The sequence below is a fragment of the Falco peregrinus genome, chromosome 11 (assembly GCF_023634155.1).
Source record: "Falco peregrinus isolate bFalPer1 chromosome 11, bFalPer1.pri, whole genome shotgun sequence".
NCBI lineage: Eukaryota > Metazoa > Chordata > Aves > Falconiformes > Falconidae > Falco > Falco peregrinus.
Genome location: NC_073731.1, coordinates 25,220,089 through 25,292,177, shown reverse-complemented (window position 1 = coordinate 25,292,177; position 72,089 = coordinate 25,220,089). Strand labels below are relative to the sequence as shown.

At 40.1% G+C, this 72,089-nt stretch overlaps 1 protein-coding gene and 1 long non-coding RNA gene across 5 annotated transcripts; both read right to left on the bottom strand.

Annotated features, from left to right (window-relative positions):
* Positions 1-20,637: 20,637 nt before the first annotated feature.
* On the bottom strand, positions 20,638-36,684 carry LOC114013401 (uncharacterized). 4 transcript variants are annotated; one of them, XR_003556333.2, is made up of 3 exons: positions 31,303-36,684; positions 31,106-31,170; positions 20,638-29,957 (listed from the first exon to the last, which is right to left on the bottom strand). It is a non-coding gene; the product is annotated as an uncharacterized LOC114013401 (long non-coding RNA). The 4 variants fall into 4 exon arrangements; XR_008749154.1 differs by having other exon boundaries at positions 31,493-36,684; XR_003556330.2 differs by having other exon boundaries at positions 20,638-30,825; positions 31,106-36,684.
* Positions 36,685-37,080: 396 nt separating this feature from the next.
* LYPLAL1 (lysophospholipase like 1) lies at positions 37,081-66,145 on the bottom strand. Its single transcript, XM_055816024.1, has 5 exons — positions 65,989-66,145; positions 61,227-61,326; positions 50,095-50,264; positions 37,956-38,071; positions 37,081-37,341 (listed from the first exon to the last, which is right to left on the bottom strand). Exons 1-5 carry the CDS (start codon positions 66,071-66,073, stop codon positions 37,102-37,104), a joined length of 711 nt encoding a protein of 236 aa, XP_055671999.1. The 5' UTR covers positions 66,074-66,145; the 3' UTR covers positions 37,081-37,101.
* Between the last annotated feature and the right edge of the window lie 5,944 nt (positions 66,146-72,089).

The following is a 72,089-nucleotide window of genomic DNA, read 5'->3' as shown; positions in this document are numbered from 1 at the left end:
AGCTTCTTTTAAAAGACAAACTGGCTTGGCATGATGATAAATGGTCATGACTTAAATCACAGAAAGGAAAGTACCTTTTAGAATACTTTTTTTTAAGACTCAAAGAAAACCAGATGACCTTTGCAAAATTTCCAGTGGGATAAGGTTCATATTCCTCAGTCAGAAACAGCTTGGCCTTTTGTTTCAAAAATAGGTAGGCAGCTGAAGAAACTGATAGGAGACCTTGTCCATGATATACAGATTGATTCACTGTGATATGAAGAACAAAGACTGAGCAATATTTTACATGGTTACATTATAGCAGAAATTTATTGTGAGATGTGGTTCTTCCCCAAATTTGCTTTCTGGGTTCCCCCTGCCCCACTTTTTTTTTTTTTTTTTTTTTTTTTTTCAAATAGACCAAATGTTTCAATAGAACCTTTGTGGGTTTTTTTTTAAAAGCTGTGACTAATCCATTGCTAACGAACCAACCTGCTGCATGGAGGAAAGGTTATGTTTGATTGTTAAAAATCCCATTTCTTATTGTAGAAAAGAGAGAGAGAATTCTCTGAAGGCTGCAGCCACAAGTAGAGGCTCTTATTATAAGCACATATATATATATATACACACATATATAAAGCTGTCCAGGTGGAGCTGCCTTGGATCAAAGCTTCCTAAAGGTTTCATGCAGTGAGAGCAATATGCCCTGCTTTATGAATTTGCTAGGAATTTGCCTGCCATCTTACCAGTCTTCAACTCTGAGCCTCCTGAAATCAGTTGAATATGAATCTTCAGCAAGATACGGCTATAAATTTTGGGGAATCCCTTTTGGGACACTATATTTGTTGATTCAGGGTTAAGTAACTCAATTTGCTATTTATTTAAACATTCCATTCACCAGTACATAGCCACATAAAATGTGGGATCACATTCTTGTGAAAGTCCTAGAGGCCAGGAGGCCACTGCCCCATGCCAAATTTCCCTTGAGTCCAAGCCAGGTTTGTTCAGTTCACATGTAGAACGAATGAGAAAATGCAGTCCGCACATTACAGTAGATGATCAGCAACTTAAAGATATTTAATTTATACCTCAAATTAAGGACAGAATATTGTGCAATCACCTGGCAGTGAGTGGAGGCTATGGAAGCACAATTTAGTCGAAGCATTTAACTAAGACCAAGGCAAGGTGTGATACCAGCCAAACCTCTCCTGTAATTAGCCACTCAAATTCAGAACTACAGCAATATTCTGCTTCAGGAGAAGGGCAGCCCAAGGCACCCACCTTTCCTGGGGAGACATCTCCAGAGCAGACGCTGGGTCTTCCCTGATACTACATGATTATCTTAGCTGTAGCCCTGCCAAGAGGTAGACACTGCTTTACTGTAATGAATGCATAAATATTGTTTATGAAGTGTCATCCTTACTCCGTAGGTTACGTTGGTGCAAGACTCGTCATGGAATCATGAAATGGTGTGCTTGCTGGTTTCATTAAAACAGTTGTTGGAATAGAAAATGTTCAGAAAGCATGAAAATGAGTGAAATATTTAAACTCTCCTCACAGGACTTCCCTTTTCATTATTTAGTCTGTTCAGGGTAGGGAAAGAACATACATATGCTTCTGTAACACTTCCTAAAAAAATAAATAAATTAGTTAATCTCCCCCTTTGTAGAAGCTATTAATGTCTGCTTTGCTTTGTTACATGAATCATTTTAAGGAAAAGATTAAAACATGCAGTCACAAAGAAAGCTATTGCAATTGAAGACAGGGAATGCTTTGGGGGAAAGATGTAACCTACAAGAAAGAACTGACTGCGTTTTCTAGCTGGAGGGTGAGAGGCCGCCTGAGCTCTAGGAAGGTAGAAAAACATGACAATCTAAGACAGGCTCCTAGTAGTAAGTTTCCTCCATCTATAAGAATTCCGCTGGAAACATGCACTTTGAAACCAGGACAGTAGTTCCCTTAGCCAGTGTCTGCAAGGTGGGAAGGCAGGTCGGGGACGGGGCTCGGGACAGCACTGTGTCAGTCCTCTGCTGCGGCAGGGCGCGTTCCGTAGCCTGTACCCTTGGGATGATTTGCAGGCAATTCACAACAATTTAAAGTCTGGCCCTCAGCATCTTACAATTCGCATTTGACACTCATCTCAAGGATCTGAACACAAAAACTATATTACTACCTTATATTCGACACAAATCATATTTTATAACTCGAGGTACAAAATGAAAAGAAGGTGCCTTTATTTTTCCAAACCAAACTCTCCGTTTACATTTCAGGATTATTAAAAGTTAGTTGAGAAGAAACAGGGACAGAGATTCAAGCAGAATATGAGCTGCCACTGCTGGCAAACAAAGACGCCCTCATTAACAACAGTTAGCAAATGCATAGCATAGGAGCAGGTGCTGGAAGCATAAACACATGGGAAAAAATGGCAACATATCAAAATCCAGAACTTTTTTTGAAAAGTACCAACAGGTTTGGTAAGAGGTATAGAGACTTGCGTTAGGGAAACACCACAAACATGCAAGCAGAAGTGAATTGCTGATACAGTGAGGACAGCTACAGAGAGATGAGCGATCGGTCGCAGAGGAGGTGGGATAAGCAATTTAGAGAAAGAAAACAAGTTTCATTAGAAATGCCTGGCCAGGTAAGGACTTCACCCAGCAAGATCTAGAAGCTATAGATGATGAATTGTCTACTGGAGTGGAGAAAACAGAAAGGAGTCCAAGCTACCTTGGAAACAGGAAAATTAAGATGTGAACAGAATTACTACAACTGCTAGCCCCATCAGGGTTATTCCAACAGCAGACAGATACCTGTATCTGTACTGATACCTGAATCGTCCCTTACCTAGCTTTGATTTCCCTGCTCCTGTCCAAGTGTCATCTGCTTCTCATAAAGAATGTTATTTAGTCACTTTAGCAATACAGGTTGGTCTAGAGTGTATAACCTACCCTTTCCCTCCCTAGCACACAGGTTTGGAAACAAGCTTTTAGAGCTAGCAAGCTGTTACAGATAGGAACTGCTGGTTCTTCTGACCCTACCTTCTAAAAAAACCCAGTCTCTTCACTTACAACAAAACAGCTTTCTCACATCATTCTCTACCTTTTTATAACCTGAAAAAAACACCCAGGACATCCTTCCTGACATTGCCCAACCCACCCAACAGCTGAACGAGGTTGTCCTGATTAGTGGCAATCACTGCTGGTTATAAAGGTCAGATGACACCCCCCCTGCCCAGCATTGTTTGTTAATAAATCCTCTGGCTTAGAAAGTGGGTGGTGTGTGTTGCAGAGAGTACAGAGCTTTTGCTTTGTTTGAGGTGTATCAATAGGTGAGTGGCTTTTTTTTTTTTTTTTTCCCCTCAGATGTTCCTTGCTTTGGTGGCTGTTGAATCTTTTCTTTTGGTGTTTCTGCTCAGCAAGTCAAGCCAAAGAAGCTTGGTGTGTGCTTCCTCTCGTGTGTTCTGGTGAGTTAGCTCATTGCAGAGGTGTGCTGTGTGGGTGCTCATGTGCTATGGCTGGGGAGGATAAGACTAGTAGCCAGAGGAGCTGAAGAAATGGAGATGCTCTTAAGGGTGTTTAGCAGGTGGTACGCTTCTACCAGCAGCTTTGCCAAAATCTCAAGCACAGGGGGCTGAATAGTTCCTATAAGTGGCACCTTCTAGCACTGTATGAATTTATTGAAGGAATGTGCTTCTTCCCTAACAGCCTCCAACTACTGTATTTCCCTTTGAAAGACAGTAGGAGCCTGTTCGTACTCCAAATACCATCAGCTTGCATTGCTTGGTACCTACATTTTCCCTATATCAAACTCAAGTTGCAGCAATGCAGGTGAAGGATACTTCAAACTTCCAGATTACCCATGCAAACTGGTTCTGCTTACTACATCTGTCTCCTGAATTTCACTGTGAGCTAGAAAGCCACCAGCTTGATCTTATACTGCCCTTCTTAAAGATGGGTGGTCAGGTCAGTGTTTTCTTCACAAAAACAACAGAAAAATTCCTGCTGTTCTGTCGTCAAACACTTCTTATGTTCCCAGACTGTTAATTCAGAGTAGCTGGTACACTTCATTCTCCTCACCTCATCCTCAGGCTATACATAGGAAGGGTTCATGGATATCAAGCGTTATTATGCAACTAAAAACAAGGAGAGACTGAGCCTTTCATGAAATATCTGCCACTGGCAAGGGCTGGTTGTTGTAGCATATAGGAAAAGGTACAGCTTGTTACAGAAATCATTGCTCATATTTACAAAAGTACTCCTTCGTATTTGGTTTGATACAGAGATATTTAAACAGATGTATTTGAAATGCTTTCTCTTCTGTGCTTTGCTGTCAATATTGAGGACATTGCAGTGTTCCTTATGAGTCAAAAGTGCCTTTTTTCCTTTATATGGAAACTTTATTTAAAAAAAAAAAACTCTCACTACTGTAAAGATCAAGTGTCTATCTCTGGGAGATCATTACATTCCTTTTTCAGGAGCCAAGGCTTAACAATGCTGTAGGAAAAAAAAAGAATCTATATGGCAAATCTTGTAGTACAAGTTTTTGTGGTTAACCGAGAACCATGCCATGAGTCAAGCCTTTGGAAACAGTTTAGTAATTAAAGACAAATGCTATGACATAATCGTTTACACACAGCACAAAGATTTTTAGATTAAATCTGGCCTGACCCATTGCTCAGCAAGTGTTATCTGGGATTCTTGAAAGTCATTCATTTATTTACGTACTAATTTGGCCCACATGTTTTATTAAAAACAAAAGCCTACATTTCTCACAGGGGTGAGCTCTATTCAACTCTGGTTAATGAGTTTGGTCAAGAAAGGAATGGACCTGCTCCAGTGGGTACTATATAGAGATGCTCACAAAGCAACAGAGAAAGTTTTTGCTTTCAAGTACCTTACCCCCTAAGTTTATGCTCTTCACGTGCATTTATTTCATGTAAATGAATGAGCCCTGTTTAGCTGCACTAGCACTTGTGTGTTTGTACTCTACACATTGTAAATAAGCTGGCCCATAAAGCTAAATTAGTGGAGAAACCAGCTAATTTGGCAAAGGCAGCTGGGTGATCCTTGATGGCATGGGGAAGTGTATATATAAACATCTGACCACACACCTATGTGTATGTTGAGTTATTGCTGGATGTGGATACCGCTCCATGTAACAGTTGAGCTTAAATTTACTTTTTCTGTTGTCTTCAGCCAGAATTAAGTTGCTACCAGTTCAGCTAGCTGAAATGCTGGGGATGAGCTGAAAAGGAGAAAGGAGCTTCGTATGGGTTGGGTTTTGGAAAGAAATGGTGCAGCCCTTGCTGGTAAGGAAGCACTGCCAACAGGAGGAGATCAAGGTGTAATTTGCATGAGCCGGCATAGCCAGAAACAGAGAAGTATAGCTGAAACATCCATGATTACAAAAAAAAACCAACCAACAACCCACAAAAAAAACCCAGAGAAAGGATCTTTCAGTTATGAACTTGAGTTGCCTTCCTCCTTCCCTCCCTCCTCTCTTCTTCCATTTTACCAGTGAGATGAGCAGTGTGGGCTAATGGAAAAAAAAGGGATTAGAAAATGACAAAACAAATGGGATGAGGGAGGACTAAATCTGATGTTCCTGCAGGAAAATAGGGATTTTTTCCAAATGGAAACATGTTCCCCAAAAGGCTATTTTTCTAGCCAAAAAATGATCATGTGCCTTTTGTGCAGGGCAGTGAATTTTTGAAGCAGTGTTGTAAGCAGCTGTCAGGAAGGAAAGATTAAGCTTTATTTTAAGTTGGTCCTCACACATAAAAGAAGCTCCTAATGACCTGTGGAGCTTCCTATCCTCGGCTGGTGCCTGCTCCCCCAGAGATATAAGACAGACCAGTACAATGATACTGGGCAGGCACCTATGTGCAGGCAGCCAGTGTCATCTCTTGGCAGGCCTTGGGGAGTACTAGCTGTTAATGCTTGTGTGTGGGAAGAGAAGCACTTTAGGAGGCAGAAGTTGAGCTGTAAAAAATAATGCATTGCCTCGGGTACAGGTGAGTCCAACTGGACTTCTCCATAGAACTGGAGCCAGCTGCTAATTCCTGCTCAGACTGAGTGGGAACCGGTGCCTGATCCCTCCGTTCTGCTTTGGGACGTCTCAGCCAGTTTTAATGCAGCTGACAGGGTTGAAGTCACATGTGAGGACACAGAAATAATTTCCCCTAAGTACCCCACCAATGTAGATCTTGTTGCTGTTGTAGCGCTGCAGTTCTCATCCCTTAGCCTGGAGGCAGGTGTGCTGGCCTGGCAGCAGCTGTGACTGGGAATGCTTTGGGAGATGTTGATGCTCCACATGGTACATGTCAAGTTACAATGGGCACCTACTTAAGCACCTGGTGCTGAGTGGGCAGGTGCTTTTGCAGGACCACACTGACACTAGCACAGCTCCTTGTGTGCATTCAGAGCCAGGGCACCTTGCTGCAGTGTGTGCATGCTTTGCAAGTCAAGAACCAGGGACTCTGTCCCTAAACATTCAAAAAAGTATGAAAATGATTGCAATATAATCTAATATCTTCTAACATGTTGGTTTTTTACATTTCATGCATCTGCAGATCAAGGACTTGCAGGAGAGTGGCTTTCTTGACCTTCTGGTGCAAAAAATTTTAATTTATTTGCTTAGGAGAGGTGAAATCTGATTTGAAGATGCATTTGCCATTAGTAAGTGCTTGGCACTGGTATTTAAAACAGCTCTTTTCTATCTGTGGCAGCTTTTACCTTTGCTTAAGCCTCACAAACCCAAGATTTACAAGCTAATGAACTCTAACTGACAATATGTAGATGATACCCTGTGCACTGGCTGTTTGGTGTAGATAACTGAGGCTTGTGAGTTTACTCTCAAACTGACTGCCTAAGCCTGGATATCTGCTGAGATACTTTATCCTTTTATGAGGGTGAATCCAGAGTGCACTGAGTAATGCATAATAAAATTAGTTTGGGGGGAAAGCAAAAGATAAGCACGGTAAAATAAGCTCAAATGACTTCACTGTTCAGTAATGACTCCTACCAAATAACTGCATTGTAGTTTTATCTTTCCAACCAAGATTGTGTTAATGCTCTAAAATTAAATCTCTTGTGAAAGTTATCTGGAATTTCTCAAACAAGTTTTAAAGGGGTTTATTTTTTCATCAGAGGTCATGCCTCAAGAATTTGTAGGAATTCCGCCTGGAAAGTAATAATCAGTGGAAACTGGCAGTCAAAGCTAATTTATATTGCTCTTCCAGATAAAAATTCCTTCCGTCTTAGACCTGCATTTCAAAAAAGATGATTATCACTCTTGAGAGAATACATCAGTGAAAAAAGAGAAGGAATGACTTAAGAGATGTCTCCTGGATCTGTAGATCTGGGGTTTATGGTGGTGCGTTTTTTTTCTTATAATCCTTCCTTCTGAAATGTGTGAAGGACAGAGACAAAAGGAAAGGAAAGGGAGAAGGAGAGGTATGTATGAGGAGACACCAAAACAAATTAAAGAAATCGGCTGCCAGTGTGATTTCCCAGGAGTTTCAGAATAAATGACTTCAAAACAGGGTGATGTCTCACCAAACAGAGATGCTAGAGCCTATTCTTTCTTTTTGTTCAGCTTGTGGTGTTACACCATGTCTGTCACTACTGTACCTGGCTTTCTGTCAGTATTTCAGTTTAATAGGTTAACTGCTGCAAGAGGAAAAATAAAGCCATCTCTCTAACTCAGCTTTAAAAAGTTTCCGTCTCTGAGTGCTGGTGGGCCAGTTGTCACTCACTGGCTCGCAAACGCCCCGCGCCACCAGGCAGAGGCTGGAATGGAAAAGCTCCTAATGCATTTACAGAGCACAGCCTGGATCTGCCTGTCCCCACATGGGAAAGGGATTCAGAGGAGTGTGCACTGTGAGGTCAGAGGAGCAGGAGGGGGTATGCAATCAAGATGAGGGCATCCTTGGCAATGACACCTTAGGTAGCTGACATGTGCCTTCACCTTTCTCATATGCTGGCCCTGCTGGCAGACAGTGCCTGCCTTGAAAGCCCCATGGAGTAAATTTTGTCAGAAGTAGTGTTAGCGAGACCTGGTGCCTGATGTTAATTATCTTCTGCAGGGCAGCGTGGAGCGATGGGCAGAGCTGCCTCTGCTGGGTTTGTCATCAGCCTTGTAGCTGAAGCACTAAACTGCCAGCAGCACCAGTTCACGTCATCTGCTTGTAGAAAACGATGTCAAACAACCCCTCACACAGGCACAGCAAGGTTGTTTGTTAACTGGATCTCAGTCCAAGATGCTGCTGAATGCTATGCAGCCCATATGAACGTTACAAACCAATATGTTTTTGCTGTTCTCCTGCATAGTCATGCTAGATTAGCTATTTCCTGTTCAAGCACAAAGCAGAACATTTGTGAATAAAGGAAGCCTTCTATTTATTACAAATTCAATCTCTCTATTGTAATGTTTCATCAAGTTTTTTAACTTAAATCTGTCAGTGTCATACACATGTGTGTGTATTTATTTTTTCCACAGAATTCCAAATCATAATTTTGGTGTAAGGCCATCAATAACCCCATGCGCTTCAGAGAGTAGGTAATCCTTTAGGAGTGGAAACAGAAGACAGATTTGATTCCAATGGTGAGCTCATTCCTAGATCACCACTGAAAGCAGAGAGAGAAACATGCTCCAAAATAAACAACAGTTTGAACTCGAAAGCATTTTTTCTTTTAGGGTGCCCAGCTTTGCATGAAGGCATTCCTGCAAATCCTCCTTAACTGTTCTGAGGACTCTCTTGGTTTCCTAGGTCATTAGTCTGTGTTTCCAGAGCGCGCTGTGACAATGCACTGACTCTGAGGATCATTTTGAAGAGAAGGATTTAAAAGAAATACATAACCAGATCCCTCACAGTTGAAACTACTTGGAGAGGGGAACTGGGGGGTGGACACAAACCCCGTTATGAACTATGCAAATAAATACCTTGATGTAGTGAGCAAGACAAATTTGAGTGAGCTTCAGGCAGCTTAATTTTTCCTAACCTAGTTTTTCAGCAACTATTGGCTTGCAGGTCACTCTGTAGATTTGCATCTGTAGGTTCCTGGAATCCTCCTTCTATTAAGCAAACAAAACACAGTTTCAAGTAGGCTACACAGAGGTGATTAATGAAAACTCCAAATTGGTTACCCTTAAATAAAGCAAGAAAAAGCACTTGCTTGTAGAGGTCACGCATGTGAGGAGTACCATGTTGTGTAGTACCAGGTGAGGACTTACCAGACTGAGGGATTTCTGTGGCAGAGGAAATCCCAGACGTTAAAAACAGGCTCTTTTCCAATGACCTGACTCTTGTTCAAAGGGATATCTGCCTTTTGGACACCCAGGCCAGTGACTGGTAAGATGCGGGTTGCCTCTGATGTTAAGGCAGACAGCTGACAATTTGAAACAGCAGGAGCAAGCCCCTCTGTCGCAGAGTATTTGGTTCGGGGAGAAGCAGAGCAAATGGTTGGGTGATGTCAGATATCCCCGGTGGAGGACTCCAATGCAGAAAGTAGATGGACTTATCTGCAAAGACCAGCCAGCTCTGAAGAGGAGTTAGGTAGGACTCGGGATTCATGCTGGATGAGCACATGGACGGTGACCGCAGTGGAGTGCTGTTCCTGCAGAGAGAGGACCACAGGACGGGAAGGACCTGGCAGGCCTGTTAACTGAGTGTTGTATATTTAGGTGGTTCAAAGTTAGGACATGCTGCTGCTGCCGGGAAATAGGCAGTCTTTAGTTTTTGTCTGGTGTTGGATGCCAAATTTGGGGAAAGCTCTTTTCAGAAAAGCAGCAGAGTTTCAACACAAGTGTTCTACTAATTTGCCATGGCTTTATGTAATTAGTCTTGCTGATCCTCAAGCCTTCCCCAAGCTGATATATTTCTTTTCTGCATTTTTGAATGAAAACATTTTAGTATTTGATAAGCAAAGTTACTTTTCGTTTAAAATATCACCTACTTTTATTAAAATGAAAAAAAGTGAATTTGAGACAATGGAAAAAAGGACAAGCCAATGAATAAGAGAAGCTATTGATATGTTTGTTTGAGACCTTAATCTCATGCTACCCCCCTGACTCATGCTTGCATTTGTTCTGCTTAGCCAAAAGTATGCTTTTGGGGTTGAAAGCTCTGTCCGCTGGGGGCCATCTCCCTCCCTCCCCAATGGAGGCACAGGAAACTGGTCTTAAATGTATTTCCTCCCATCCATCCATCCATCCATCCGCCTTAGAGACAAGGGGTGGCCTCCATCCAATTCTTTCAGCGATCTGCTCTCAATGCTGTCAAATAAACAGGTTATTTAACTCCTGCTAATCACATCAAATAACCCATAACTATCTTTGAAAAAAACCAACACCCAGCTTCCTCACAAAGCGATTTCTTCATTCCCAGCCCTCTAACTACAGCTACCATCAGTCTTTGTAACAATCATTACTTATTCTCTTTATAAGGATAATTGCAGTGATGAAGATTATTTAAGAAAATAATATAGCTATGGGGAAGAAGTAAACCCTGAAGATCCACAGCCATTAAATTTAATAGGTAAGCCAAAGCTGCTGGGAACAGAATTAGTTTGAGCAGAAGGTATCTACCTGCTTACCCCTGTCAGAGCTCAGACACAGCCGTAACCTCAGAGGCAGCCTTAGGGGGATCTGCTGAGACCATCCAGACACTCTTTCTGCAAAGGATGGATTAGTGAGTAGTTTCCTGCTTTGGGACTCTCCCGGTAAAGACACCCTAACTGCTGGAAAGAGAATGGCTTGTTTTTGCATTCACTGCTGGGAAGGAGAGATGTGCTACTGGTGTCGTGGCAGCCTGCTTTCTCTTGAATGACTGTGCCACCTTGTCCTTTGCCTTTTATTCCTCGGGGGGTACTTTCTCACCGTGCTTCTCCTCATTACTCTTGGTCTCTGTTTTGCTTTGATGGCTGTTTTTGGTTTTGTGTTGGGGTTTTTTTTTATATATCCCTCAGTTTAAACTGCAGTCAGCGTCATTGAATCACTCTGATCATAGGAGCAAAAACCTGTCATAACAGGACTGAGGAAAGACACTTTGAATTTGCCAGTATATGGTAACTAGCCGGGTTTGGTACCAGTTGCCATTCTAAGTGGTTAAATGAAGAGTCCAACCATAACTAGTGATCTTTGGAGGTTCCTTGCAGACCCTGCGACTGTGGGCTTGGGACCTGGGCTTCAGCCTGAGTCCTCACGGCTCCTGGTGCCTGTGCAGGTCTGACCGTGCCCTGGTGGGAGCAGGCAGAGGCGAAGCGGTTCCTTGGGTAGGCAAATGAAATGCAGTTTTGGGACTTGTTTGAAACAGATTGTCACTGCCGTAGAATGATGATATAGTGAACTTAAGAAGTTTGGTATGGCTAACAAACAGTATAGGCAGGATCTCGGTGAAAAATCAAAAGGCCATTTTAAGTCTGTTTCCATGGTTTCAGAGAAGACAGGACACTTTTCTTTTTACATTCTCCTTTTTTTCATTCCCTGCCCCCACTAGTGCAAAACCAGTGAATTCTGAACTCCCCCTTCCCATGCTGCCTCCTGCTCTCTGCAGCAACAGGGACGTTTGTAGCTGTCTTCCAGCAGAAAGCTGGAGAGTCTGCTGAACAACCTCTATTCCCTATTTATTTTCTACCAAAGTGTTCTCAGCAGGGTCTCCACTCGGGATGAGGGGAGAGATGTTCACCCTGGAGTCTCTGGCCAAGTGTTTTTTATGGGGGATATAATCCAGTGGCAGGTCCCGATTTATGGAAGAGAACTGGGCTGTGATGAGCAAGTTACAGCTCCCACCACGTATTTCAACATCTGCTTTCAGGCAGGAGCTTTTAGGCCTTGATTTGTATGTTCCTAAAAATGGAAACACTTCCTTGTTGCGGAATGGGAAAGGAAGAGAGAATTCTTTTTTCTCTTTTATTATATTTTTTTTTTTGCCAGAAGGCAGTAAGGCAAAGGGAAGTCACTACAGTTTGTTCTCCCTGTCCTTAATCAGTTTGCACCAGCTTATTCTTTTCATTCCTCATTTCTGCCTGCTCCTGCCCTATTCCTGAACTGTTACTGGCTGCAGCAGCAGGTGAATCGGGCTTTTCCTTTGTAATTACATCTTAATAAAGTAGTGGTGGTTATACTGTCCCATGTTGTCCAACATCACTCTGAATTGACTCGTGAAAATTTTTGTGGAAACCCCCTGAACACATCTGGGAATTGTTCATTGGCATTGAAATGGTGTGGTGATGATTGTGTTGCAGTTTCATTCTGAATACTGGTGATGCTAAAGGGGAGGCAGATGCTGGTTTAACAAATTCTGAAACCTCAGATGGCTTTCACCATCGGTTTCTGACTAGGTTCAGGACCAAAAATGCCATTACAGCATTTAAAAATTAATTTAAAGGTATTTTAGGCAAGTGAAACTACAAAAAAAAAAAAAAAAAAGATATACTGTTTCTAGCTCAATTATACATATGGGCTCAGCTCCTACAAGTTGTCAAGTTCTCAGACTCCTTTGAGAAGGCACTTCTGGAAGACCTGTTATAAAAGGAGCCTTTAATGGTATGACAGACAGTGACTGACTGGCTTGTGCGATGGACACTTCAGTTTAGGGGTAAGAGATTAAAAATGAGAGCACTTTTTAAGATTACAAAAATCTTGTATGTTTACCTAGGAAAAAGTCCTGAGGATTATTCATCACTAATCCTGAGATCTACAGTATCTTAACGAATTAATATTTTCTATATACATGTAAAAATGTACTTAATTCAACAGTCTTTTCTGAAAGGCAGAATTTGTAATGTGCTGTTAAAAACAAATGAACAAAAAAACCCCACCCCAACCCGAAACCAGAACAGCAGAACGCCAGCACTTGCTCTTTCCCAGCTCGTATCACGCTGCATTTCAAAGCTTCATCTTAGCTGTTGTGCTACAGGCAGGTCAATATCCGGACTGAGAAAAAAGTAGACAGTAAACATGAGTTCTTGAATGAAATGTTGTTTCAGATAAGAACTGGTAGTGTCCTTTGTAAAAAAAAATTCTGTGTAGGAAAAAGTAAAATGATTGCTGCAGCACTTAAGCCATAGGCTATTTATTTTGGAAAAGAATCATCATTGTATTTGAACAATTCATCAGGTAAGTATGGTGGCAGGCACTGCCGAGGGTTAGCATGTGGAGCTGTAACAAGGCTCCTGGTTCAAACTTCTAATTCTGGACAAGTCACTTAGTGTTTGTATTCTCTTGGGAAATTTTGTAAAATATTTCTTGATGATTGCAGCACTGGTAGCCAAGTTACTTGTATTTTCCAAGAAGAGATGCAGCGTCTGTATCCTGTTTTCCTTCTCTACAAATTATCAATAATATAATTTATCTTGTGTGCATGTCATGAAACCGAACAGATTAATGATGGCATGAAAAAGAAAGGAGCAAAACAACTCTGAGCAAAGCTCAGGCGCAAGCTACCACATATGAGGTGGAAGGTGGTGGTCCCATTTTATCACTGCTACTTTATGACCAGTCTTAAAGCTACGTGTGTAGTCCCCTCTCACAACTGAGGACTCTGTGAAGAGTTGCAACTGATAGTCTTATTAAATACAGCTGAGGTACCCTCCAACCAAATGGAAAGGTCTGCAGTGAGCGGCTGAACCGACACATGCAGCTTGCCTTGCGGACCAGGCAAATGCTCAGGCAATGAGTAAAGTCAGACGTTCATGCTCACAGAAGCTGGCAACAGGGAGAGAAGTCGGTGGGCAACCCTTCTGGGTTTTGGGTGACGGGTTGTGGTTGCTTCAAGTTGTTTTCCTTTGCGCTCACTGCTTAACTTTCCAAATACCCTGTAGCAAGCAATAAATAAATAAATAAAAATGTAGGTTCAGAGCCTTTACAATAAATTCCAACCCCTAATCCAGTCCTGCAATGGTAGGAATTCTTCCTTGTGGTTGGGGGCTAAATATCTTCAAATGTCACCCTGTGTTTCTGTAATGTCTTCAGAAAGAACATGAAATCCCAAGTTCTGTATAGAGAATGCACTTGTTTTTTGTTATTCCATCCTTTGTCAACATTGTATCTGTTCATAGTGCAAACAAATTCCTTTCGGTCAGTATCCTAGAAAAGGGCAGACAAGACAGGGCAAACCAAAGTAAACAAACTGTTTTTTTCAACTTTTTTTTCACTGTAAGAGAATTCACTTGTGCTCTATTACTCTGATTGGATTCAGCTTTTACATTTTGAGACTACTACACACAGTGGGTGTTTTACAATAAGTATCACCTAAATGGATTTTTCTTTACCAGCGGAACTTTAGAATTAAACTTCTGTCAGGGCTGTCAGATTTGCATGAAAGTGATGTTGCTTTTTTATCAGACTTTGTAACAGCCACAACATTTGTTTGCAGCATTAAAGATGTGCTTGCAACAAGTATGTTTTGTGTCAAAGGGAGGTATGTCTTCTGAGGAAGGTAGCAAGCATCTGGCTTTTTGGTCATACGGAAAATTAATTCTACATTTTCTTGGAAGTATGTAGTTTCTGATGGGAAGTAGATTTTGAATGTACTAGAGTTAAATTTTAATGATTTTTTGATGATTTTCTGAAGATGCAGAAGTGTCTGAGTAGATTTTTCAAAAGTGTCTAGCCATGTATGAATTACTTCTTCAAAAGAATGTTTCATTAGGATCCCACTATCTGTCTCTTTCAGAGAGTAAACATCAAATTTAATCCATAAAATCTAGATTAACTGCGTCTCCATGTAAAATATCTTGAAATATTTTGTAATATGCAAAATAACCTGTGTCTCTGCCTCAGCCAAAATTTCCTCCCTTCTATGGATAGCAGGGTGAAATCTTGAGCTGAAAATGATTTTCACCTTTATTTAAAACTGATGGTGTTTAAACCCCCTAAGTTTCAAAAATGACAGTGGCACTTAAAAACCTCAGTCTCACAGAAATCTGATGTGACTTCAGTCCCTGGTGCCTAAGGGAATTAGGAAAGTGAGATGTGGTGCTGCTTTTTTCTTCTTTTTTTACTTCAGATCATTGAAATAAACATATGAGTGCCTGTCTTAAGACATTATGTATGGATTTTTTAGAGATTTAATTGGGGAACAAGGTTTATGGCAATAACCTAACTGTGGATATACCACGTTTTGTTGTCTCTTTGTCATTGTTTCACTCCTCCTTGGAGCTTAAGAAAGACTTTGTAGTGCTTTGTCTAAACCACAGCCACACAAAGGCAGCTATATACTATTCACTGAGGGGCTCCAGGTCTGTTTTGTATGAAGTTACTAATGAGCTAATGTGTTGTTACTGCTTTGGAAAGCTGATATATGCGCCCTGATGTGCCCTTCAGCTGAACGGTGATGGGGACTGAAGCCTGCTTTATTGCCTCGACTGGAGGTTTTTCCAGAAAGGAGGCAGGCACATAATGGAGACGCTAATCTACTGTACTTCTGATCTCCCCTGAATGACCCTTATTGCAATAAACAAAAAGCTGTGCCTATTAATCCTTGCCTGTGCCCACCCAAATAATGCCTAGCTTCAGCTGCAATTGCTTTGAAGGGTGTTAATTAGCATTCTGCAGAAAACTGAACTGGTGATCCTGCCAGTTACCCAATGAGAAAGTGGATTCGGATCATTAGACAGAACGCACCTGCAATAATAGATGGAAATGACGGTCATCTGCAATGCAAATTGAATTTTAGTTGTTAAAATCAGAGTACAAATTTTTAATTTCACATTCTCAAAACATTAGAATCTCTAAAAAAGATGGATCACACAAATGTCTTTGACTTCTTATTTTTATTTTATTTTAACTTGCTAAAAACTGAGAACACTTGGCCAACAAGCACAGGCTCTTGGTGAGGTAACAAACATGCACAAGGAACAGAAAAATTTAAGAGGAAAAAGAGAAGGCTCTACTGTATTTTTTCTTTTATCATATAGGTTTTTTTTCTTGCTCCTTTATTAAAATATTTCACAGTTAAAAATCTTTGAAGCACAGGGATTTTCTTAATTTGATTTTTGTTTAAACAAAGAAGAGCGATACATATGAAAAGCAGTGAGAAGGTTGAGGAAAGCTATAGCTGTCCACATCCCTGTAGCATTAGGATGCTGCTGCTGTCACTGTGCTCCCTGTCATACAGGATCACAGGCTGGGCAGGGACCTCCTGGGCTCCTTGGGCCACTCAATAACTGCATTATACAAGCTCCTTTCATAACTCACCATGCTCCAGCTGAAAGTAGGTCAGTGTTTCACCTATTTCGCCTGACTACAAGACTGTTCCAGACCCTGTACTTAAGCTTCTTCTGAAAGCTTCATTTATTCATGAATTGTTCAAGATCATTTGTTCATGGGCCAAGAGTATCCTTTAAGTAATTCTTTCCTTTCCCCTTAATCCCCATGACTGGCTCGCACAGATCAGTCATCTTTTCTCATTTTTCTGTGCTGGACAACCAAGGGTTCACCCTCCCTTCACAGGAGACACATTCTTTAATTTAGTTAATCCTTCCAGAGCTGCGCAGTGCAGTTCTGATGCTATCTCACCAGCACCCTTCCCCCTGGCAATCCTCCTCCTCCTCTCACTGAAATCCGGTGAAGCAAGTAAGGTTAAAAGCTTCCCAAGAAAGTTTATGAACAAGGATATCAACCGGTTCCTTACATTCTAGGGAATTTTAGAAATGTGAATGTCTATTGAAAATTATTTGTATAAGAATGAAATGGGCATGGTTCTAACCAGATTTGTATTTTACCAATTAACTACTTCTGTCCTAAGCAATTTAATACTTATTTTTGGTTTTACCCATCATCTAGCCAGGGCCAGGTTGGAAGGCAAGTTTTGCTGACTGATTCTGCAGTGCTCCAACGGCAGCGTTGTTTGGAATGGGTTCAGGGATTCATCGGAGTTAAGGTGGTGGCACAACAGTCAAAAATCCATTCTGCAACCAGGTCTCTTCTTCGCTTGTCAGCTTAACTTAGGAAAAAGAGGTAAAAGGCAAACAGATTCTAAGCAAACATTAATATCTTAGAATTAAGTAAAATGCGCCATTCATAAAAATAACCTAAGTTCAACTCAGAATATTTTTTTCACACAAAAAGCAAGGTGCATTGCTTCATTCTTTGGGTAAATTCTTAGGACATTATGTTGCTCTAAGAGCTCAGGTAAATTTCTAACTGAACCTTGATGATGAGTTGGTAAAAATAGTTTGTACTTAAAAAAGTGGAAGAAAAAGGCATTTCTGAAAGGAAATCCTGCATTTAAAAAATTTCATAGGGAAGTACTTGGATGTTTTCTAAGTAATTCCTGCCCTCTTTGGGATCAAAAGCATGTGTAAAAATTCCATTTGCTCACCTAAAATGAGGGCAGGGAAAAGTAACCAAACTTCAAGGCAATGGAATCCTGCACCTGACTTCAGGCACTTACCTCCTGTACCAAGATCTCTGCAGTTGCAGAAGTTTGCAAATGTGGTTATGAAGCACCTGAGGCTGTTTCTGCAGGCAGCTGGCACAGCTGGGGGCTACCGGAGGGCACGGGGAAAAACCTTCCCATTTTGATCAGAACTGGCTGCTCTGAGTTGGGATACAGCTGTTCTTCAAAGACTGCAATTGTCAATGAGCAAAACCTAATCTGTGCTGAGAGCTAGCACAGTTGCTCTCAAGATCTGGTTAATTCTGGGTCCTTCAATGAACTATAAAAATATTTGGAGGGGTCTGATTAAAACTAGCTAGAACATCTGGAAGATAATTTGTTCTGTGATTTCTTTTGGAAAAAAAATTACATATTGTCCCTAAGTTTAATAAGTTAAATAACAAGCACCCCTTCAAGTGCTGTAATAAATGCTTTGTTAGTACTCTTCTAATAGCTGTAGGACAAAAAACCCCATACCTTCTAAACAGAAACCAAGCAACCCAAAACCTAAATGTTTTATTTGGCTCTCTGATGCTCACGAACACAAGTTTTATGAATACCGATTGGTCAGTATGTAAGTCAGGTTTGACTGGTGTCTGAATGAACAAATGGATCATGAACACAATTTTACCTGTGTAGAAATAGAAAATACACACAGGCATGACTTGTAATTGCAGTTATTACTATACAAAAGAGGTTTTTTAACATATTTATTGGTCTTGGTTTACCTTCATGTTTGTTCTTGTGGAGCCATCCATCTCGGAGGAGGTTTAAAAATAGATCATTTTATATTTCTTGATCATTTGTAGCTTTTTTTTTTTTTTTCTAAAACCTCTTGCCCTTTGTTCCCCTTTCCCCTAAAGTTTTGCATCAAAGCCTCAAGAGCCACGGGCTTCCAGTCTGCTCTTTAGACCTCCACTGTTTTCCTAGACAGAGGCATTTCAACAGAGGAAACTTTTCATAAGTTTCCAAACCTCACATATCCAACCATGATATTGGAATACTTGCTAAAGATTCCTTTGTGACTTCCATTTGTGCTTGACTAAAGCAGAAAGTACAGACTTTCCATCATAAATGTTAATATTAAACAGACCATCGCAGACTGAAATGGAACAGAAGTGAAAGTCAAAAATCAAACATGGCTAAACTCATCTATGAACTTGCCCCTGGAAGAAATAGGGAGGTAAAAGGACACACACCAAAGCAAAGTAAGCCTTCTCTGGCCATTTTTAAAATGCAGGCTGTAATCACCCCTGGAACGAGGGGGAACTGATGAAGATCATCATTACCCCCAACATATGGTCTAGGTGATGCTTCTGTGGCTGTCAATACTTTTGTTCAAATATAGGTGTTGCGCCATAACTTAACAATAGAAGAGAGTGTGACTAGTTAACCTAGAAGAAAAAAGATCCTGTTCCACAGATCTTACTGCTGTGAAGGTTCATTATAAGTGGGTGAGTGTGCATGTTTTTGTTTTAGAATATTGTTCCCCAGTAAAACTATTCAATAGGTCAAAATTTACAATTGGTTTTGGTCAAGCAATGAAGAAAACAGCCAACTCAGAGTTACCCCACTAGTGCTATCCACTGCTAAAAGATTTCACCCCTGTAGGTCTTGTTGGTAATGTGGCTGTTAGAATTAATTCTAATTTACTGCAATTTTTTTCTTTGCTATAGAAAACACACTTAAACCATGCCTTTGACTTATATTTGTACGACTGATGACAAAGAGAGCAAACAATTGCTTCATGCTGACCCAAAGCTGTAAAAGTGTTATTTCAGCAGTAAGCAAGCAATGCAGCTAGAGAGAGCACACAAATTCATACCGCATTTATAGTAAAAGTTTCACTTTTAGTATATAAATAACCCCCCCAAACTACTGAGTCCATTGCTACGTATAACCTCATTGCTCTGTTTGCTGACAGGCACTAAAGACAGCACTTTCACACAGCTGGGCTAACGGGTAGCATTTGGGGGCTGGCAGCACTTTGAAGGTTTCATTCCTATCTAGTGATAAAGTCACGCTACGTGATATTCCTTCCCCCCTCGCCCCCACCTTGCTCACTGAGAAATCTAGCTGCCATCTGGGAGCGGAGGGGCACGGTACTCACAGATGCTGCACAGCTCAACCTCTAACTGAATGCATAATCAATCTTAATTGTTCTTTGTCTATTCACCCCAGAGGTCTCAAAGACTATTTAGGTCCCTTTCAGAAAATTGGGGTATTTACACTTTCTGCTTTGCTACAACTAAAAAAAATAAATAAATTAATACGGTATGTTTTCTTACTCTCTTATTAGAAATATTTTTTGGTCAACTTACCCTTAAGATGCTGTTTGGTAACTTGCGCTCATGTGAAATCTGTTTCAAAACCAAAGCCCTTAACAATCACATAATTTTATTTTCTGTGTATTATTTCTGTACTGCCCTGTTCCAATCCATAATAATTCTGACAGTACTACTAAGTGTCAGAAGAAGCTGGCCACAGTTTAACAGCTGTGAGCTTATTATGCACTCATTTCCTGAAGCAATGACCTAGAAACTACTTTTTTTTCCTGCATCATACCAAATAACTTCAGAAGTATGGTAAGGTACAGTGGCAAATCTAATTAATGTTTTTTGGGGAACATGTGGGTTTGAAAGATAAACCTGTGCAGGGGTTGGAAAGTGATGTGTGCAATCAGCTAGTTCCAAGGGCAACACAAGGTTATTTAGTCTATAGCAGATATTTCAGATATTTCAGAAAAACGTGAAGGTGACTGATTTCTATTACCAGCAGAGAGATCCACCCAGACTTCTTGAAATTCTGGGGGCTTCCGATTCCCTTGGAGAAAGTAATCGAAGCGGCATCCAACATACAAATCAACAACTGGCTATTATGTCTAGGCTTTTCAAGAAGAATTCAAATGAAGTAAAAGCTTCCAAAACTTAACCTAAGAGTTATTCAGAAGTAATCAAAGATATTAAGGAGCTGAAGAACACGTCAGCATCCTCTGAAGCATTACACGATATCTAACCACCCACCAAAGGGCGTTTTATCAGTGACTTCTGCTGAGGATCCCCCTCTGGCACTCGCTTTCTGTTTCTTCTCCTGATGTCAAGCTTCGCAAGCCTTTGTGGTAAGTCATTCTGGATTTCTTATTTTTCCACACTGTCAAATACCCCCGAATACTTATTTGTTCTCAGCCTTCACGCAGTAACTAATGGCTCCACTGTCTATTATGCAGAATCTCACGCTCTGAGACCAGGTTATTTCCCTTTTTCTTATGCAGGGCACCCATCTTTACGGCAAGAACATTTAAAATCTGTTCCTTTTCATCTTTAGATCACAAACTTTACCCCTCTCTTATCAAACTGGTGTTTGGGTTTTTGCTACCCTAATTCATTCCTGTCTCACTGACTTGAATGCTGCAGTTTACTGTGAATAACCACAGTAGAAATAATGAACAGACATCCCAGTCAGAGTTTGGGTCATCAGACTGTGAGATGACAAAAAGATGAGTCCGATGGACCTTGAGTCTGAGTTTGGCAAATGACATAAGGTAGTAAAAACTAGAGAGTAGGTGGAAGCAAAGAAGCGATTGGATTGTGTTGCTAATTTAGAAGCAGTAATTCCAGAATCAACATTTTTGATGTGCAAAGACAAATCTTGATCTTATAGTTAAATCTTATCCAGAGACTGATGAATTGGGAAAGGTCTATGGGAAATTCTATGGAAGAAGGTACTAAAGTGCTCCAAAGAAAGCTAGGCATACTAGCTTAGAAGCTGCAATCACCACCAGGGTTGAAATGAGAAATTATGACCCTAAACCACATAAAATAAAGAAACCTAGACACAGACCAAGATCGTTCTGTTTGGTCCTAAACAAACACAACCACACACACACCGAAAACAAACAACAAAAAACCCCCAAACCAACCAAGGGGTGGGTGAGGGGAAGGTGTTTCAAAGTAACTTGCTGCCACATGAGTACACCAACAGGTAAATTACTTTAAAGCCACAAGGTCATGCTTTGGAGAGCATAAAGGCAATAAAAGATGGAGAGAAAACTCTGCCAGTCTGTCCCACTGGTGTCTTAAGCTGTCAACAGGTACACTACAAATACACACAAATCATATGGATACCAGATTTTATATATTGCCTTTAGCTGTCTGAGGGAAAAATGAAATCACAATGAGGCTCCCCATCATGAATGAAGGGTATTGAAGCCGCCTGCATGTGTCCTGGCAGTGCCATATGACATCATAGGATAGCTCAAGATGGATTTCATGTTGATGTAAACCACTGTTTAATTTCAGGAGTATAGGTATCAAACAGCTCTAAGACTTGCTTCATGGATGTTAAAAGAAATGTTTACTTTTTAAAGCAATTACTTAACTTTCCCAATTATCCAGAAAAATGACCTCATTGTAGCATGTAAATGTGCATTGGAGAGTCTGTATGTAAGCTATAAAAAAAATATAGCTTTTAAAAATAGATATGCAACAGGATCGAGATACTTGAGCCCTAGACACATGCAGTATATATGCAGTGAGAGTAAAGGCAGCTTTTGTACTGCTGTTACCACCCAAGCCCCACTGAACATTTACAAAATTTAGAACATCTCCCTAAAGTGTTTATAATGGTATCTACTTTATTTGCAAGTAACCAGCCAGATGGGATGGCAAAGATCAAGCTTTCGCATTGTGTGAAAAACAAGTCCTTCCTTCCAACCTCCTTCTACAACCCTTAGGATAGTTCTTACTACCTACTTTGTGCTGGCACTTTGCTCTGCATTACCTTACCAGCATATAGATAAGGCTGTGGGATGGGACCTTATTAGATAAAAAAAATCCGAGCTACTGCATCTCTCAGCCTCTAAACTGATCATAAAGCAAAACACTGGGGCTTTCATTAATTCCATTTACCTCTAAAACATTTTAGGTGGCATCTAGTCATGCCTCCCTGCAGTTTTAGTAGGAAGACGGCAGCTATAATTTTCTCCAGCAAAAAGGTATTTTTGGTGTCTCATACATGGTTTGAAAGGTTTGACAGAGCTTCTGCATTTACCAACACAAGCACGACTTGGAAATGCCTTTCTTGGACAAGAGGCTTGTGATAGAAACCATTATAAAGGTAAGTAAACGCCTGCCTAAAATAAAAGGTGAGGTGCTGTAACGTCAGGAAGTTGGGAGACACTTCCTAAAAATTTTGTCCTTACTTGCCACCTTCCATTCATCTGTGTCCTTCCTTGTAAATCCCGCAGGTTTAATCTGTGCAAATTGGGAAAGAGCAGGCAAAGGCTGGAAGACAGCAGTGCCAGCTACAAATTGCTTCTCATGTTCTTCAGCAGCCTAAAAGCCACGTAGGCACAGGCATGTGCAACACACGTGTGAGAAAAATGCGTTATGTCTCAGCTTACTAAGTATCTGTAGGATTCAGATCAGTCCTGTGGGTATTCATTCTTCCAGGAGACATTGCATGTCTTTTCCCAAATAAAATAATACAGTGGAGACTGTGGGGATAAACTCACTGAAAGGCATGATGCAAACATGAGCTTTCCCTACTGTCACCTTCTAATGCCTCTCTGTAAAATATTAAAAGGAAAAATTATCATCAAAAGAGGTTTGCATCCAAGGTTTCGAGAGCGCTGGTTAATATGCACAGTTGTCCCAATAAATTGTTAAATGTGTTTGCAGTGAATTCGTAAATCACTCTGTGAGGCATTGAAATAACTGGCACTACTGTTTTGGCTCAGTTACCAGTTTTACATCAGGGACTTATTTTCCAGTTTTTTTCCTCTAAGTTGCTGTAATCATGTGCTGCAGTTGAATCTAAACTGAATGGCATGCACAATAAATACGCTCCCTCACTGAGATCATGCAAGCACTATAAAATGTAAAAGAAAACAGTGGAAGGCATTGAAGTGGTTCACACTGTGACCTTTTATAAACCAAGAAGAGAAAAACAGCAGAAAAGCAAAATTTGTCAGATTTATCTGCTCCTTTTGGCTTAATAACAGAGACTATGTTTGCTTGTCTTTTGAGGACATCTATGGTGCAGGAAAAAGCCTACCTGAGCATAAAAGAAATCCCAACTCAGAGCTTTCTTTCATCAACTCACAGATGCAACCCAACTGTGTATTTATTTATTTTTTTTTTTCCAGAATCCTACATCTGAAGTGATGACCCTTATGCAAAAGGAGTCACTGGAGTGAGCAGACACTGACTTGCAAAGCAAGCAACGTGTTTGGAGCAGAAAGACTCATTCTGTACCTCAACAACAACCCTGTCTGTCACAGCGTTGTTATGGCTTGATCTTATGCCATGTAAAACCCACAAATCTCCAGAAAGCAAAATAGCTATGAATGCCAGAAGGGACATTAGCATCTCTCAGTCTCTTCCAAATGTAAACAGCTACAAATCAGAAGCTGATCTTACAAAGTGCCCTTATCAGTGTTTAAAAACAATCAGGATCCTACAACCCCAGGTTATCTGCTTTTGGTTTTGGTTCTTATATTTACAACAAATGCCCTAAGTGAGACAGAGAAAAGCGAGCTGGGCTAACCCAGAGTACAGAAGACCTGGTTTCTGATCCCAAATCTGCCTCCCGGCTTCCTGCAGCAGAAGCTCCACAAGGAGCATCATGGAGCAACAGCTACTGCTGCCTCTGGTTAGCTGGTGATCTGGTCAAGTTAGGCTGTTTTACAGGGCAGGCGATCTTTTTGGTAAGCTCTGAAGTAAAGCTAATGCAAAGTGACAAGACTTTGATTACCGTACAGGTGATATATCAGCAAAAGGCCAGTTCTTCACATTTCTTGCCTTCACAATTGCGCTTCAGCTGAAGGAAACAAAAGAAGGCAGTAGTAAGTGTGATCATCTTAGCTTTTCTTAACAACATATAATTTTTGTTTTCCAAAACATCCTATATGACAACTCTGTGCTCATGATTTTTAAAATGCTAAACTATGTACATTAAGTGACTGGGAATGTATAAATCAAAGTTTATATAATCTAATACACACACACAGAGTCTCGAAGAATGTGACTTTGGTACTTTTCAATGCATATTAAGAAACATTACAGTCATTCTCTGCTTTGCAATGGAAATATACTCTTTTTAATGGTGCTTTACTTTTGAAAAACAGGAGCTAAAAATCTTAAGGTCTTCTGATTGTAACTGGATTTCTCACTTTCAGACTCTAGACTATTCCTGATTTTATTTTCCAAAAGAAAACTAAACTGCTAAAACTAAACAGCTGGAGACCTATTTTCTCTCAGTTGGTCATATAGATACATACCTGTTTCTCAAATCCTCAATTCTGGTACTTGTTTAGTTGGGTTTTTTCCCTTCTTCCTTAAGGATGCTACCTCTGTAAAATGAATTCAGATTCATAGAAAAAAATTAGTTTGGAAGGGACCTCAGGAGGTCACCTGCTCCAGCCGCCTCAGAGCAGTGCCAGGTTCAAGGTGAGATCAGGGCCAGCTGCAGTTCAAAAACCTCCAAGGAGGGACTTTCCATGGTGCTTACCCACTCTTATGATGAAGGATACATTCCTCACATCCGAACAAAATTTCTCTCATTAGAACTTCTGATCATGACCTCTTGTCCCTTTGTCATTGTGTCTGTCAGAAAGCCTGATCCCACTGCCTCCAAAAGCTTCCTTTGGAGAGTGGAAGATGACAACTGGATCCTCTCACCCACCCATAGCCTTCTCCAGACCCAGCAAACCCCACTGCCTCAGCAACCCCAAGCACCTCTCATGCTCTTGCTTCCTAACCACACTCGTGCCTCTCCTCTGGCCTCACTCCAGTTTATCACTGTCTTTACTGGGGGCTCAATGCTACAGAGAGTTTTTCAGAAAGAGCTACTGGAATTCACCTACAAAATCACCTGGAATAGCTCAGCTCCTCAGCGAAAACAAAAGAACTACCTTTTCCAGCAGCAGATTATTCCATCCATCCAAGAGCTACTGTAACTGCTGGTAAGTGGCAGGTGCAATCTTCAGCCACAGCTGGGTGAGGGTGTTTCTCTCCTAAAGGATTTCAGATCCAGACAGAACGGTTTATGTTTTGGTGATGCTCTGTGCTGAAATCCACTTTTTTTTGCTGTAGAGAAGGGAAGAAAATAAGGAAAAGCGGAGTTGCCCAGTTTCTTAGTTGCTCAGTGTCATTCCTATAAACCCTCATAAAGGCACAAATTTTCCAGTTGACTGGGAAAGAACAATTGGGTTTTTCACTACAACAGACTTTGGGCTTTGCTGCTACATCCAGAAAAAAGCAAGTGCAGGAACAGTATGGACATAGATAAAGTGTTCAAGAGGAATGCTAATCCAGCCTAAGCTAATCCACTATTTGGAAATGATTCTCAGTCACCCAGGGGATGGAGACATCACTTTTATCTATGACCTCAAGGCTGATTTTCATGGACCTCTCTCCTATATTTTGCGTTAGAATCATTCCTATTACGACCGAAAGAAATTTACCTGCTGCCCATGGAGAACTCCAGAAACAGTGAGAACATCCACACGCCAAAGTTACAGCTGCCTGGACAGCCTGGGTAGCTGTCACAGGGCTGGAGGCGAAACTGCCCGGACAAGGCAGCTAACTACAGCCCAGCTAGGAATATATCATAGCCCTCCGCTGTTCGTGCCAGGAACCACCACAGATCCATTGGGATGCAATAACAACAAATAACAAAAAAATTTCATCTTCAAGGAGAGACCCAAAAGAGAAAAGCAAGGGTACGTTATTTGCTTATGCCTTGGTTCCATAATTTGCCCCCCGCCCCGTAGGGACCAAACGAGTGGCATTGCAACTCTTGCCCTAAGGACTGAAGTAGCTAAACAGATCATTTGCACTGAAGTAATTTAGAAAATGGTTATAAATAACCCACACGTTGATCTTTGGCTTCCTGCAGCCTGCGCCAGTATGAGAAATGACTCCAGGAATAATTCCAGAAAAAAGCCCTGTCCACTTGCTGACTTCCATTCTGCCTTTTGTTTTCACATCCACTTTCAGATAAAACTGCTCCTGCTGGAATACCCTAGCATACTGCAGCGCTATGAAAAATCATATTGCTAATCTATTTCTCCTGCCTTGGGAGAGGAAAACAACCTTGATATTCTCTTCTCAGAGCGCCTTTGCATCCACTTCGGCAATGGGTTTGGATGGAATCTGGAAGAACATTTCTATCCTGCAGAACAACATTGTGGGGACCCTTATCATTTCAGGTGTTTTGTGAGTCCCACAACACTCATTCCAGCCCTATTTGCTGTAGATTTCTTCCATAAATCCGCACTGTAACTTGCTCCAAGCCAGCACTACGTTTCCTAGCACACTCTGCCCCAGTAAACAACACTTTTTGGGTATCTCCACTGGTGAATCTACCGATCGAATGAAACGAACTGCCTAGTCAATAAGAAAAAGTCCAATGACAACATAGGAAGTCAGGAAACACTGGACAGATCCAGCAGAAATTACTGGGGGGAAAATCAAATGCCTCTACGGAAAGTGTTGTAATTTAGTTTTATTCCAGGTCTAAAAGTGGAAAAACTTAAAGCTTCATACTACTTTACAGCGGCGCCGTTCAGGGTCTGCCAATGTTTCCATTATGAACTGCAATTTTCAGGGGTTTATAACTCAGCCATAAAAATTTGCTTGGGATGAAACTAGAAATAAAAGCTCTCCACCCAAAAACTAACTCTCACCCCCCCCCCTTTTTTTTAATAGAGGGGAGTTAAATGTTAAATTGAATTTGCTTATTCTTAAGCTAGATCATTAAAAAAAAAAGGAAAAGATCATTTTATGTCACTTTTTTTACTATTACAAAATATGGACGAACAGGAGAATCTGGGGTTATAGCAGATGACAAAGCAAATACATGTCAATACCATTATGCTGCAAGAGGGCACTGGTCTTTTTGGCTTGTGTTAAAAATGTGAACATTATTCCTAAGAGACAGGCAGTAGTTATTCTGTGCAACTTTGCAATGGAAAGGTCTCATCCACAATACTCTAGCCAATTCGAGCATCACGCATTAGAAAGGAGTAAACCACAGCAGAACAATAAAACTTACACAGACCTACAAAACATGACATAAGGAAAGATTGAAGAACTTCAGATTTCATCTAGAAGAATATCATGGGTAAGTGGCAACTGTTTCCCAATATGAGAAAAAAAATAATAAATTGTAAGGAGGATGGTGATCAGATGCTTTCCAGGTTCACTTCATAAAGAGTAAGAAAAAACTAAAGTTTATCTGCAAGAATGAAGTTTTAAGTTACATGCCTGTAAATTCACATGGCAGTGAAGTCATGCAGTGGAATCACCCTCGTCTTGACCTGGTCATATTACTTAGCAAATATTTCTCTTGAGGCTGGATAATCATTTTGAAGTTGGTGGTGAAACATAGCACTCAAATACACTTTATTGAAATATAGCATTCAGATATATACCCTGAAGTTGTATGACCAGCTTAAAAAACCCCCACATCATCTTTTTTACTAAAGATCATTTGACGGTAGGTTTTTTTTTTTTCCTTTGCTTTGTATTTCCAGAGGTTTTAGAGCATGTTTCCAGTTTCGCTGCAATTCAGACTAAAACCAAAACGCTAATAAGCAAAAATTCTCACATAATCATGAATCTATATGAGCTAAGGGCTGATGAAATACGTAAAATTATGGAATTTGCAACAAAACAACAAGAGGTTTTAGCTCTGCATTTTTGCTATTATGCAGTTGGTTTACTTTCCACATTTTAATTGGGACAGAGAAACTAAACTGAGTAGTTTCTCTTGCTTACAGTATAACTTTTGTTTCACTTTGCTAAACTAATATAATTTCAAGTGTCTTTTAACTAGCAATCTTCTATCATTTACCTAAGGAGTTTGCCCTATAAAACCAAGGCACCGGAGCTATCTACACCAGTTTGAACAGAATTTGGGAATCAATTTTTTTCAGTCTTTTGGGAAAAAATTAGGAGTATCTTCAGAGTTTATTAGCCAGAAATATTTGCTGGCTTCTAATCCCTTCTGTGGTAGCTTATCACAAAGGCTGGGAGTTTACAGTAATTTCAATACAGTGTAAAAAAGTTGATTTATAATTTAAGATATTCAGCTTTGCAAAGCTTCTGACTGTGTTCTGCATTTGGCTAAAGGATCAGCGGACAAAGCATTTTATTTTATGCACATCACATAAATTGTAAATATTGCTGAATCTGTCCCAAAGAGAAGCTTATCTCCAAGCAGTGGCTGGGGAACAGATCATAACCTTCTGCTGCTCTGGAAGGCTTCTGACATTTTCTACTCCCCCTTTGGCCCCTGTAAGTTTTACATATTCTCTGAACTGAGGTTATGGCCCCCAGGGTCTTTCCCCTGAAGGTTATTCACCACTACTGCTGTCCTCCCTCACCCTCTCTCAGCCACGTCTCATTGGATTGCATCATGCTTGTACCTCTCTTATCTGCTTCCCAGGTATTGACTGTCAACTTCAAACGTTATCCTGCCTCACCATATTATACATTGGTTTTGATCCATAAAAAAAAAGAAAAAAGAGAAACGATAAAAACTCTCACAAACAAAACAGTAGTGCATGTCATTTTTCTTCCTAGAAGGTCAAATCCTCTGGGACCGCGTTTCTCATCCACACATACTGCCATGACAGCACCTCACTCCACACACCTCAGGCTGCAATACCAGACCCAAAGGCACTTGAGACCCAGATGTTTTGTCTCTGCATCGGCCTTGTGCAAGCCCAGCTTACTGCTGACTGAGCGGGCGAGACTGTCAGCTGCCCACAGCCAGCCACCCCAGCAGCACGCTGGCAGGCTCATGGTACTCTGCTGCTGCCTGGACACACCATGCCCTTCTCATCCGTCCATCACCCGACATGCCCCTGCAGGCAGAAGAAATTCTCAAGCACTTGGCTCCTGCCCCTGCTACAGTTCTGCTCTGAGTCCAAACCATGCTCGCTCCCACCAGGCAGACACGGAGAGCACCGGGCTCCGGTATGAAAACACCTTTGGAAGAGACTAGATATCGCTCCCCACCTAGCCCAAACAGAACACAGGGTGAGCACCTCAAAAATATTTCACAGCAAAGGTGACCAAATCAGCTTCAGTGATCTGTGACAGTAGGGACTACAGGGACAGTTGGGTTTCACCTTCAAACAGTTCAGAAGATGTCACTAGAGATGGCCTGAGGCACCGCCACAGTTTTCTTGCAGAAACGCAGGCCCAAGTATCAGGTCACGGACAGACTTGGTGCACTCACCTGGTAATAAAAGCACCCAAAGTCTGTGTGTCAGCAAACGTGTGATGCCGGAGCTCGGATTTACACAGCAAAGTCACAGAACCGCGCGGATCCCCCCGTTCTCGGTCCTGCTCGGGGTGGTGCCCCGCAGCACACGCCGCCACCGCACACGCTGCTCCATCCCGTGTGGCAGGAGGACAACATGTAAGGCTCGATGCCCCTGGACTGCTTCCTCTCCTCGCTACCCACCTCCCGCCAAGATTTTAACGACATCGACAGCAGATCCTATTAGCTGCGCAGAACTCTTGATTTTTCAGGCTGGCACTTGAAAATGTCTTAGCTGAAGGTGAGATGTGGTCGAGGGAACCTCAAGAGAAATAACAAAATGAAGCAATACTATTATAAGCAGTCCTTGAGTGGGTTACAAGTCAAGCTGCTGATGACTGAGTGAGTTTAATCACCTTTAGAGCCCTGTAACCTCCCTGAAATAGCCCAAAATGTTATGAAATGGAATTTGTATGCAGGACGCAAGGAAAACAGACCTTTAAATTTACCAGACTTACAACTATGATTATGACAATAATGGTGGGTCAGAATGTTCCCATTACATCAGTGGATCTATAATTAGCCCCTAACTTTGTTTTTGAGGGAATAAAAACATCTTTCAGCTTGCCACTTGTTGCTGCATTAATTGCAACCCAAGTGCCCCCCCTCTAGCTGTCAGCATTACGCCACCGTTTCACCTACGTTTTCTTGAGGCTTAAAAAACCCCAAAATAAAATAAAAATCATTGCAGTACTGAATTGCCCCTTCGACATCCTCTTCTACTTGATGTACTCTCCAGGAGCAGCAGCTCCTCAGCTGGCACAGGGTCAAACCCCCAGTAACTCCACTCGTGTCAGGGCCTTGGCTGATGTATATTGGCACGGTTCGACGGGTCCCAAAGGAGCTACACCAATTTACAGAAGGAACTGGCACAGACAACTCCGCTCTACTCCGTATAGCATTAACAGGTCCTCCTAATTATTTATTGAAAGAATGTTTTATTTTCCTGCTGCTCTCTAAAGCCAAGTCCCTCCAAGGTGGTCTCCATCCAGCGCCTGGAGCTGCATGTGAAGCTGTTTCTGGACGCCTGCAAGTCCTGCGTGCCACCGTCAGGTAACCTTACCAGGTCTGGCCAGCCAGCCACCAGCTGAACGCATGCAGAGCTCTGAATATGACGTTTGGGCACAAATCTGGGAACACAATTTGCGCCATTTAATTGTCTCAGTAAGCCAAAACACAATTTTGACTACAAGAGACATCAGCGCACGCAGATGTTATACATGTAAATCATTATGCACTCACTTGTGGTTATAGCCCTGGAGGGAATTTGAGAAAATAAAATGAGGCCCATCCTTCTTAGCACCACTTCAGCATTTGATTAAGTACAAAGGAAAGGTTTTAAAGAAATTGCCAGTGAGTTACATTTAAATGACGTGAGGTAATTACAGTACAATAATTTTTAAAGCCCACCTTAATGCACTGATTGCTGTGGAGGAACACTGACTTCAGACTTTCTGACACTTGTGTATGCTTCACTGCAAGAAGGGAATGACCCTGATTTCAAATACTAGTACAGACAGCAATCAATGTAAGCATGCACAGAAGTGTTTGGTAGACCAGGATCCACGCTACTACTTCTGCTGCATCCTATCATGTTAGCACATTACAGTTCTGTGGTTAAAAACGAGACAGCTGCAGTAGCTTTCTGAATACTGCCTCCTGTCATAGAACACAGACTGTCACAACTAAGGAAAAAAAAAAAAGGCAGTGTTTTCTGAAAAAATATTTTTTCCATAAATATATATTCCTATAGTAATAATTTTAATACTGTAAAAAGGTAAGGACAAAAAGATTTACCTGTATTTCCCTGTCTTCCATTTATCTCCCCTTTTACTGATTTCCCCTGGTAAAAAGGGAAGAAGTAGAAGAGAAATGGAGACAAAAATCCTCAAAGAAACGAAGAACCTTTATGGCATTTGATGATAAAACAAAACTCTTTTCCAGGCTGAAAGGAAGGAGGGGGCTAGGGGGGTGGGTGGAGAAGAAAAGCTTTAGTCAAGCAAAATTTTTTTGAAAAATAACTAACAAAACAGAAATTCTTGCACTGTATTCCCCTCCCTCACCAATACTATTTGTTGCATTTCAAAACCTCATACAATAAGGGCAGCCAGCCTGCAAATCTGGAAGGGAATTCAGCACATGTTATTGGTGGATGATTTCAACATAGCCACAAGGGGAATGCATTTAAAGATCCATATGTTTAGTTGGCACCAAATCAAGTTCCATTAAATAACACTGTATTCAGCTACACAACAAATTTACTTACCATACATTTCACATGAGAACTAATTTGTTTGATAGGAATATTGCTGATGTTTATATTGGTTTACTGTAATGAAAACAGTATTTTCCAAACTATGAACAAATGCATACCAGTAGTTTTACAGTGGCTTATCCAAAGTACTGGTAGTGCTTCAAGAAGGGAATTTATACAATATGTATGTTTCTCAGCGCTGCTCGCGCCAAACATAGTAGGGAGGTTCCGCTATGAAGACGGAACTTGCCTGTAACACCGGGAGAGCAGACTGAAGCCTCTGCATGGGCCATGGGGAGAGCTGCTGAGGCCGGCTGGGCTACAGGTAATTCCAGGCTTAGCAGCTTGGTGTGTCCAAATATACCTTCAGGAAAACCGGGCATGTATGTCCAGGGCTGTTGGAGTGGAGCATGGCACGAGGCTCTCCTTTCTCATGACACTCTACAGAAATTATGAAGGCAATCAGTTACCCGCTGTTTTAGCTGAATGTCAAACCCCTAATTTTTAATATGAAACCAAGGGCCTTTATATAAAATGTGAAATTCACATACCATTGCCTATCTGGTCAACAAGGCTGCCAAATATTTTCACATACAGAAAAACACTGGTGACTGAGTTGTGCTATAAAAACAATAGAACATCTTGAGGATTTCACTTAGTAATTCCATGCGGTCTGGCATTAATCAATTGGACATCTTAAGAAAAAAATATATTTCCTTAGTGGGGAAAAAACCACTTCTTCCAAGAAAGTCACCTCCAGTGTTTCACATGTTTATATTTTTGCTTAGAGAAGCATCGGGGTTTTTTTTAAAAAAATACACATCTGAGAAGGAGCCAAGGATGATTTAATGATGCACTTACTGAAACCTCTGCAAATCATCTTTTCTGTCAGCTTTCGATATACAAAATCTGCCTTGGCACTTGCAATCTTAATATCCATTCCTTTCTTTTCACCAGGACAGTTCAGACTTCTGGTTATGAGTCACGCTAAATTATAGATACAAACGGAAGCATGGGCCACGTTCTTCCCCAAAAATATGTCAACATATTAAAAATACTGGCAGTACCATCCTTCATTTTTGATCCAGTTCATTACCCAGGAAATTATTTTAAATTAGCACATGCACTTCACATCACCTTTGTACATGCTGCAGGTGTCCACAGTACAAAAACCTCTTCCTGTAATGAAAACTCTGCATGGTTCTAAGTGTAAATCTGATGTGATGTGTCATGGGATCAAACAGGCTGATTACTCGACAGGAGAGGGAACCTGCTTCTAAAACAAGCTTCCTCTCCCTTCCCAAAAAAGCCGGGAAGGCAAGGTGGCAGTCCGACAGGCACCTCCAAGTCCTCACTGGAAAATACTCTGACATATATCAAAGAAAGGGTTCATCCCACTTCCAAACCCTGAGCTCCTCATTAGGCATTTATTTGTCAGATTGAGACTGCAACTTGTTCAGTGGAAACAGTGAAAAACATTCATTTGTCTGTACGGTACAGGATCAAGGCTTAAGTCAAGATGTGTCTATGGATAAACCTGATCTAAATTATTGCATATTTGGAAAAAAATTCCTGTTGATGGCAATGCAATTGGTCTTGTCCAAAAAGTCATCCATCACCCATTGGATGCAGTGCAAAGAGACTGAAGGGAAGCTCCATTTTCTTTTTAAGTATAAAAGAAGTTTGCTGCCAGAATGATGTATCACATTAACCTGCTAATTATCCAAACTTACATTTCATAAACAAGTAAACCCAAAAGAGAGACCTTCCTCAGACATAAGCTACCTTAACTGGGCTAGAGATTAGCAGTTAAAAATCACAGCCATGGAAGGGAACGATGGTTGAGCATTCAACCATTCTTATTACTCTGGAAGTATTAAATCACTGCCTTTGCATTTTTGGCATACTCCTGTGTAAGGTTCATAATTATTTTGGCTGCCCCCCACAAAACCTTGGCTGCACTAAAAACTTCACCCCAAACCCTCCAAACTCAAACAAAACTGGTCAAAACTAGAAAAAAGAAAGGCAGAAAAAGGGTCAAACCCAGAAAAAAATAGTGAAACCTGGACAAACACCCAGAAAAAAAACAAACAGGAAAAAACTGGGAACAAACCCTGGGAAAAAATCCTGGGAGAAAAAAAAAAAAAGAAAAAAAGAAAAGGAAAAAAAAAAAGGAAAACCCCAAGAAGCAGAGCCCTGAGTTTGCTCCTCCTAAAACTACACGGCATCTATCTCGTTAACATCTTATTACGATACGTAAACACCCCTAAAGGTGTCAAGAGTGAAAGATTAGGGATGAATGAAAAAACAGTTGCATTCTTTTCCACTCTCTTCATCTAAATGTAGATACAACTGATAAGACATACCAGCTCAGGGCTCTGGATGCCCCTGCACCTGCTACTGTGACTGTCCCAACAACATGTAACCCAGCAGTGAAAAGGGAACTCTTTGTGATCCTTATAGATTCTACAAAGTACTTCAAATGCCGCCTGGCAATCAACAGGCCGGTCCCGGAGCTGTAGTGCCACTAAGCGCTGTCAAGATGCCCTTTCAGCAAACGAACCCCTGCCCTGTGCTCTGGTATCAACTTAAAAATGATTTTTTTTTTTAAGCGTAGTGAAAAGGGGCCAAGTTGAAACAGGCCAGCCAGTCAAAAACCTATCTGGATTACTTCTTGCTGTCAAGCAGCTGGGCTAATTTTGACTATTAAAGTTTTCATTTGACTAGAGATCTAACAGCAGGCCCACTGTCTTCAAGGACTAATATTGCCTCTGGCTGCTTCTCAATACCAACCAACAGTCCAACTTTTTCTGGGCTAAAACTCAATCTGTTTGTCCAACCCGAGCTAGGCACCATCTGGGACACAGAGCCACACCATCCTCAGCAAACAGGCCAGGCCAGTCACACCGTCCTCGCTGTAGCTACCTGCAGACTGAGGGAAAACTCTACAGAGAAGTTCTCTAACATCCCAAAAGTGACCTCAAAACTCGGGGATTTGGGACCCCTTTACAGCACACACCTAACAGATCTCCAATCTTACGTCACAATGCATCTCTGGGTTAGTTGGGATTTCACTCACAAGCCAAGGAAGATGGAAGAAGACGGATGCAAGTGTGGGACTTCACCGTTTTCCAAGAGTGTCATGAAATGCAGACCTTACAAACGTCATGAAATGTGGACCTTTGTAAATGCTTCTCACCCTGCATCAAGGGAACGAAACCAAAGTCTGTATCCACTGCATCTGCAATTATTGACACCGCAAAAACAATCTAAAAAACTGGGTTTGGCGTGGTAATAGTTTCTATTCCTTCCATGATATCATTTCAACCATTTTGCACTATGCTCTGACCTTGTTACAAGCCACCTTGCTAGGAGCCCACCACTTTCCCATCTGCATGCGCTTGTCACCAAAATGAATTACCACTTTGCATTAGTGGCTTGAATAGTCTCCTGATAGAAACTGCAGGAAGAGCAGAAAATGGTGCAAAACTCAAAATGATGTATAATCGCCAAAATGCTACAACTTCAGTTGTCAAGGGTTCTAATTAGAGTTGGGACAAGGCAATGTTAGCTCAGCTGCCTCTGAACACACCTGTTTCAATTTAATTTGCAGTAATTAGGTAGCTTAGGGCACCAGGAAAGAAAAAATGCTGTTCACTTACTGTTTCAAATAGCCGAGTTTTCATGTGCCATTTAAAATCCTGTTTTTCAGAACAGACTGCTGACTTGCTAATGCTAGCAAAATGAAATAAAGCAAAATATTTTTAGCAGCAGGAAGTTGTTACTTGCTACTGCCAATTACATGCCTTGTACTTGAACAGTGACATTTTTTCCCCTTTGCTTATTCTTCAAGATAGGTAAAAGCTGGCTTCGGTCTCAGTGCATGAGGATTTGAACAAAACTCTTCGTCCCCCGGACTTGGCGGACTCTTCTGGAGTCATAGCCAATACTGGCAGCAGTCTGCTGTGACAGAGCAAACAACAGTGTCCTAGATCCACTCTTCAAAAAAGGGGAAAGGAGAAGATTAAGCAAGAGACCTGGATCTATTGGCTTTGGCAAAAGGCTGAATACCTTGTCATGCTCAGAAAATTACTGAATTTGGGGAGAAGAAAATGGGGCAGAGGGGGGAAAATAATAATAATAATAATGATAATAAAAAGCATTAAAATTACTTAAGAATATTTATACTCTGAGTTAATTTATCAAACTGACACAGAGATGAATCATCCACCATAAAAGTAATGGGATACAAGTTTTCTTTATATCACAATCATTATTTACAACTCTTAAATATTCAGAGGAGTCAAGTATCCTCATCTTTCAATTTAAAATGCGATCTTGCAAGCCAAAGTAAAACTGTTGGCAAAAATAAGTTTCTAAAGGAACAGTGCCCAAAGAATGATATCTTCAAAACCAGAATAGATTTTAACAATCATGATGGCACTGTTTTGTTTTTCATTTAAACCTACACTATAAACCACACAGGGCTCAAGCAACTCACATAAAGCTACATCTCCGAGTAACAAAACAATGAAAGCAGGTAATAACAAGGGCCTGTGGTATAGCTAGACGCAGCTACTTACGACTTTTGAAACTACAACACAAACCTCAGTTGTTGGGGTTTTTTTGTTGGTTTTTTTGAGGCACCATACAATTCTGCTTTGATGTAGGTTAATTCCCACATGCTGAGAATCCAACTGAAGGCAATACGACTCCTCAAGTAAAAGTCCATCACTTTAATGCCATTAGAAAGCCAACCATACCACTGTATACTTTTCCATCTTAGAACACACACACAGACACACAAAAAATCTGGGAAATCCACAGCAATGCTTCCTGAATACTGTTTTGATTATTTAGGAATGGTTTTACTATTAGCAGTCATTATTTTCCATAGACTAATGTGGATGTGTACTTAAAAACTGGACAAGAAAACAGAAAAAGAAACCCGTATGATAAAATGAGTGTGAATAGTCAGCACCATCATTTTACCACTTCAGTGAACTTCATGAAATAAAATAGTATCTACCTGAAGCTTTGCTTATATAACATATATGGAACACTCATATATATATATATATATATATATATATAAGCCACACAAGATCTTAAAACCACAAAAATCAGGAAGTATATGAAAGTTTATCTTCTTTTATTCATTTGTCTTTGCTGCCTCAACAGGTAATTTTTTTACAATCCAGGTTTTTAGTTTTTCTATTTCGGTTCTGTTTAACTCATGATTAAGATTTGGAAAACTATGAAGTGATGCTGATACTCCCAGTGACTTCAACATCTTGTTGGTCTCTTCACCCCATGAGTAGAGAACTAGTTCATCAGCAGTTCCATGACACTGAAATAATTCTGGAAGAACACCTTCATTTCTTTTCAAAGCCTAAATGGAGAAGAAACACAGCCACACATATCACTAAAAATTTTAAAAGAATAGTTACAATTACATGGTGACAACTTCCATAGCATTTCATTTATTAACCTGGTTCTAGCGGTCATATCGTACTATCTCTACAAAAATAAAAAATAAATATTGGAAAAAACTGTACTTCAAATTCCAATGTGCTAACTCTTGACAAACAATAGGGTGTACTTTAAGGTCTGTGTCTCTCTCTAAATAAGAGAAATAGAAAAAATTCATGACAGTAGATGGAGCTCATGAGTATTGTAATTCTCACAAAATTTCAAAGAATAGTTACACTTGCATGGACTCTAAGGACAACTTGCACAGCACTTCATTTGCTAATCTACCTCCTACACTGACTTACTTTGAATAAAATAATTGTACCGTCTGTGCAAAAAAGCAACAAAACACCATGTAAGGACAGCTTTAAAGCCTCACTTCCTTAATATTCTGCTTATTTATTTCCAGGAAATGTCATAAGTTAAGAATATTAATCAATTGCCTCAGATGAATAAACACGCTATATGCAATTTTAATGATCATGTTTTTCTTTCAGCTCAGCAGTTTTTCTGTGAAGTCCACCACACACTCACCTGGTAAACAGCAGATTCTTTGTTGAGAAAACTAGACAAAGCAAATACACCTGCCAGATCTTGATGAAACCTATATGCTAAATGCATTGCCATTCCACCTCCCATCGAAAAGCCTCCTAGGATGCAACAACAGAAACAAAGATTGGATTTTACTATATGTCTTTGTAACCCAGTGTCCAACTTATTTCTATCTTCAAACTTGTTTCTTTTATACACAATGCAATCAAAAACCATCTTGACTAACATAATGATTACACTGATCTTAAAGCATAATTCAGTTAAGAAGTTGGATATCTAAAGTACTGCTGAAAATTCATTACTGAGAGAGAAAAACAATTTAAAAAAATCAGCTAAAATGCCATTACTTTAGAAGCCATTCATGTATGATCCCTACCAGACAGCTGGAAACATGTGGCCATATATTCTCTGATGTTAACAAAGCAAAACTCTACGGATAATTTTCACTGCTTTTTAGTTCAACTTGTTTTTCCCCTAGGCTAGCAGCAATCACACATGCAAGATCTGTATCACTATTGTACATAACCAATGAACATTCACCACATTAGACTAGTACACAGAGCTGGACGGTTTTTTTTGTTGTTGTACCTTAGGATATATAATAGATAGGGAAAAATGCAATGTACCCCACCTGAGATTTAATAGGACTTCTGAATTAATGGCCTTCTGTGTTCCATATGTCTCTTCAGCTGTACTAACTCCTTACACCAGATAACTCCTCAGGGACAATTTTTACATGACAAATGTTTATTCATTAAGGAAGAAATCCTGCATACCACTTCACAAGGACACAGTATGTAGGTTATCGTATTGATTGCATCCAGACAAGAACTAGGGTGAACAATGACTGGCTGCTGAAGTATCTTCTAGCACAGAGATGGCAACCAGCAGAAAGGTAATGACTGCAGCTCTACTTAGACCAGCACTAGCATCCATGGTGCTGGTGATACAATTGGTTTGTGCCAGGTAGTTAAGTGGTGTAATCAGTTGCATAATACTGAGCCCAGACGTTTTCACCAAGAGACATGAAATCAGGGACTGAAGAAGAAATACAAAACCAGTAGACAAAATACCAAACCATTTCAGCTTGTTACCTTTTGAAGTGATTAAAATGAGACTCCAGAATGGGAGTGGCTCTTTTGCAAGGGCTATATAAGTCCTCTAGGCCTGACTTCTGTGCTACGCTGAAGTCTGGCATGGGTGCTAAACAAAACCTGGCCAGGAAGCAGTGCCCCTGCAGCACCAAATCCGAGCCAAATGATGCCCTGCAACTTTAGTACTTCACTGGATCCTGGGACCACACCAGGAATCTCTGGTGCACACAAGCTCAAGAGGCAGAAAACACTGCGTTTTGTAAATATTAACTGGGTCACAGTGAGGCTGTTCCTAAAGGGAAATCCTCTTCCCGCATGTTTGTATCTGCAAGTTCCAGCAGGTCTGAGGCCCTGCTAGCTCACAGTCAATCCCACATTATGACTGGAAGATTTGGCTGGATTTGTGTAGGAAATTTTCCTGAAAACACTAGACTAATCCAGACATAAAGTGTGTTCTTTCTTTCTCCCACACATTATTTTTTGATTTCTGATGATTTCAGATCAGAATTTCTACTGAGTTTCTGACTCTTCTTTTTACTTACTGTCACCTTGTAGTCTTGATACAATTATGGCCAGAAGTGGTAACTGCAGGTTCCTGACTTACAGAAGTTGGATCTTAAGAGAGAAAGAGCAAGACCACACAACATGGAAGACTGGAATCTCGCTTCCCTTTTTCAAACAGTCCTTAACTGAATTAGGACAGCTGTATCCTCAAACTAGGAGATACGGCCTGGGATCCCCTACCTATGCACCCAGGGGGCTGACAATACCCTGATATTTACCTTCAGTAAATAAAGCCAGGACCTGTTTACCCTACGAATCAATCTTTAACCAGCTCAATGATAAATGTAGTATGTTTAAGTGCCCAGTGGCAGTTCAGAAACAAAGGTAGTACAGGAAAAATAGGAATGAATGTGGGTGAACAAGTTTAGAGCAGACCTTAGAAACAACAGCACCTGAAATTTTGAATAGCTTGTCTTCACAAAAATAAAAATATTGGAAACACTACTGCAAGCCTTTCATCTGCATCACTATTTCCTACCAGATATGTTCTCCTATCACACATAAAAGAATTCTACAATGAAAAAAAACCTGATAAATGCTGCATGTGTCATAGTGATCACAAAAATTCAACATCATTGACCCCACAATCACAGACAGAGAAAAATTTAGCCTTCTGAGAAAGTATGTAAGATATAACAGCTACACAAAATTACTATGTAAACAACATCATTTTGTGCTGAAGTTTCCTTTATGCTCTTCTGTGGAGTCTGATCATTTACTTCATTTCCTTTTGATCATTCTGGATAATGCTGTCATCCCCAAACCCAGAAAGTATCACTTATACTCTAAGAGACCACTTTGCATTTGCTTACAAATAACTACATATATACTTTGTCCACATATAAAATGAAGTCCACTTTAAGTATTTTAGAATACAGGAAAAAAGCTGCATTGAAAACTCATTACTAGTTTGTAAATGATTTAATCTAAAATTTTGTACCCAGTTAGTCACACTCTGGCAACACTATCTGCAATTACTCACCAGCAGTCTTTGACAATGCAGTCACCTTCTGTTTAGAAGAATATTAGGTAATGGTTCTTTTATGTGGCTCACGCTACTATGACAAAATGTAATACAAAAGACAAGTTCTTTGAATTTGGTTTTCCAGGGGAAAACCTGAAGTTTATCACTTGATACCGTAACAGTCTCTGAGTAAATGCTGTATAGCACATGCTATATTTGAATGAGCATTTCTAGTTGGAGACAATTTTTTTCTATTACAAGAAGTATTTCAGTAAAAGCATAAATTTGACATAAAACACGCTCAGTCAAGAACTTTTTGCAAGAATTCAAATTTTGGATTAAGGAAAAGTAAGAAGCAGGTACAGATATTACACAAAAAAAAAACTTACGAAGTGACAGTCAGAATGTAAGCAAAACAGAGAAGTACAAGTATGCTTATATACACCAATGATCTCAGCATAAAGGATATGTAAACCTCACAGCACTGCTAAGCAGATTGCGTCATGAGTGTTAAGGAAGATCAAAAATGACACAACATTTCAACCTTAGATGGGCAGAACAGAACAAGTCCTTTGCTTGAGACCAATCTAGTCCCAAGCATACAATGGGTATGCACAGTTCAGAATTTGCCAATAGATTTCACATAAAAAGTATATTCATTTTCCATTTTCCCCCTTATATCTGTTTTTCAAAAGATCTATTTTTAAAAAGATCTGTGAATAATGCTTCAAAACAACTAGAAATTGTTGGCTCTATAATATTCAGGATACCAGTTCAGAAAAGGCAGCTAAGAATCTGCATTTATTTCCCTGCTTTACAAAAGAAGTTTATGCACAGGCTAAGAGATAAGCACATACAAAAACCCAATTAAGTATAGAAATTTTCTTCCAGTTGCAAAGAAACTTCACTCAAGTTCATGTTTATGACCTTAAATCTGCTTCTGTGTAGTGTTGGTTTCTAGGTAATACCCTTATGCAGTGAGAAGAACGCTGCCTGTAACTTGCTTTCCTAGTTGAGGAAGATCTGCTGAAATCACAGGATCGTCACGCTTCCAAATTAAAGAATTTGAATCAGAAGGAAACTTCCATGCAATACTTTACTAAAAACAAAACATTCTTTGCTGCAGTATTACCTGTAACTATGTTAAGGTAACCCCAGCCATACGGTGACGTAACACTGAGTGAAAAGAGATTCAATTTCTCGTATGCAATTTATTCCTGCTTGGATAAAATGGAAACCCTCATCACAGCTGCCATTTTTCAGTGATAAAACCTTCTTTCCAGAGCTTGTAAATGGTTTTAGGAGCCTTTTAAACTTCAAAGTGTTTGTATAAAGTCTTGAGCTCATTTCTGCTAAAGATCTTGATTTATATTAATTTGCTCCTCATTTGTATCTGTCTTAAATGATAATCTGGTCCATGATGACACTTCAACATTATATCAAGTTCAGGAAACCAAATATTTACCTACTGTCAAACTTCAGCTTTATTCATTTCTTTGCATTTGGTCTAACAATATTTGGGTTTGTATCTCAGAAAATGACTAACTTTATTATCTAGCACAAAGGTTTCCTTATTTAGTCTCTCTCTTGTGTCCTGTATACATAAGAATGCTAAAAACTCTGCCTTCTCCCCCATGCTCCACTTTAGTGCCTGCAATGACCTATTCCTGAGTTCAGAAAGCTCTTCAGGTTTTCTTCCTTCATTACAGAAAAAACACCTCTCTAACACACACAGGTTTGACACTGCCAATTGTTTCCTGAGCCATATAGATCTGACTGTAAAGTGCCTTAGTCAATTTGTTATAGATAATTATTATGGACTTAGGAAACAACAAACCGGATCATTTTTTCCATCTTTCCAATATAATTTTAAGATGTGATCAAAGCTGGTTTCCATACTAGAAATCACAGCCATATGAAACAGATTTTAGTTATTAATCACATTTAGTGCATGAATTCTGCCATCTGCACTGAGTAGAGATCTTCTGAACCTTGCAGAAACAGACCTTGAGGACTTCTCACATTAATATTAGTGGCAGAGGTAGAAACTGCTTTATTACAGCACAGAACCAAAAGAGGAAGAGAAGAAGCTAAGCCCCTGACTTTGATGCGATAAGTATTTGGACTTGGGAGTACGGGTAGGTTTTGCTGTGTTTATTTTTAGCAGTTTCTCTCTTGTAGTTGTTCTTCATCTTCCCTGGATTTCTTCAGATTTGTCAGTGCAGCTTTAGTAACAAAGTGGCAAGAGATGAATGCTACAGCATACAGTGCCTGTGCCAGCACAGTGCAAGGAGAGACAAATATTCCTCTGTTGTATAACGCTACCCCAGCACAGTTAGAAATTGTCCTTGCTCGTTCTGTTATCATCACAACACATTACACACTCTTGCCTCATTTTCTTTCCATTCTCCCTGCAATTTTCATTCTCAATTTCTCCTTTCTTTAGATATTTCAGCTTAAATTTCTTTCTTGGTTTGTTATCAGGAATTTTTCCCTAAAGCTACATTTTAGTTTACTTTCCGCTTTCCCTTGGGATGTTCTGTGATTTACCTTCTATTAATGACAACAGCAAAACCTTGTTCTACACATCATCCACAAAGAAGCTGACTTTCTGGTTTGACCTTCCTTTTTCATCCATGAATGGAAGCATTATATACATTTAACAGTGTTCATATATGAATATCAGCAAAGAATACAAATGCCAGTGGAACAGCAAATTTGTTCTCTGCAGAACTCCCTGAACACTGCTCCTGTGTAAGTGCCCAAACATGTACTTTGTCTCAAGTGGATTTCCTCACAGCGGCAAGTTTCTCCTTTTAATCTATTCATGAAACTTCACTAATGTTCCACACTAGCAGAAGTGCATGAATGGTTTCCACCTTTGGTAGACTTATGTTTGTTACTCAGTAACTAAGAGTCTTTACAAGAACAAAAGCAACTTCCCTTCACTGGCTCAGCCACATCCTCTTGTTAGGAACATGAATCAATTTGCTATCCAACTTTCTCGCCAGCCAAAACCCATTTTGAAATGCATATTTAAGTGGTACAAGTTTTACCACTTTCTTGTAAAAACAAGTGTATAATAGTTTAATGTATCAACTCGTAGCAAAACCAGAACCAGGTATGGTTTTATTTCCAACTGATATGAGTAGTAGAGGGGAACGCAACATGTATACCTAAGGAATCATCTTTTTTAGCACTAGAAGGAAAGTAAAATCCCTGAGAAGTCTGAAATCAGTTTTTACTGAGATGTTACTCTACATCTATAGCTTGCTTTATTTACCTAGTGTGTTTTCTTGGTTGTTTCGGGGGTGACAGCACAGCCCTGCTGCAATACTTACCTGTCATTTTTTACAGTCAGCATAACTGCACAACATGGAAAAAAAGAATAATCTACTCTTTATACTCACGGTATTCATGATTTTAAACTGCATCACAGAGAAGAAACTAGAAACTAGACTCTCTAAAGCAAAGAATAGTGAAGCACAGGAACAGGTTGCCTTGGAAAGTTGTGAACCTGCCATTAATAGAGGTCTTTTAGAAGTATTCAGAAAAGCAAAGGTAAGGGTTTGCCTAATTAAAGCTGAACCTGCACTGACACATGAAGATGGATTAGCAAATGTTGCTAGTCCTCACTCGTCTATGAATCTGTAGGCACGACTGCGAAGAAAGAACACATTAACGTGCACTCTGTGGCATGTCTACACATGACTCTCAAGCATTTAAAAGCCCCTACATCCATTTACTTCTCCACTGAATTCAGGCATTTATTGAAGATGAGTCAGCATATGTTTTCAACAGAGTTTCTACTAAAGCTGAAGAGATCAGAATCCAATTCACTTCATAATTCTTTTTTTCCCAAAGCCATTATCTGATGATAATATGTGATGACAATAACATCATTAAATTACTTTTGGTTTTACTGCTGTATGCCTTCATTACTCCAAATCTTCACTATCATTTGCTAAGTCTGTCATTCACCATGCAGACTGAAACTGAGAACGTGCCACCTTTGCAAGACTCTCATTTCTAGATACATTAGTACAGTCACCGTCAAGAGCTGGGAAACAAAGTGACAAGTGGTGGATCCTACTGATTAAAATTATTAGCATTTTTACCTCCTACTGAACAATTTAGGAAGGAAACAAACATTCATTTGTCAGTGTTTATTGCCTGCATATCAGGAGGTAAAAGGAGTAGTAGCGAGACAAAAGAGATAAATGGCCAGTTCAGATGCAAACAAACAAGGGGAGCAAACATTTGCCCTGAAGTACAAATGCAATGCAAATTTACACTGATGCACTGGAATTTAATGAAATGTTTGCTGGTATTGTCGGGAAGATGGACTAACAGTACTGGTTTGAGCCCAGCACCTCATAAGCATAATTTAGATAAACCACAAAGCCACGTAATGGGTGGTACAGAAAGAGAAATCTCATTTGAATTGCAGTGACAAATGGCAACATAAACCCATGATTTTACCCTGTGACAGCAAGGCAGCAAGTGCCTTTAAGTGAAAGACATTTTCCTAATAAAGACAGAAGATACAAGATTAACAAGATAAGAGAATAAGAGTAACAGCAAAAGGCTTTGAAGCCAAAGACATAAAATACCAAGACTGTAGGTGATGTAGTTTGCCCAACATTTTAACTATTTACTGTTGATTTATCTTCCCATATTTACAGAATCCTCTTTCTCTGCGATGTCAAAGCCAAGACAGTCTCTCCCCATCCCATTCTCACACACACTGAGAGAGATGGAAATGCTAATATTTACAAGAAGCACAGAACTTTCATGTTATTTCCACCATGGTTCAGTAGCAATGTAAGAAGTCTAGCAATAAACAAAAAGTGGTTGTGTGTCTTGTGTTATTGTTACAGTACAAGGGGTCAGGAATCATGCATGTGTTTTTTGGCATGTAGTCAAATCTACAAGACTGTTATGGAAAGTTTATTTTCACTGGCTGCCTACACAAGTGACTACAGGTGGCGAGGCCAACAGGCTTGGATCAGCATTTCTGCACTACACAAAAAAGTGACCTGTAGAAGTAAGAAAGTAGCACTAAATTAAGAACAAAAAAGAGAACAAAAAAAGATTGCCTTTCACTAAAGTGTAGTTAACTAAAGTGTTGTGGTTTAACCCCAGCTGATAACTAAGTACCTGCAGTCCCTCGCTCACTCCCACCTCACCCAGAGGATGGCGAGAAGAATCTGAAAGGAATGTAAAACTCAGGTGTTAACAACAATTTAATTACTGAAATAAAATAAAACAAAACCAACAATAATAATAACCTTAACAGTTACCATGAAAAGGAGGGAGAACGGGAGAGGAATGAAATCCAAAGGGAAGGGAGAAAAGAAAAACAAATGATGCACAATACAATTGCTCACACCTGCTGCCCGATGCCCAGCCAGTCCCTGAGCAAGGATCGGCAGGCCCTGGCCAATGCCCCCGGTGTCTATACCCAGCGTGATGTCCCATGGTACGGAACATCTCTTTGGGAAGTTCAGCTCAGCTGTCCTAGCTGCATCCCCTCCAACCCTTTTGCTGCCAAGGCCTGAGAAACTAAAAAGTCCTTGACTTAGAATAAACATTACCTGTCAACAACTAAAAACATCAGTGTGCTACCAACATTGCTGTCACATCAAATCCAAAACACAGCACTGCACCAGCTACTAAGAAGAAAATTAACTCTATCCCAGCCAAAACCAGGACATAAAGCAAGCACTATCAGAATGCTCCAAATGTGAGAGTGGCCATTTCTTTCAAGAGCTTCTAACATATTATTGAATAGGACTGTTGAAATCTTTGACATTTTCCACCGAAGGGAAGTTATTTTATAATGCACTATCGCTATGGAAGCAGTTTAAAAAAAACAAACAAACCCAAACAAACCCGAGAAAACAAAACAAAGCAAAACCACCACCACCTGAAAAACCAACTCCAGCTTTAAATAGAAAAAGAACTGATTGTCCCACATTTCAAACTCTGGTTATTTGCTTGCTTAGCTAATTTAGCAATGAATTCAAGCATTTAAAAAGAAAGAATACATCTAGTTTTTAAGGAGGGATACTATCAAGGCTCCAAGTGTCAGAATGTGACTAATTTTATCATCCTCTTTTACCTCCAAAGTCAATATACAGCTCTTTACAGGATTATTTGCAAGTGCTTTTGCCAGGAAGACCAGCAAGAGTAACTCAAAAAGAATGTTTGGCTAAAAAGTGACTTCCATTATCAAATTCTGGGGATGATATAATTATTTTTGAATAATTATATACTGCAGTCACTTTCCCTTCCTTCCTCTTCCAAGGTCAGGGGAAATAAACCTTAATGAACCAGAAGTTTACTTCTTTCAAACAACTTCTGTATTAATAGGAAAGCAACTCATGAAATTGTCAGGAAATAGGAATGGGTAGGTGAGCCATGTACTACTGTGTACTGCTTGTTACACTAAATTGATACGGAGGTTTTAATAATAAGACACTATTTACCTTGAGTAAATTAAGTAATTTAATTCTTTAGAAGTAGATACGTTGAGCAGCTGTTAAAAACAAAGCTGCACCAGTATTTTCCTTGATATGGAAAAAGAGAAGTGGCGTTGCACAATGTGGACTCCGTCCTCAGCTTTAGAGTTCTGCCCTACAAGCAGCCACTTGCGGATTTCAGAGCAAACTGTGCTACCGAAACAAACAGCACAGGCTATAATTTATTTCAGAACAAATGATCTTACTGTACCCACAATCTTGAGCCTTGTGGAAATTTTGAATGGCTCCGGGAGAATCATCCCCCAGAACACCAGGTGCTGGCCTCATTTTCCACTGCTGAGAGCCTGCTTCTGCTTCCCCTCTCTTCCCACTCGCTCTCCTTTGCATAGTGCTCCCTCAGACCCTGCCTTCTTGCCCCACACCTCTGAGCTGTCAGCAGCTGCCCACCTTCCTGCTTGCCTAACACCTTGCTCACCCTCATCTAACAATATCTGACACTCATCCTCAGCCTGTAATTTCTAGTCCGCTCTTCCATAAAAAACCATAACCTTCAACCTTGTTACCCTCCTCATACTCATTTTGTTTTCTTTCCACTCATTAAAACTCCCACTCATTACAAAACAGACAGTCCCATAACCCAGTTCTCCTTAACCCTTTAACAACCGTTTCATTCCTTGTAACTACCTCTTCGTGCAACTGCTTTGCTCTCTTGGCTTCTGTGACCTACTCGAAAAGGCCCCCACTGCTCTTCACAGAACCCCAAGCCCTCCAGTCTCTTCTCTCAACTATGTTGTCTCTACTTTCCATAATAAGACACATACCAGCATTCCCATTCTGGATCTTCAATATGACTCAACATCACTGAATGCACTGACAAAATATCCATAGCAAAATTTCACCTTCATACCTTCTGCTATAATTGTCTTATTTTTCTCTTCACCTCAAGAAGGCTGCCGCCTCCACCTGTACGGTACCAGCAGCCACAAATCCACTGTCTGCGCCCCACCTGTTACCTCGAGCCTCCTCTTCTTGTACCGAATGGATATTTCTGACTTTTTCAAAGAGAAATCTAAAAAGATCTGACAGGACTTAGTTCTTTAGCATTCTAAGCAAGTGACCATATCTTCCATTATCTCCTGTACACCAATCTTGCCCAAACGCGGAAAATTTCAGGCCACCCGTTTCTCCTTTTCCACTTGACGTTACAGTTTGGTGCAGACATACTGACTATACCTTCATAACCAAACCTAGGCCTCGTATTCTCTTTTGATCAAAAATGCTATAAAGCTGTCAGGTGCCTTTACAAAATGCCTAATTTCCTTAAGAAACAATGCCAGAAGACAGGCAATTATTTGCACAAAGTCCCATCTAAAACAACTAAGAATGTCACACTGGGCTGACTCAGAATGATACTAAATCTCCCCTTTATGCACACAAACCTTACAGGATCTCTAAGCTTCATTCTCCACTGCATCAACACTGGTTAATCATAAAAACCACTGCAGAGAAGGTACAGAGTTCACATGGAAGAACACAATCTCGTGCAGCCATAAATGACACTATTCTTTTTCCACTAGTGAATTTCTTATGCATCCACATGGGTCCCCGTCTGAACTTTGGATGGAGTCAATTCAGGCCTGCTTTATTTTGATTGTTGCACCAATATCAGATTGAACTGTGAAGATGTATACATCAAGTCTCTGTCACAGAGGCAAGGAAACAGTGCCTCACTCTAGAAGCCTGAAATCAAAGCTCCCAAGAGTGAGAAAATAAGTGCAATTATTTCTGATTTACAGATGAGGAATGCAAACACACAGATGGGGACTTCCAAAGAATCTACAGGCTGAAACAATCGGCGCATACCAACTTCCTTACTCTGCTTATGACTTGTAAAACAACTTTCATACTCTGCAGTCTCACTATTTTTAATTTTAAAGGCTCCAGAGAAAGGAAAAAAGCCTAGTAGTAAAGTGGATTTGTACACAGAACATCTCCCAGCTCACTCTATAGAAAAGCACCTGCGCTTCTTCAGCTGTTCCAAGCCAGCAGGTATAACACAGGAAAGAAAAATCAAAGAGACTATGCTGACAGCCATCCAAAACAATGCATTCTGCAGCCAGGGCAATGAGCCAAAAAGAGAAAGTAAACAGAGGCCTTCAAAGAGCAACATGGAGCTGGACCAAGAAAAAATGTGGGCTGAATGGTAGTGGCTCCACCATGCAGGATTTTGATGGCATGACTCAGTTGGCCATAAATTTGTAAGTTCCCACGTTAAAGAGTTTTTTTCCCCAACCTGAAACAGTTTGTGGTCTAGGGACGGGACAGGGAGCCAAGGACTTGTAAATTCTCTGTAGCCTCTCCAGGCTACTCCATTGCCCTTGACTCCCATGCCTCAATATCCCCACTGTCTATTCCACAGTAGTACTGTGAAAATTACTGGAAATTTGTGGAAATTAAGAGGAACAGAAAGATGGACACATATGAACTATGATGGCTAATACTTCATTTGTTATCAGGTGTTAATCTGTAGTGATGTGCAACATGCAGATTTTTTCCCCACAAATTAACTTAAACCAAAATGACCAGAGCAGAAAGGAAAAGCACATGGTTGTTTAGATGCTCTACCTCCTCTCTCCAAAATACAAGTAATTTTGGGAAAGTATACGCTTCCATCCTTGGAGAGGGCTAAAAGTAAGTAGTGCATATTTTTACCATTTCAAATAAATCACTGCCCACTCCATATTTTAAATAACGGGTAAGGTACAAATGACTATTTACAATAACACCAGTTTTAAGTTACATTTTTGAGGACACTGCTTACAGTTAGCCACATTCCCCACTTGTTACAGGTTTAAATAATGATTCAATATTCTTGAGAATTGGCTGCTGAAGAGGCTGTTCAGAAGTTGCAAGACATGCTCATGAGCTTTCAGGATGAAGTAAATTCAAAGTAGATGATCTCTTAACAATTAAAACCCATTAAAAGAAACACATTAAAACCAAATCTCTCTTACCTATTAGTATCCTGTTCTTTGCAATGCCATTTCTAATCTCATCGTTGATCAAGTCTGTAAGTCCCCGGCACATAGAATCAATACTTTCGATGTGCTCTGGACAGTCATTAGAGATCTTGTATCTGTCAAACCACACAGTGGAAAAGGCTCCTTTCATAGGTGTATACGGCCTGGAATGGTGGAAGAAAAGAAAACAAATGATTAACCAAGCATAACATCACAAGCCTTCAGTGTACGTGATACATAAAGACAATTCAGTGTCTCTCCAGCAATGGAGAGAAGGAACCTCCTTCAGATCTAACTCAATTTACATCCAGTCACATTGCACTTCTTTGCATTCAAAATGTGGTCCTTCAAGAACTAAGACAGCATTTTTAAGCTATGTAAAATGCAAGTTTCAGTCAGTGTCAAGGTTGGTCAGCTCAGCTAAACTTTTTTTAATTCTTAACCCTGTGAAGAAGTTCCTAATCCCAAACAAAGGTAAAGTTGTAATCCACCTTGGAATAGGACAAACTGAATTAGCTGCTAAACAAGACACCTTTGTTGGAGCTAGCTTTATGCGATTCAGTTGTCTTGTTGTCAAAATTGACAGGAGATAGGTATTATGAACCACTAGGTGTTTACAAAAACTTCTTCCTTCTCTTGATTTTTCTTTTTCTTAAATAAATACAGCCATCCTCACCTTAATAGGGCAGGTATCTTCATAGAAATAACATGAAGAAATGCCACGTGCTTATTGGATTGGTGCACAGATCAGAAACATGATACTCCACCATAACACTGTGTTGTCAGATTAGTATTTTAAGGGCTTTAATAACATGTTGCCCAAACCTCAGATAATCAAGGAAGCTACAATTCAAAGGAGCCTTTTCTTTGTTTTTAAATAAATATGATGAACAGAGCCCTGAAATCCCAAGAAAGGTGATCTAATTGCCTTACAATGGCTCTAAAATTTAATATCAAACATACTGCTATGAGATCAATGCTTCACCTCAGAACCAAGCCCCCTAAAATCCTTAATTGCAATGTTTAATCAGGGAGAAAATTTTTCATTTTTACTTAAACTCAGATGAGCTCAGATCAGATGACAATCACTGCCTACAGACAGCCCTTGATAAATTTGTCTGGATGGGAACCCACTGAAAACACTAACATTGACTTCTGTGCTCTCTCTGGATTTTTTTCAGTACTAGGATTAAACAAAACCACAACTAGCCTAAAAAGAGAAAGCCGCTATTTTAATTGTTCTTAATGAAGGAACAAATTCTGCCATTATTAATACCAGAGAGGCTTCACATATGTAAATGGCTATTTCTAAAGCAGAAATACTGCCACCACTACACACATACAAAAGGCAGTATACTATTTGCATTGCTCAGACACGAGTCACATACGAAAGGACACAGAATTTCTTCTGCCTGGTGCCATGAACATGAAATAAAGTCCATGACTGAAAAGCTGGCAAGCCAAATCTGAAGAACGAGGCAGCAAACAGCAACAGATGGTTACAGGCAGACTACACTGCTTCATCTTTTTGATGGAAGGAGCACCTAAAATCTACTGTTACTCAAAATGACATACAAATATGTCAGTGTATACAGTGTGTGCCTTAAGTAGCCCCTGATTTGCTTAATTCCAAACAAACCATATACTTAAGCACCCGAATTAACAGGTTTCTTTCAAGTTAGCCCTTGTCTTTAAAACAGAAAAAGGTAACTCCTAAATTAAAGGAAATTCAGTAGAAATATGTTGTACATGCAAGAAGCCAAATTTTAGAAATGTCATTAAAATGCCTTCTTTTTTTTTAACTTCTCTTTAGTATTACCACTGTCTCCAGGATTCTTCCCAAGTGAATTGATCAATACCTAAGAAACAAAATTACAGATCTCCAATTCACAAAAGTAATTTTTTAAGAGGAGATGTTCCAGTCAAAAATATCAACAACAGCAGAATCAGTGGAGTTTTTGGAAGTCACTTGGACAATGTGATGTACAACAGACTAAGCGCTGGGGCAAACAGCATTTAATTCAGTTTTAGCTTCTCTCTCAAACACTTTCACATCAATCCTGGTTAAAATGCTTAGCAGCCAGAGTGCTTAATTTTCTAGTAAAACCAGAGTAACTTACATTTGTGTGAGAAAACATGCATAAGGTCTTAGTATTATTACAACAGGTTCACCCGGGATTTCCATGGAATGAAGATACATATTTGTATTACATCACAGAAATTTGCATTTACATTACAGAAATATAAAAACAGATTTTCCCACAACCGAAAGTCAGAATCAAACAATTGATAAAAAGGAAGAAATCCATTATGAGATTGTAATACTTGATCAGATGATGAAAATCAGGACTTTTAACTTTTGTCTTTGCAAATTCTTCAATAAGACAGATGAAAGACTAATGTGTCAATAGCCCACAGGAAAAGATCCTCAAGCAAATAGACAAGATGCTTTTAGCTGTCTCAAAAACATCTTTGCAACCACTCTTAATTTCTCAGAAATTCATTAAAAATAACCTTTACATAAAGCTGAGAAGTAAGATTCTTTTAATGGTTCACCCAACTGGCACATCTGTTTTAGTCATTCACCTTGTTCCTTAAATAAATCCCTTTGTTAGCTGGCACACTACAACTCAGACATTACCATGGTAAACAAATATGTTTGGCATAGAACCATCTGTACAGATCCAAGAATACAGCACAAAATTTTTTCATACAATTAAACCACAAAAGAAAAAAATAATAGAAAAATCCCTATATTACAGTGACACGAGAGGCTGGACTGAAATACACAAAAGCAAGAAGTACAAAGTGGAGTGAAAACCCCATCCAGTAAGACCAGCACGGTCAGTTAAGGACAGCATCAGACCAAACGGTCAGCTTTAAATTTGGATTTTTTGCTTTCCCATGTTTAATCAAAATTTGTAACATTAGTCCTGATGTTTTCTTCCTCTGTATCTTGCTTTCTTTATATTCTTTTTTAAGTGATTAAAAAAAATAAATAAAAAAATAAAGCTCTGTGTCTCTAAAACACGTGTGGTTGAAACTTGGAATGAAAATACATAGCCGCTCAAGTTGCGTGGGGTTTTTTTTTTTGTTTTTTGTTGTTGTTGCTCGTTTAATGGTGGGAGCGTGTATGTTTTGCTTGCTTTGGAGCACACAAGATTCAAATCTATGTAAGAAAACAAGAACCAAGAACCCTCTCTTCTGGGTACACCTGACTTTCAAACTTGAACACATTTTTAATAGACATTTGAAACACTATTTCCTAAAAATTCAACTAAATCTTAACATACGAAAATAGAGAGAAAAGATAACATAATGGAGACATGGCTAAAATCACAGACCGTTTAAGAAACTGCAAGCACCCTGAGGAAAAGAATCTTTAAAATGCTTCCCAACATCCTCAAATCACTCTAGATCATGTTTTCTGATTACAGGTTTTATTTTTTAAGGGTGTGCATTGATCTACAATTGTTTTCTCACACATACACTTCTTGCATGAGACAGCAGTTTCAAGAAGATCCTACACACTTAATATTTGAATGTCTTAAAAGGAAAATACATCCTGTAATATCTCTTGTCAGTTTTTATCAATCTTTCAGTCTTTTAAACATGTTCAAGTAGAAATAATTTTCACTCTTGATTTCACTGCAAAGTCTCAAAGTAATATGGATCACACAAGTTTTCACAAACTCAAGATAGGGTAGCTTCTGCCAATGTGAGTTATGTACTAATGATGAAAATATCATGAAAGCAGGAAGCAACAACACTATCTTCTTCCACTTTCCTTGAGCACATATTAAATACTCTAGACCTTAATCACATTTAGAATTGTGCTAAATAGTTTGACATTCTCGTAACAGAAGTGGAAAGCAAACAAATGATGCTACACAAGGTTCAAATTCAGATCTAAAGCCGCACCAAATTCTGCCTCCAGAATGATGCTATTAGCATAGCAATTCACATAAAACTACAGGTGTTTTTGTTCATTATCCAATAAATCACTGTCCTTGTGCAACGTTTTAAGTTAAAAGACAAGTGAGCATTGCTAGCTGCTTTAAATAAGAAACATAAGAGTAGCAGACAGCACATTGATAAATAGTAAATATTCTTCCCCCAGCAATTTCTCCTGATGCACAATGGTATCACTGCCTTCACATTCAGCACTGTGATCACCCTGCTAACGCAGTCGCATAAACCCCAGACCACTGGAGCTGGCTTACAGCTTTCTTTAAGTTCCAGACAGAACTTCCTGAGATGTCAGACAGAACTCAGAATTTATAGTGAAGTTAGGCTTCAAAATTCAAAGAAAGAAAGATCACATTTTTTTAAATTCTCACTTTTGCTTCCTTCCCAAACCCATCTCCTCTCAGGAGGCACAAAGTCACATGAGAAAGTGTAACATCATCTTTTGGAAGACTACGTATCCCTTTGAGGAAATCTACAGAGCACGCTGCTGGACTGCTTAAGCTCTGCTTTACTCCACTCTGGTCAGACCCCACCTGGAGTGCTGCGTTCAGCTCTGGAACCCTCAGCGCTGGAAGGACATGGACCTGTTCAAGCAGGTCCAGAGGAGGGCCACGAAAACGATCAGAGGGATGGAACACCTCTCCTATGAAGACAGGCTGAGAGAGTTGGGCTTGTTCACACTGGAGGAGAAAAGACTCTGCGGAGACGTTATCACAGCCTTCCACTATTTACAGGGGGACTATAACATGGGGACAAACTTTTTATCACGCCCTGTTGCGATAGGACAAGAGGCAATGATTTTAAACTAAAAGAGGGTAGACTTAGACTAGATATAAGGCAGACATTTTTTCCAATGAGGGCAGTGAAACACTGGAACAGTTGGAAGGTTGCCCAGAGAAGTAGTAGATGCCCCATTCCTGGGAACATTCAAGGTCACATTGGATGGAGGCTCTGAGCAACCTGACCTAGCTGAAGACGTCCCTGCTTACTGCAGGGGGGGTGGACTAGATGGCTTTTAAGGGTCCCTTCCAACCCAAACCGTTCTACGATTCTAGAAGCAAAGCTTGACTCCCTTACAGCTGATGGGAGGTTTTTCCAATGAAAGCAAAGTTACTCCCCTGTGACAAATTCTCTCCTAGCATATTCTCACTGCTGATACTAGTACACTGCAACAGAAAATCTAGTTCATAATTCTGCTTTTTAATTCTCACTGTCTGCTTGAACCAGAAAATGTTAAAAGAAAAAGGAGGGAAGGCAGAGAATCCATCTACTCAAATCAGAAGTGTAATTCAAAGCTCTAGTGCAAGTTATATCTTATGTTAAAACTGATGTTCAACGTACCTTAACAATGAAGTTTTGCAATATGGTAACAGAACATAAGATGCAAATTCAAACAGCTTAAAATTGGAAGTACACTTAAAATTAAAAAAATGAAGGCAAGAGTCATTTCCATGAGGAGCAATTTTGGCTGTTCCGGAGAAAAGGCTGTGCCTGTTCACACAACCACATACAAATGCTTTTGATAGTTGTTCTGGATGTATATTGTGTGAAATGACAGCTAACTGAGCTGGTGCAGAATGGTTACCTGAAGAAATACTAAGTTGATAGTTTCTGTTACTTGGGACAAGGAAGCGCAATAGAAGCCAAAACAAGACTCAGCAGGACAAATTCTGCGTTTGCTCCCGTTTCTTTGTTGGGTTGGTATTGGGGTTTTTTTGGGGGTGTGCGTGAATGTAAATTGTGGGGATTTGTACTAATCATTGAAATAGCACTATTGTTATGGTTGAGAAGACCATAAATGACCTTTTCTGCACACTTCCAGTTCCTCAGCAACCAGCGAATAGTGGCTGCTTTATGAATTCACTGAAGGTAAGTGGCAAGAGGCAAACCAGGGTCCAATGTGAATCAGTTCTCCATTATGGGGTTTGTAAGACACTCTGGGATTCAAAGTGGTATCTTTCACACAGTGATGGCAAACAACACTGAGGATGGATGAATGACAGTAGGTAAACACCCCCCCCCCCCCAAAAAAAAAAAAAAAAAGACAGCAAAGCGAGAGCACAGAATGACACAACTCAGAACACCCAACTGCTTGCTGGAATAGCCATATAAAAACCACTGTCTCCAATTCTGTCCTGGAAAACAGTTGAGAGAAGAAAAACAAGAGGAAAGATGTCTAAGAGCATGATGTAGTTAATGGGATCAGAAATCCAAGATTATTGCTATTATGTTCTACTTTGTTTTCCCCAAGCATGACTGAAGTATCTCTGACAACTGTTTATTGCATTCCACATGTTATTTAGAATATGATGTAACCCTTACATGTATGCATATTCATGTTTTCCTCACCTAATGCAAGAGGAAAAGTAAAAGGAAAATATGAAGTTCATTCAAGCATGCTTCCATCATTATTATGCAAATATGTTAAATTTCTACTTACAAAAGGAGATGAAAGAACCACCCCATGACACCAACCAAAACCCTTTCGATTTGTCCTTTAAACGTCCACCTCTAAAAAGACTTCTTTGTGTGAAATTTATGAATGAGGTTAGGGCTTACAAATGTGAAGGATTAGTAACATTCGCTTGAGCCAAAAATAGTATGATAGGCACCATGCACGCTCCCCTACACAGCTCCACCAATCCATCTCCAGTCTGACCTGCAGTACCCCTGCTGCTTTTCCCGTCCTGGGCCTCTCACAAGTAGAGACTGCCAATGTAGCTGCATGGTGCCAAACTGTCTGGTGGTTTTGCAATATAGCCAAATGGGGACTACGATGAGATGAAACTCATTTCCACCCATATGCTGAGCAAAGATGTGAACTTAGGTGAAAGGATGGAGTACGAGGCCATATAATGCTGAGCAGTCCTTACCAGCCACTTACTTAGAGACAAGGGAAATTAGAGTAAATTGGGAAAAAAACCCAACTAGACAACAAACTCTGCATAGAGACTTATTGGCCACAGAAAGATGTGTTGAGTGAATGTCAAAAAGATCCACAAAATAGCCCAAGAAGTATTTATAGTTTACTTTCTGACTTGCAGAAGAGGAAGACTGTCAGAATGGAATGCTAGACAACGCAAAGAATCTTTGACCTAGATTTTTTAAGGGAATTATAGAAGGTAAGGTATACTTATTAAAATAAGTGGAGCCTAAATGGTTTTAACTTTACCACGTTAGCTCCTGCAATGCCAATTTAAACTATCACTTTCTATTAAAAAAAAAAAAAAAAAAAAAAGGAGGTTAAATTGGGTGGTATTCAGTTCTGATTTAGACACTCAATAGAAACCTAATGTTTAAGTCACAGTTGTAGCAGCTGAAACAGTATTTAAAGCTGCAGCCATCCTGACCCAAATAAAAAAGGAAAAAGGAAACCCTTTCCTTTAAAACTATTACTGTAGACGTGGCTTTAGGGATTGCATCAGCTGCTAGGGCTACAATTTGAGCTTCTTATTTTTAATTAAAGATATACATCAGCATTAAAAGGGAGAGGAAATAGAATTCTGCTGTGTTTAACAAGTTTAATCGATGTACAGAAGCACCGATCTTAAAAGAAAGGTGAAGTTAAAAGAACAACCTATTAAAACAAGTTCTCTACTCATTTTTTAGTATTCCAGTTGCCTACATTACAGAGAAAAAACAAAACCTCTCTAAGAAATGTCAAAAAGTTTTACTTGTAAAAAAAGGTGCATGCCCCAGCTACATGAACTTCCAAACATATTCCAAATTCAGTGTTCACTACTCTGACTACATCACGCTGAGACTTCAAATCCACATATTTTTTCCTTTTTCATCTAAGCATGCTTTTTACCATAAGCATTTTAATGAGAAAGTTTGCAAGTTTTTCCTTTTTTTTTAATAGTAAATCGTACTATCTACATTCTGTTATTTTTGCTCAGGAAAACCAAACATGAGACTCACAGGACCTTCCAAAGTGATGGGGGCAAGTGTGAGAAAGTGTTGCAAATATTTTACCTGTCCAGGGGACATCTGGTGATCATTCTCTACACAGACCCTGCACATTACAAAAATGATTAAAGAAAATAAGTCTTTTTTTAAAAAAAAAAGTGTAACTTTTTACAGAAACCTAGAGAACAGTAAAAAATAGTTTTATAAAAGTAGTCCAGTAGTGTTCTAATGCTTTTACCTTTAAAATGGAAGTATCCTCTCAAGTGTTTGCCAAAATCAATGCTAACGAAGTCAGTGAGTATGTTTGAACATTCTTCTAGGTTATATGCTGGGCTGATTTTCCAAAATAATTTTCAAACATATTGACTCTTGAATCAAAACATGTCTGAACCCCTGGTGTTGTAGTAAACGAAAAATATGTATGCTTCAGTGCCTGGGATAAAATCTAAACAAAACATAAAGAGAAACCCCAAGCACCCTCCACAAAAAAAAAAAAAAAAATGTTTAATTTGTTGAAAAATGTGAATCCCACTGCTTTACAGAACTCCAAGACAGGTGAAGAATGTACAAGACCAAATCTATAGATCTATCAGCAGAATTATATCCATCAAAAAAGTGAAGAGGTATTCCTGACCTGCAGTTTATCCTGCCAAAGCCTCTAGTGTTGCAGTTATATCATCAAACCTGCTTTTACTGGCATAACTACTTTGACAGAAAGCATTCAATGTGTATGTGGTAAGTTATGCTGGAAAAGACAGGAGTTTATAAAGTATGAACTACATCCACATGAACAGTATTATGCCAGAAGAGCACATTAGCCAAGCAATCCTAGTATGGTCTTGCCTAACTTCAGGCTTTTCTTTGATTTCATCATCAGTGTAAAAACCTGCTGGCAAGCTTTTGCACTCTGCTCCTATAATTGACAATGCAGTGGCAGGTTGTGCCACCCACAGAGTCTCTCACTCACATCAGTGTAGCTTTCCACCAGCATATCGCTCTGTCTCTGCGCAATTAAAGACTGGATCAGAAACTTCTTCATCATATCTGCACACTCATAACTGTATATCTATAGGTCTCATTATCAAGGACTCTGAATTTCCCTGCTGGTGCCAGAAGCATTTGGAATTCTTATCAAAACATACACACACACAAAATCAGACCATATATTCAAGTTCCTAATGCAGATACAGCTATTTTAATGTCTGCCATTCAAGCCTGGATGTTCTAGGCCCCGTTTTTCCTTTCTGTGGAAGAAAGGAGAGCAACCATTACAAATGTGTCAAAAAGCATAGCGTGTTTTGGACTTGAATACCAAAACAACATGAAATGGATCTGTAAAGGCTTGTTATTTCTGTTTCAATCAATAACACATATCTTCACAAACTTCACTCCAACATCGCTGCAAACAGTGGCACATTACTGTAGTTAAGGGCATCTGTTTTATTTCATTATGTCAGCTAATGGTGCTTATCAGCAGAGGGCTGTACACTAATACTCCCAACGTACTTCATATTGCCAGTCAAAGACAAACAGTGTGGGTATTTTTTGTTCCTCAAATATACAGCTTTTCACAGTTTTGCTAAAAATCACTTCAGAATCACCTCATACATGACCTCTATCTGCTCTAGTGAAGAAGAAGAGCAACCCCAACTTAAAAAAGAAAGAGTATGGAACTGTTTATTCACATCTTTTAAGTACAACACTACCTTTCTTCCCATTTGTTTACCAAAGTATTTAAATCCAAAGTCTTAAGATATAAACAAATTACCCACAAAAGCCACTCACTTGAGTCAGGAGATCTTCCTGGTTAATCATTTATACATAGTTTACATCTGTAGTTATCCAAAGAAACCAAAATAAATAAGAGAAGGACTGGACCCCAGAAATGCAGTGAAATGGAAAAGCAAAGCACTGGCCTAACAGATGTGGTCTGAGGTGTTCTGGTAACATGAAGAAAAATCATTTCATAGGGAAACAAAACTTCCTGCATTTCTCCAGTACCTGCTGTATTGACAGGAAAGAAATGGGGCCCATCACTATATGTCATGTGCCACTGATAACTCTAGCATTACTTTAGCCTGTCATCAATAAAGTAACGATCACGTTATTTACAGAAAATCACATTCCCTACCTAACACAAACCACACTGCTTCAAAGACTTCCACTCACAGGCTTGATTTTTCTGGAACACAGTGACTACATTCACACTGCAATCTCTCAATTGCTTTTCCTGCCTAAGTAGATCATAAAAATACATGGTCAAGGAAAGTGTAGTGAGTGCCAGACAAAATCTGCTATTATACTCGTTTATACCCTCCAAGAAATTTCTTCTGACTTTCAAACCTCTGTACCTCGAAAGTCTGTGTAGAATGTCACAATTTCCTTCTCCTTTCAGCATGCATCCACACTTACGCACAAATTCAGAGAGAAACTTAAGCCCCATTACCTTTCAAGGAAACATTTTCCTAACATAGAGCCACAGACACCTTAAAAATGAATTTATAGTAAGAAAAATCAAACATCTCTGAAATATAAGTCCATGTCTTTAACAGCTAATATGGAGGTAGGTGTCCAATTTTTAGCCTTTACATTTGACCTCATTAACTTTCCGATTCCCAGGGGTAAGCATTTTTATCTGTATTTCCAGTCTACCACTGGACATACAAGTGCCATTTAATAAGAACTGTTCCTACAGCAAAAGTTGAACTAAATTATCTTTGAAACAGTTGGGTCAGGATTAAAAGTAGAAGAAATGTGTAATTTTAAACTCCCGGTCCTTTCTCCAGCAGCTGAAGATCTTTCACATCCCACTTGCCAAAAAGACCTACCACCTTCAGAACTGAAACCTGGCATTAAATACAAAAGAATAGTTTAGTGGTTAATAATTTATGGATGTTAATGTAAGTCAGACTGTGATCCAGAACATGGCTCTGTAATGCCATTACAACACACATTGGAGTATCTTCTTCTATTTATATCAAGGAGATGGAAAGACACTATGAGGACAATACCTGAAATTGAGTTAGAGACTGTGACTTCTACAAAATCTTAACCATTTAGAATCTTAACGACCTAAAATCATAGCACCTGGGCAGCAATGCACTGCTGAGCTTCAGTTTTGCCAAAAAGCACACACATGAAAAAGAAGAAGGAAGTGTTACAACAGTCTGTACCAATACTCACAAGCATATTTTACAGTACTGGAATAGAGAAATTTAATCCTACAGTTAAAATATATTAAACAATACCTGGCAGGAGCCGTTGGGTAAATTACTTTTATATGTTGGAAAGCCATGTCTTGATTCAAAATTTGTTTTATCCATGCTCTTGCTCCTTGGCCAGTATCACCTGTATCACAGAAAAGAGTACAACAAGAATTATTCTGTGCATTTAGCAAGAAAACTAGACAATGTCAAATATATTTACATGAGACTGACCTGATTTCCAAATCACAGTGTAAATCCTCCAAAATGCTAGAAGAGAACTTTCTAGAAAACCTTAACACCCTTCCCAATGAAGATGGACTCAAAACTTCCTAGAAACAGACTACTTTAAAGGTCCCACAGCATTAAGTTTAATAAATGCTTTACTACATCCAATGGCTTAAGCACATCCTAATCAGGCACAAGGCCTTACCTCTTACTTGTAGCTCACCTTATTTGCTGGTAACAGTGATATAAAATACTGATGAACATCTTAAGAAGGAAGATAAAACCTGCTGCTCCCATTAGAAAAGATAAGTTACTTTTAACATAGAATTTTATTTTAACCCACTTCAAAACCTAGTCAAGAGCAATACAAAGGATCTTCACATTATTGTAATTATGCTGACATTACACACAGGCTTAAGAGAAGCATCAAACACTCCCAATGTTTTGTGAAAGTGATCAAGAGATGAGTTTGGGTTAAAGTATCTGGCAGGCTCCTCCAAAACCTTAGTCCCACAGTTCTGTTTGAAAGCTTGTTGAGATCTGACTGTGTATTTTTTCCTAGTCAGATTATAGCCTAGACCAAGTCAGATTATAGCCAAATCCCTGCAGCCTGAAGTGCTATGCGTGGATATACAGGATGAATTCTTATGCAGACACTACATGTTTCTTTCAAACACACGCACACATATGTACACCAGAACTCACCTCTGCATCACTGTATCCTCAACCGTAACTTGCCACCCTGCTTGAACAGCATGCACACACAAGTCTCCAGTAAGAGTTAAACAATGCTTTAAGCTTGAAGAAACTGGACCATCAAGGAACATGGTTTATAGTTGGCAGTAATACAACATGTAGTAATGTTCAACCTAAACATTTGGTAGGGATTCAGCAAACAGGAGCTTCACTCCTGCAACTCTTACCATAGGGCTTTAGTCTTGTTTGAAGTTGGGGCTCCCACATATTATCAACTCATGTGCTAATCCGAGTTAAAAGTATTCTCTGTTACTTGTTCTCAAGTTGATCAGTTTGACTTTAGAACTCGCCCTATTTTTTTCAACAAAATCACTGAACCACAAGAATTAAATGTCACTGCCCTACACCAGGCTTACTGCCACATCACATGGGTTCATCTGAACAATATCACATAAACATGATTTACTGTTATGATTGTAATTCCCCAACAGAGAAGATGAGTCTTTGCTTTAGCACTCAAACAAAATTCAGCTATCTTTATTTACACATACATTTAATGAATCTTCAGAATTAAAATAGAAGGCAACAAACGCAGCATTTTTTTCCTTTTGAGCCCAAATGGCATAACAATTAAGTTCTGCTTGACAAATACTCCGTGACAAATAAGCAACAGGGTTGCAAAACTGACACAAATCTTATTCTGTGCTATGTTAAGCAGTAAAACCAAAGTTACATCTTTAACTGGATGCTTCAGAACACATTCCCATAACCACTTTGTTTATGTGAGTAGTATGGTCTGAAGTCCAAATAAACTTCTGATTCTTAGTAGACACTTTTCATCTGGAAGGGTTTCTTCATGGTTCCTTCACCAAATTTACGAATGATGCATCTTAAGGAGACTTGAATAAACATTTTTTTTTGTATACACACCTCTTTTTACAGTTAGAATACAGAAGTCTAGGCTTTGCAAATACTTGCACAGGACCAACCCTCAGGTAGGTCAACCTAAGCAACTATCTGAATGCTGGGACTTTGGTCTTTACAAACTCCTTAATGGTGCAGGATACATCTGTTATCCCAAATCTAGGTTTTTCACCCAGTATGCAAGAGCCGATCCACACACAGAGAAGAAATATTCGTTTATTGCATGTTTGTGCAGAGATGGGTTATAGGTGGTAATCCACAAAGTTAACACACCTCTTAACACACAGCATAACTTTTCATACACTTCAAAAAATTGTTTACAATCATGTTTAGACACACTTAATTCTCATTGATTCTCCTAAGTCTCATCTCCAATAAAAGTACAGTGGTTTTTTTTTTAACCCTGCACTTCTGTAATGAGGGGGCTTTGTTAGTAGTGGGCTCTCAAGGGTGGATCTTTAGTATGCCAATTAGAACAGCTTACACATAGTTCCAGTAATTTTCTGTTTAGTCACATTAACCATTTGGTTGTCCTTGAGCTTTTCTTGTTGCGCCCCAGCTTGACATATTTATGGTGTCTGTTCCTTCTCCCAAGGCCATGTTTTGTTAACTGTTTGTAAGGATTTAAATATTATCCTCTTTTTTTTCAAATTCTTTCTTTTCATTATAGATGTTTACTTTTTTGTTTTTCCTTCTTTCTTTTTAAATTAATTCTGATATCACATCTTTTATTACTCACAATTCCTAAGCTTTGCCAGTATCAGCAGAAACATTTACAGTTAAGGAAGCTACTTAGTCCATGAAAAGTTCATAGAAAACTCATTAAGAAAGAGAAAATTTAACTATGACCTTCTGTGTGTCAAGAAGGTCCCATGGTTCAAATGTTCTGCAGCCGCTGTGAGCACTTGCATACAGAGGTAATGCATTTTGATTTGGTAAGAATAGAATTTGGAAGCGAGGAAGAAATGAGAGGCAACTTTGACACCAAAGAAGACCAAACAACTTTCTGAAAGGTTTGTCTTTCAGTTTGTTCTTAAGATTCTGGCATCATATGCTTTCCTGGACTCTACTAAAGAATGTCAAACAATGCACAGACAGTTCTGCTTAGTCTGCTTACAAACCTGAAACAGACTGATGACAGAATTATCTTTTCCCCTTCCTCAAGTAAAATATGAATTATTTTCCTTTCAAATATAGCTTGAATTTATTTCTATACAAAATTTAAACTTAACATGTAACACGTTGATTGGATATTAGGAAAAGTTTCTTCAACAAAAGGTGGAAGAGGCTGTCAAGCACTGGAACAGGCTGCCCAGGGAAGTGCTTGAGTCACCATCCCTCGAGGTATTTAACAGACATGTAGATGTGGTGCTTCAGGACATGGTTTAGTGGTAGACTTGGCAGTGCTAGGGTAATGGTTGGACTTGATGATCTTAGAAGGTATTTTCCAACCTAAACACTTCTATGCAACATGAAAAGTTGTAAACTTAAGTCTAAAAAATTATTATACATTTGTTATGTCCATCTGCCTTCCCTGCTGAGCTACCAAGTGGATCCTCTAACTAAATTTGATGTACAGTACCAGAAATCTTCTAATATTTTTCTATACCGTTTTGCATTCACATTCTCCACTGGTTATAATTTGTCTGGAGCAAGCATTATGAACAAAATGGATCCATGCCATTTGACTGCCACTTTCCATCATAAGCGCTCTACAGAAGGTTTACAATTCAGGTTTACAGGCCAGCCCACAGCAACAGCACTGTGGCTATTTCTGTTTTAAATTTTGTTCTGCGGAACTGCTAAACAAAACCAAATAAAAGCATCCTTGTACTTCCCCACTGCAAACATTATGAATGAAATTGTATCAAAAACGAAAAATTGTAGAGTACTTTAACCACATGTGGAATCAACCTCTAACCATAATCTTCCCTTACTCCTCCAACATGAGAGAAAATCACTTCCTCAAGCATTAAAGCATTAGCATTAACAAGAAGGCTGAACACATCTTAGGAACTCTTTCACTTTCATTCTTTAAGTCACAGAATTTGAGAAAAGCAAATTATAAAAATGAAACTAATAAACATATCCATCTTTGTTAAACTAAACAGAAGCATCAGCTTAGGAGAAATGCACTGGAAGAGCTGAGCATTTGCCACACACACGTGAACAGCTCAACAAAACTGATTCCCAAGGCCTTGATCTGATAAAGACCAAGTATTACTGTTGTTCTTTAAGTCGTGTGGGCTTTGTTGTTGTTATGTAGCAAGTTAGAAATAACCTTTTAAGAAAAACAAACAAACACAGCACACAGGCCCTCCTGCGCTCAGACCAGTCCCCTTCTGCAGGTGGTGGCCACTCCTGAGAGCAGCCAGCCCAACACCGGCTCTCAAAAGGTGACAACAAGTGCTCTCAGTCTGATCCTAAACACGCCAGGAGCAATTTTAAGCGTGAAAATCACTCTCCGCTTGTGGCCGCCCTTAGAGGGGAGGAATTAAAAGGGGTCTTCTGGAACAGGGCTGTGCTCCCGGCAGATCAAGCCAGGCTGGTGTCTAACGGCACCGCGCTCAAACACGCCCCACAGACCCTCCCGGGGCCCAGGGCCCCGAGCGCCGCACACCCCCTGCCCAAGGAGGGCTCCTTCTCACGGCCAGCGCCGCGCCGTCCCCCGGGGCGGCTGCAGCCGCAGGGACAGGGACCCCTCACGTCCCTTCCCCCCGCCTCGCAGCCGCGCCGAGCCCGACAGCCGCCGTGGCGGCCGGCCCGTCCCGCTGACCGCCTCACGCAGCGCCGCGCACCGAGGGGTCGCCCCGGCCTCCCCTCTGCGCACCGGCGGGGGCGGCGGCAGCGGCAGGCACCCCGGCCCCGCCGGCCTGCCCCGGGCGGCGCCCTGCGCCCTTCCCCGGCGCCAAGCCCCGAGCCCCGGCCCCGCCGCGGGGTAGGAGGGGAGAGAAGCCACCTGAGCCGTGCAGGAAGATGAGGGAGGCGGTGTGCCTGCCCGCGGGGGACACTACGCTCCTCTGCAGCGCGCCCGGCGCCGCCATACCCAGCGCTCTCCTCCTCCTCCGGGCCCGGCCCTGCCGGTAGCGCGGCCCGCCGCGCCGGCGCAGAGCGGCCCGACGCCCGCAGCGCCCCGCCGCCGGGCCGGGAGGGACCCCGGGGCCGCCTCCCGCGCCTCGCCCCGCGGCCCGGTCCCCTGGGCCCGCTCTGCTCAGGCGCCGCTGCCCTCAGGAGCGGCTCCCAGCCCCAACCCAGCAAGCTGCTCACGCTCAGTGCCGTGCCCTGTCTCCAAAGCCTATTTATAGAAAACACTGTCTCTCTACAGACCCCATATGTAGAAATGCCGTTATGGTGGGCAAACCGCGGATCAAACCGTAAAAGGGGGGGGTCGACCCTCTCATCTTCTCATAGGTGTTTGGAAAGCCGATGAGGCTGCAGCCTCGCCAGGTGCAGGCCTTGGAGAATAAAGACCTGGCTGAGAGAACTGAGGGGAGGCAGGTGGTGGGGGCTCGGATGGCTCCTTCAAGGCTCTTAGGAAAGTGCAGGGCCTGTAAGGGTGGATATAAAAAAAGTCCAACACAAAAAAGGTCCAACAGACTTGCAAGAGCTTGTCTGACCGTAATCCACGTCTGAGCACAGCTACTCTGATGCTCCCGGTAGTTTCTACTGAACTGCTGTAGGGGAACGAGGAATAGGAACTTTCTTTCACCCTTTTAGATGACCTACACACATTCAAGGCCATAAGACCTTTTTTTTTTTTAATCCTAGTGAAGTCTAGATTAACCACCTGCCTTGGTGCTTTGAGGTCTGCGGCAGTGGAACAAGGATGACCAGACATAAACGCCGCTGTTGCCATTTCACTAGCCAGGTGCAGCACGACCCAGGGGGTGAGCAGCCAGTTTACAGATTAGTTTTGCAGTTCATCATGGAAGTTTTTTGGCAAGCCATAGGGGCACACCTGTTAGTCCTTAAAAATGTAATGAAACCTTAGCCTCTTGAGGTAGCATGTTATTACCTTCAGAATGGCCTGTGGGTTAAGTAGATGAAACATCAGCATGTATGTAATATGAAGAGCATGCTGTGCTTGTATTTCTGTTCAGATTACTGTCCTGACTACTATTTTCCTTTATATTTAGTCCATGAAATCTTAGGGCACCAGTTAAACGTAGACTGTCAAACAGCATGTTATGATGCCCCTTCAGAATGTACGCAGCTGTCTTTTTAATGTATCTAGAAGCATTCTGCAGCGGGTCTGAGAAGCAAATAAAGAGAAAAAAAACCCCACCCTGATAGATGCAGAAGTGAGAAAATTGCATGGCCGGGAGGGATGAAAGACGTATGTAAAATTTTCTACAGTGTCAGTTGCTCGATACAAGCATACAAAATCTCAGCAAAGTAGTGCCACCATGAACAAGTCAGTATTGCTGGTGCCTAATAGCTGAGACATACCTTAGTTTCCATTTGACTTGCAGTACACAAAAATAATTGTGGTATTTGAGACATCAAGGCTTTTTTTTAAAAAAAAATAAATAAAAATTACCTTAGCAGGGAAGTTTAATCATGATTATAGGGTATATTCACTCAGTTAACTACACTTACTTGTAGTATTTTAATTTATCTTGCCAGCTTTCATAAGCATTGTAATTTTTGAGGGCTATTATATGTGAAGGGTGACTGAACAAAGGTACAACAGTGACGTGTGGCTTTGGACAAACTCTTCTGCACAGTTACGGCAACAAACCATGATCAAGCCTTTTTAAAGCTTATTGTTTGTCATTCCCTGCCTCTGAATTACAAGCTTGGAGGTACAAGATTTTTTTTATGCCAACAAATAAATCTTGATGCCAGGAACAAAACAAAGGATAAAATATCAGACCATGCGAACTAGTACTCCAGGTTTGGAGGGTTTTGTCTGTTGTTTCTTTTTTTTTAAGGGAAAACCTCAAGGCATATGATTTATTTTTTCTTCTCCATTAAAAAACAGGCAAGGGGCTATCTTCCCCTGAGCAGAGAGGACTCCAGAGCTTCAAGGGAAAGACTAGTATTTTTTAAAAAATTAAAGGCAAAATGGAGCACTAATAGGAGCTCTGAACAAACCTAAATGGAAAAGATCTGAGTTACAATTCTGATGACTACAAATTTACTGTAATAACCTGTTATTTATTACCTTGGGTAATAAAAATATTTTCTTGGGGTGTTTTAAAGTATATTATTTATATTGAAAGTTAATGATATTAAAAATGTATTTTAATTACATTTTTAAAAAAATAACCACAACAAAAAAACCCTTCTAACTGTGATAGGTCTGAATCAAGTACTCAGAAATGGCCAGAAGATGATTCTGTTTCTTCTGGGAGTTTGCTGTCATTAGAGGGATGGTGGAGTCCCCTTCCCTGCCAGTTTTGCCTCCTACCTGAAGGAGGAGGCGAAGAAGGTAACATCCTTGGAGTACGAACTAGAAAAGGGTTCTGTTTCCCTGGGCTGAACCTATGAAGCCCATGAAGCAGAGCGATGTACCCCATGAAAAACATGAAGATCATGACTGCTGCTAAAAGCTAGCCTTAGTAACCGAAAGAACTAACCTGAATTAATGGTTTGTTAATAACTGTAGATAATTATAGGCAGTATGAAAATACCTTGCACATTTTGTTAAACATATGCTTGAGTTCTGATGCTTACAGTGTTTTATAAGTCTTTTCGCTGCTGACATGTAACATATCCAAAAGGAATTTATTATATTTCACAGCATCAATCAAATGTCCTCCCACACCCTTAAAAACATATTCTGTTGCAATTGCTTTTCTTTTTATTTTGTTTCCAGGGTTAATGAAAGAAATTGATTAAAATTTGACTTAAATGCTAAATAAATATTGAAATATGTGGCCATATTTAAGTTTTCTAAAGAAAGTTAAAAGTTTAGTGTGAGCTGTGTTTTGTTCCTTAGGATAGGCTCTTGCTCACGGTGTTCTCTGTTCCAACTTTGTTCTCTCACGCTGACTATTCAGAAGAAACCAGAAGAGTTTAATTTACCTGCAACCATTTTGATATTTTTCTCATTTAAAATGGCTTTGCACTTTAAAATTAACTTTAGCTGAAAACAGTATGTTGCTGAGTAATTTTTATGTCCAGCATGTGTACATATATTATGTCCAGAAACAGAACTAAGGCTCTTGCATCCCACATTGAAAAACAGTTTGTAGGTATTGTATGGTTACTGTTGGTTTTGGTTTAGTACGTGAGTTAATCCACAGATGCCTCATCGATGATTACAAAGAAGTATACCTGATTTCTAGTTGATTATATTTAAATTCAGGTGATTTTAACAGAAGCAGGGATTTTGGTATAGAAATAAAAATATCAGGGTTTTGGATCTTTCCACACATACACCCCTGTATTTCTTTCTCATTATAATGACATTATCATCACCGTATCAGAAGATACTTGAGTGATAGCTATGCTATACTTGCTTTCTTCATTATTAAGGCATTAAATTGAATGCTGTATTTCTTGACTTTTTTTGTGTGCGTTCCTTCCCTGTCCTACCCTTCTCCCTTTTTTACAGGCTGAAGGGTCTGTCCACAATTTTTAAGACCATCATGCCAGTTACTGTGATCCAATAAAAAAACTATCCTCAGATTTGCAGGTGGTTTCATTCCTTGGCAGTACTTTGATGTAGAATTTATATGGCATGGGGTTTTTTTAGGTCTCCCTTTCAGTGTACATCTTGGCATAGTTTATTCTAAAAAGTTCTTGTAAAGTTCTCTGCACAGCTGCCACAGTAGAGGTAGGAAGTGCTATAGGGTTTGCTATTCAGGCATACAACCTAGTGGTCTGTTTATCATGCTGAACTATTCATACCCTCACTAAACCAAATGAAAACTGTATTTTCATTCATAATTTTTAATTAATATGTTGAGGTTTTAGCAAATGATCAACATTCAAAATATGTGGATTTTGAAAAGTTGTTTTCCTGTCCAGTCAGAAGTATATTTCGGTGCCGAGTTCTGTTCCGTACTACAAAAAAAGGCTCCCTAGCTAGGAACCATGCCTAATATTGTGCATCACATGTATGATACACTGTGGAGTTGTGTGGGGCAAGTCAGTCCACAAAGAGAAAAGCAAGTTGCCTTCTGCATCTGAATACTGCCTGGCACAATGGTATCTTGACCCAATGTTTCTAGTTACCACAGCAAGGTAAACAAGTAATAAATAAACAAATCATGTTCTTTTTGGCCCAAGACATAAATGGTGTTTAGGGTCTTGTGAGATAATTTTGCTAGCAGGCGCCAGATATTTACTGCATGCCATCCAATTTGTTCAAAAACAAATGAGGGCACAGTCCCAGGGACAACAGGAGGCAGATTCAGAAATCCGAGCCTGCAGCTAGCCAAGACCCTGCCAAAACAAATCCAGGCTTGGCTACAGTACTGGTGCCTGTGTGTTTCTTTTGCTCGTTCTTTGCAGCAGATTTGCTGCTTCTGAGTCATTTTGGATGTCCACTCAGCTGCTGCATCTGCAGGCATCTCCCAGGCAAGCTCCTTGGCCCATCTTGTTCAGCTTATAGCCTGCTGGAGCCTGGAGGGATGTTCCTCAACCAGAATTCCCCAAGGAATCTTGCAGACATGCTCGGGGCTTACCAAAACCACATTAACAGTGTTCTCAGCAAATAGCAAAGCCGCTTTCTGTTAATAAGTGGACTGGTGGTGTCTGCCTTTTGTTCAATACGTTGCTGATTAGAGCTACAGCTGCTAACTGGTATGACTGGTTTTACGTTGACAGCTGCTGGCAGAGCTGCTCTACATACCAGACGGTATTTCCAAGATGCTCACCCTGGGTAGTGAACACACCTTGGCTGTAGGAGATGACTTCAGGACTTTTGAGGGAAACTTGAAGTGCCACTAGAGGGTTTGCCTTCATTGGAGCTTTGCCTGTGGGAAGATGTTGGTACTGGGACCACAATATTATTACAGTCTTCAGTAAATTTTCTGGACTCAGAATGAAGGATCCATCATTGATTTAAACTGTGTATCTGGCAAGTTTGTTACGCCTTGTGATTTCATTGTGTTTTGGTATATCTCTTGAGGACCAGTGTTCTTGTATATATGTTACTGAGTATGAAGCTCAGGTTCTTGTTGCTTCAAAAGGACGTAAGCACTCTGAATTGAGGAAAAGGCTGTGAAAACATGAACCTTAAAATCCAGACACAAGAAAAAAACCCCAAGATCCCTATTTTAAAGCTCATAATTTTGACTCATTTATTTAGGTTCTGATTTATGAATTAGGAATTCTCAAAATTAACAGGAGCGCTCTAGTGAGATTACTGCACTGGAGTTCATAAATGAGTGTGCCCAGATCTGTGCTGACCTATTCTGTGTTCATGTGAATTGGGCGTGTTAAACATATCACACTCTCAAATAACATAGCTGTGCTAGCGAGCTCTCTCGTTTTCTCCATAGAAATATATTCTGTCCAACCAGAGTATCTCATGTCAGTGTGGAGTACTTTTGCCAGTATAAATTGGAAGTCTGAAAGAGGGCTTTGCTCATATAAATATATTGGCAAGACTTTACACAGTCACAACAAAATCTAAATTTGCTTTCTTAATGCTAAAATCTGGTTTTGGTTACATTACTGTCAGTCTGGAGTAAGTCCCTCTGGTTGAACCAAAGATAAGTTGAGCCCGAGAAAAAAGTCTTTTGGACTCACAACCCTGTAATGACATTAGAACACAGAAATGGCAGAAATCACTTTACTAATCTGCAAGTGTCTGTGTTCACATTGGTTTTGGTTAAGTTACCCCGTCTGAGCCTGAGCAGGTAAAATGTAGAAATTTGTATCAGCACTGGAAACATATAATACAGAAGTCCCTGACAGACCTGTTTGTTGCTTTCCTCCTGCTTTCCTACCAGTGGGACTTTGTTTGTATGGCTTCCACATTTTGGCATTTATTTGTCAAAAACCGGGGCGTAGGTGTAAGCATTTTTTTGGGTGCAAACTTAGATGATGCCATAAAGCAGCATTTTTCATTTTTCAGCACTTATTAGCTCAGCTCCTCAGCTG

Bases quoted from the DNA above. Each gene is read 5' to 3' on its own strand.
- LYPLAL1 (XM_055816024.1), bottom strand. From the start codon at position 66,073: ATGGCGGCGCCGGGCGCGCTGCAGAGGAGCGTAGTGTCCCCCGCGGGC. The intron at 61,327-65,988 runs GTGGCTTCTCTC...TCTGTGATACAG, and splicing joins CATCTTCCTGCACGGCTCAG to GTGATACTGGCCAAGGAGCA. The intron at 37,342-37,955 runs GTGAGTGTGTGG...TTCTCCATTTAG, and splicing joins AAGAATCTGCTGTTTACCAG to GCTTTGAAAAGAAATGAAGG.